The sequence below is a fragment of the Neoarius graeffei genome, chromosome 20 (genome assembly GCF_027579695.1).
Source record: "Neoarius graeffei isolate fNeoGra1 chromosome 20, fNeoGra1.pri, whole genome shotgun sequence".
Lineage (NCBI taxonomy): Eukaryota > Metazoa > Chordata > Actinopteri > Siluriformes > Ariidae > Neoarius > Neoarius graeffei.
The window spans coordinates 8,581,206-8,646,023 of record NC_083588.1 but is presented as its reverse complement, the minus strand read 5'-3'; the positions used below and the strand labels follow the sequence as shown (position 1 = coordinate 8,646,023).

The 64,818-nt window shown below is 40.5% G+C and overlaps 8 gene segments (V, D, J or C); all 8 read left to right on the top strand.

Moving 5' to 3' along the window:
• Positions 1 to 4,196: 4,196 nt before the first annotated feature.
• Positions 4,197 to 4,662, top strand: LOC132869434 (immunoglobulin heavy variable 3-7-like). The segment is given in 2 exon segments: positions 4,197 to 4,248; positions 4,349 to 4,662. Coding segments are annotated over 2 exon segments (366 nt in total).
• Positions 4,663 to 9,427: 4,765 nt separating this feature from the next.
• LOC132869433 (Ig heavy chain V region 914-like) lies at positions 9,428 to 9,921 on the top strand. The segment is given in 2 exon segments: positions 9,428 to 9,512; positions 9,611 to 9,921. Coding segments are annotated over 2 exon segments (354 nt in total).
• A 6,892-nt stretch (positions 9,922 to 16,813) lies between these two features.
• LOC132869432 (immunoglobulin heavy variable 3-30-3-like) lies at positions 16,814 to 17,281 on the top strand. The segment is given in 2 exon segments: positions 16,814 to 16,865; positions 16,968 to 17,281. Coding segments are annotated over 2 exon segments (366 nt in total).
• Positions 17,282 to 20,295: 3,014 nt separating this feature from the next.
• Positions 20,296 to 20,756, top strand: LOC132869431 (immunoglobulin heavy variable 3-11-like). The segment is given in 2 exon segments: positions 20,296 to 20,347; positions 20,446 to 20,756. Coding segments are annotated over 2 exon segments (351 nt in total).
• A 3,642-nt stretch (positions 20,757 to 24,398) lies between these two features.
• Positions 24,399 to 29,144, top strand: LOC132869430 (Ig heavy chain V region PJ14-like). The segment is given in 4 exon segments: positions 24,399 to 24,438; positions 24,526 to 24,850; positions 28,785 to 28,882; positions 28,966 to 29,144. Coding segments are annotated over 4 exon segments (642 nt in total).
• Positions 29,145 to 35,152: 6,008 nt separating this feature from the next.
• LOC132869157 (Ig heavy chain V region 914-like) lies at positions 35,153 to 35,604 on the top strand. The segment is given in 2 exon segments: positions 35,153 to 35,198; positions 35,288 to 35,604. Coding segments are annotated over 2 exon segments (363 nt in total).
• Positions 35,605 to 50,702: 15,098 nt separating this feature from the next.
• Positions 50,703 to 57,614, top strand: LOC132869429 (immunoglobulin heavy variable 2-70-like). The segment is given in 3 exon segments: positions 50,703 to 50,745; positions 50,829 to 51,136; positions 57,579 to 57,614. Coding segments are annotated over 3 exon segments (387 nt in total).
• A 3,986-nt stretch (positions 57,615 to 61,600) lies between these two features.
• The window catches only part of LOC132869428 (immunoglobulin heavy variable 3-30-like), a 4,092-nt gene continuing 874 nt past the window's right edge, over positions 61,601 to 64,818 (top strand). The window contains 3 exon segments of the V gene segment in view: positions 61,601 to 61,691; positions 61,791 to 62,086; positions 63,800 to 63,962. Of these exon segments, the coding sequence occupies positions 61,640 to 61,691; positions 61,791 to 62,086; positions 63,800 to 63,962 (511 nt within the window).

The window sequence follows — 64,818 nt, the reverse complement described above, 5'->3', positions numbered from 1 at the left end:
TCATAAATTAATTATTTCCCACATTAAATGGATGTTAAATCGAGACATGTGATTTGACTGTGATGAACATCTGCAGAGCTGCACTCAACACAGCTCCTCTGTCATGTTTATGCAAATCTCCATCTCCTCTTGTAATATTAGCACCGTGCTTATCTCGAGAGGAAGCGGTTCTCATTCGTCCTCCTTCAACACAAATATGTTTGCTTCAGCTCCACTGCTGCTGCTGGCTCTCGCCCCCTGTGAGTGTTTGGATCGAAGCTTTATGAGTTCATCTGATCCTTTCAGTTCAACATGTCAACCTTTTCTTTTTCTCTTTTCACAGATGTGTTCTGTGCTACTGAGCTCATCCAGCCAGACTCAGTAGTGATAAAGCCAGGAGGGACTTTAACCATCACCTGTAGAGTGTCTGGAGCTTCGATCACTGATAGCAGCAGCCACTATGGAACAGCTTGGATTCGACAACCTGCAGGAAAACCTTTGGAATGGATCAACGCCATTTATTATGATGGGGATATTGAAAAGAAAGATTCACTGAAAGACAAGTTTGTTGTTTCTCGAGACACTTCCAGTAACACTGTGACCTTACGGGGACAGAACATGCAGAGTGAAGACACAGCTGTGTATTACTGCGCTCGACGACCACAGTGAGACAAATCAACAACATCCCTGTACAAAAACACCTCATACAGTGTACAGTATAACAGAATGACCACAAGATACAAAACTTATCCATCCACATCGAACTAAAAAATAAATAATCCCACAAATTTCACCAGGGTTTCATGTTAATTTTTTTTATTCGTTTGTGGTGTAGATTTGAAACCACAGTGCTACATCTCTAACACTGCTACACATTAATACACACTATTATAATCACATCACTGACAAAAACGTGATCTACTGTTATATCATTAAATAACAATAATCACCTCAACAAATCAGAGTTTGTGTATCATGTGCGAGAAAGTGTGAGAGCATTTTGTCATGACTTTGAAGAAAAGTAGAATTTTTCCATGATCATGATCCCAATGTCCTCAAGCATTGAGAATAATTATCATTCTTACATTCAGTTTTTCATTAAAACAAACCAAATTCAGCACCAAAGAACATTTTTCATTCTGATGATTAAAACCTGTCGAGGACAGAAACCAGCAGGCTGTTTTGAATGGAAGAGCATCATAATATGCAAATGTTTCTGCCAAATTCCCCCCCTTCCAACTACAGACAGAGAAATATCAGCCTCGGTCACTGTGGGCTCTGGAGAATTTTGCACTGCTTTTAGTTCAACGATGTTCCTTCCATTTTTGTTGCTGCTGTCAGCTTCATCCTGTGAGTTTCACTTCAATCATGAACTCAGTGCTTATAGCTCTGTAAACCATCTGTAACACTTTTTTTGGGGGTGGTGAAACACTGAAGCAGTGGGACAGGCGGATTCACTGCAGGGCAATTTTTATTTCAGCTTTTTTGCTGATTTCACATCCAAACACAGCACACAGGGAGGCGCTTTCTCCCTCCACATCAGCCCTCAGCTGGCACTGAAAGACAAAGACACACACATACGGACCAGTAATTTGACACAGGTGTGATCATTTTGCCACTGACCTTCCCCGGCCTCGCCCTCCAGTCACAAACTGGGGCTCGACCACGCCCCCACTGCCACGCCCTCTCAGTCATAATTTTCTTTCCATTGCAAGAAAGTTTGAATAGTTTGTGCTATTTTTAGATCCATGGCATCATCTGAATAATGTGGAGTATATTATTACAACAAAACACTAAAAGTGTAGTTTTGTTGTCTGTCCTTTTGTGTAATTTGTATTTGATCAGAAAATGTGTCATTAGTCCACTGACTTTTAGTTTCTCCTCCAAAGGCATTCTGGAGAAAAAGGAAGGTTGAGTAAATCATCCATAAATCTATTCTCTGCCATCAAGAAGCTATTGAACAGGCAGAGGAAAATAATGCAACTGTTTCTCATCAGGAAAAGTGCAAATTATTTTCCTTTTTTGACAAACGGTCAAATTTAGAAAGTTTCCTCCACCTTTGGTCTTGTAGTGTCTCCTGTATATTTATCCTGCAGCCACATGAGAAATGTCTGAATATGATGTTTTTCTTTCAGCTTTAAGGCCTGTGAGGGGCGCTCTTTCTCTATTCACACAACATCTACCCACGATGCTGAGCTTCGAAGGACTGAGAGAGTGGAATAAATATGAGAACATGTTCTCCTGGGATTTACATTAAAGTTATAAACTCTAAATACAACATTGTTATGAAGCTAAGACCTTACAGATCGATTATATCAGTATCTCATGAAACCAGGCTGCAGAATCCACACTGTTTGGTGAATTAGTCAGTAAATAGTCAGGAACTCTTATATTTTGTGAATGTGTACGTGTTTTTCCATTTGCAGGAAATGCCTCATGTCTCTAAGCCTGCTGTGCCTTTATGAAAGCCTCAACACTGTCATGCAAATCAAACCCCCTATAAAATATTTGAGGTGCACTCAAGAGAAGTGAGGTTCCGGGTTCAGGTTCCATGCAAACCATGTTCTCAACATTTGTACTCCTGATGTTAACAGCTGCATCTGGTAAGTATGTGGAGAATTTTGGAGAGAAACAGATAATTGTGGACATATTTCCTTTAGAAAGAAGGCACCTGAATAATTGTTTGTTGTTCACAGGAATTAAATGTATTGAACTGGTTCAGCCTGCAGTCATGGTGATTAAGCCTGGAGAATCATTTTCAGTCCCCTGTAAGATCACTGGATACTCAGCCACGAGTTCCTGTACTAACTGGATACGACAGGCATCAGGACACGCGCTGGAATGGATCGGCTGGTACTGCAGCACCAGTGATACTATCAGCAAAGATTCACTCAAGAGCAAGATCCATTTCAGAGACACGTCCAGCAGCACAGTAACATTAACAGGGCAGAACATGCAGACTGAAGACACAGCTGTGTATTACTGCGCTCGTGATCCACAGTGAGACAAATCAACATCCCTGTACAAAAACACCTCATACAGTGTACAGTATAACAGAATGTCCACAAGATACAAAACTTATCAATCCTGTTTCACTGATACTTTCAAATTTGATTGAAAATTATAGCATTTGATAAAGAGGCTTCTGCTCCATTAAAAGCCACACATTCTCCATCAGATGAATCTCCTCCCCATGTTTTAAATAAATTTCATTGGAATGAAGTTTTAATCAAAGAACTGTATTCAAATTATAAAAGATTCGTCAGATTGAACCTTTCATTCATTTCACAGAATATTTCATGAACAGTGAAAATAAATGTGTAAATGTTTCTGCACCTATAGAGGGCAGTATCTCACTTCTCCTGAGGTTAAACTCATGAAACTTGCTTTTTTTTCTGAAATGAGAAAAGACAAGTATTATCTCTCAGAATTAGGAGCAGAGACATCGTCTCAATAACAACAGTAACACACTCAACATATCAATTCAGACACCTTCAACAATATTATAAACACTGAAATAGACAGTGACTAAAAACATTTCTTCTTTCTATCAAATATGTTCATTCATAATTAACAACCATCTCGAAAATGAAGGAAATTACGAAATTACAAGAACTTTGAAGGTCACTTGGATGTTCACCAATTATTAAAAACAACCACTAAACTGAACTGAAAAACTGTAAAATGTGTCATCGCTCTCATCCTCGGCACATGCAAAATCAGCCCTTGGATCTTCATATTATAGACCTGACAAAGCTTTAACAACAGGCAAGTTGGCATGAGCTCCTGACTGAATGAGTCAGTGATGATTTGTGAACTGAATTATTTCTGGAACTCCATTCAATTTATCTCTGATAATCTGGATGAGAGACACAGCTGAAAAATAAAATCTGTAAAGTTTGTGTTGTTCAGTGATGATCAGAAAACTTCATGTTCTTCTGGGTGTTACAGTGATACACAGTGATGCACTAAAAGGACATGAGATCTAATGAGTAAAGAGCAGTTATGGACTTGACAGCAGGAAACACAGCTGAAGTTTTACTGTCAACTTTTTCTCTTCATGGCTGTTCCTCTGTGAATCTTTTTTACGTCTCTAGTGGGCGTGACATGCAAATGAAATCCTGCGTTTGAATCATTTATGGCGAGACATTCAGCTCAACAACACACCTGCAGTTTGTGTTCATTTACAGCAACATGAATCATTTGAATTCTTTGAGATGGGACGAGGCAGAGTTTTGAGTTACTTTGCTCTCACAATGTTCATTCAATGTTAGTCTTATCGATTTCACAATTAAAATATAACATCTTTTCCCTTCTTTATTTTTTTCGTTTTAACTGTACCACCTGTCTTTGTGTTCTTGTATTTCAGATTCCTGCAGTCAGACACTGATTGAGTCTGATTCAGTGATCATCAAACCTGATCAGTCTCATAAACTGACCTGCACAGCTTCTGGATTTGACTTTGGGAGCTCATGGATGGCTTGGATCAGACAGGCTCCTGGAAAAGGGCTGGAATTTGTTGCAACTATCGAGGATGATAGTGATAGGAAGTTTTTCTCCAGTGCAGTTAATGGCCGCTTCACCATCTCCAGAGACAACAGTAAGAAGCAGGTGTATCTGCACATGAACAGCGTGAGGACAGAAGACACTGCAGTGTATTACTGCGCCCGACACACACAGTGATACTTAGGGTGACCATTCGTCCGGATTTCGTCCGGACAGTCCGGTTTTAGAGCCGTCTGTCTGGACGTCTGTCACGCGTCCTCACTTTTTACATTTTGTCCTCATTTCGGACCCTCAGCCGCCACCGTTGCATCAATCGTCACAAATCCCCGCCCATTATTTACACTTGCTATTCTGCAATGACATACAGGCAAAGATAGCCTACAGGGATTTCTCGTATACAAACATTCGCGCTGCGCACGCAGCTGATGGAGCCTCTGCAGCCTCTGATTGTCAGGAAGCTGCTGTCACTCAAAAGCTGCGCTCACGCGATTGACTGATTTTTGCTCCTCCGAGCTGCGCGCACAGTGCGAATGTTTGTACGGAAAAACCTATGAATGTTGGCACGCATGCTGTTGAACAATACTCATGCCGAAACGAAAGACATCCTTTAAAAATGCTTGGTGCTTAGAGCATCGTTTTGTCGGCAAGAGCCAAAAAGGAGAACACTTCGCCTTCTGCAAGCTCTGTCGCATTGACATTGATGTGGGGAGCAGAGGTAAATGTGCGATAGCCAGACACGCGGACACAGACCGCCACAGAGAGAATGCCAGCAGTGCTGGACAGCAGTGGCGGCTGGTAGTCTTTCAAAAAGGGGAGGCTGGTCGGTTACGATATTTCCAGATTTTAAAAGAAAAAAACATCAATTTTGCCCATACTCTTGCCTCTGATCTGCCTGATTGTTGGCAGCGTCACAAACTGTGAAATAACAGGTTCTTTTGGCCCATTATAGCCTACTGTCCAATATACATGATGGTGGTGTTGGGGGGAGGGGTATATTTTAACATTTTATATTTTAAAATTGTGGCATGTTGTTTAAAAATTGATCATTATTGAAAGCAGCTCTTTGTCAGGAACCTCAGCAGTAGAGCTGGGTGCCACACATTTCATTCAATGACACTTTCCCTATATTTTACTTATTTTGACTGAGAAATGTTTTATTGACAATTTTGATAACCCTTCACTTTTAATCCAGGTCTGTAGTGTGAAATGTTCTCGGCTGTGTTTTTGTTTAAAAATGTTTTTCAAATTGTAGCTGTGTTTAATTCATATCCAGAAAAATATATATTCCAATATAATATACTCAGCATAAACATTTTAAATAGATTCTATATTTTTGGTCCATCCATGACATATTACTAAAGTAGCCTATTTACTGTTGTTGATGTGGGTCACTTGCTGTTAGCCAATTCACTTTCTCGTACCAGGAGAGCTGAAAGGAACGAGTATTATTCCCTACCTTTTTCACCAAGTCAGTTTGAGGCGTTGGTCTCGCCTACTCTTTAATTTTAATTTTTTCCTCGAAAGGAAGACTGGCAAATGGCTTCGCCAAAATTAAATCAGCAATGCTTGGCATCCGTGCGCAGCTTTCTTGCTAGCTGACTAGCCCCCTCAAGTTCAGTCACTCAAATAAACGAAATTTCTGGAACTAAGATAGCAAACTTGACAACACTATATTTACACTTTATTTACAATGAAAATATATACAAACTAAAAAAGCTGGTAGAAACCGTATGTAATGAATGAAATCGAAATGTAAGCTGATCTCTTACAATACACCACAGCACTTGCAAATCCGCATGGGACTGAACTGATGTTGCCAGATACTGCTGACGTTATCCAGCCCAAAATATGTTCAAAACCCGCCAATATGCACTTAAAACCGCTCAATTGAGCGGGACCCCCCCCCCAATCTGGCAACACTGTACCGCTGCCTGTCTATAGTTGAAACGAGCTGTCAATCAAAGAAAATATCCGGCCGCTTTCACCAATCACCAGTCTCCTCGCGGAAACTGCCATGTCCCTCCCATGTGAGGCTCGGAGTCCGGGGGCGGGCGTTTTCGCAGTATTTGTCCAATAATCGTCTTGCATTTTGAGATTGAAAAGCGCAGAGCTCCCAAATGCCATTGAAGCCCACTGAGGCTGCGCTGCATCGCGCTGTCACGAGGGGGAGAAACTCACGCACACATTAAAGTTATAAGGGCATTTTTAGAGGAGGCTGAGCCTCCCTCGTTGTCTTAGAGCAATCGCCCGTGCTGGACAGTCATCTTTAGCATCGTTTTTTGCCCCAGTCAACCAACCCCAATCGATGACAAAACCACTGCTGCTGAGCTGACTAAATTGTTCCACACCATTAAACACCATCACTCGTACAGGAGTTTAGACTGCTCTGCAAAAGTTGACAGGCAGGTATATAGTGATTCAGCAGTGGCCAAAGGATTGACATTGGGCAGAACGAAAGCACAAGCGCTGTGCTCGAATGTGTTAGCCCCATATTCCGCACGCACCCACATCGACTACATAAAAGAAAATGATCTGCATTTTTCTCTCGCCTCAGATGCCTCGAACAAGGGCGCAATCAAGTGTTTCCCTATAGTTCTCAGATATTTCCACTTCGAACTGGGAGTCCAACACTTCCTGATGGATTTTTATAATGACAGTGACGAGACATCTGCAGCTATAGCCAACCAAACAATGAGCAAGCTGGAATCCGCTGGTCTGGATTTGAACAAAGTGTCGGCCTACACAGCAGATAATGCCAGCGTTAATTACGGGAAGCATAACAGTGTGTTTCAGAAACTAAATGACGCAAATGAAGGCATTCGTTCTGCCAAGTGCCTCGCACATCTGTTGCACAATACCAGTAAATTCACAACAGCAAAAATGAGTGTGGACGTGGAAAATGTTGTCCTCAAAATCTACAGCCATTTCAGCACCTCTGCCACAAGGACAGCGCACCTTCAGGAATTTTGCGAGTTCCTCGAAATGGATCGATGCAACATTGTGCGACATGTGATGACACGGTGGCTATCTCTACTGCCAGCTGTGGACAAGATTGTGAAGTACTGGGGACCACTCTCAAGCTACTTCAGGAGCCTGGGAGAGGATGCATGTTCAAAAGTCCTGTGGGAGTGCTTCGGAGATGAAGAGCAGTCACTGCATGAGCTGTACTTTTTTTTTTCCCTCAGCCATGTATTGGTGCTATTCAGTGAGTGCATTCAGGCACTTGAAGGGAAATCCTTCTGCATCACCTCCATCTACCACCTGATGACCAATTTACAGAACCAGCTGGAGAGGAGACAACGAGACAGCTACTTCAGATTCACTGTGAACAATAAGCTGAAAGAGCTCACTCCACATCTGAGCAAGAGATGCAAGGCTGAGTTTGTTGTGGTCTACGAAAGGGCACTCAAATATCTCCAAGACAGATATGACTTCTCTGAACAGAGCTTCCACAGCCAGGTGAGCAAGTTAAGTCTGAAACATGCAGTCCCCTTTGATCAGTTCTGTGAAGCAGTGAAGGCGTGCAGAGGATGTGGAAATGGATGACCTCTATGAAGAGTATTCCTTTGTGGAGAAATTTGTCAGCAGCTCTGTGGAGGTGGAGAACTGGAGCACTGAGGAGAGATATTTGAAACTCTTCACCCAGACAGATGTATCTTTGAACAGCTTGAAGATCATCAGTGCCTACCTATTTTCCATTCCCTGCAGCAATGCTCATACTGAAAGAGTGTTTTCCATAATGACCACTGCATGGCATAATGAAAGGAATCATCTCGAGGTAGACTCAGTGAAGGCAGAGCTCCAGGTCTGCATCAACCTTACAGAGGATTGCACAGAGATGTACGAGAAGTTCCTGGCCAATAAGGCACTTTTGGAGGCAGCCAGGAAAAGGCTGAAATATAAGAAGTAGGCCTAGCCTAAAACATCTCTGGTGAGTGGTTACCCATGGCATTAGCCTTTATATAAAAAGTTATAGGCTTATTACAACAAAATCATTTAATTTAAATTAAAATGTGATTCAGTATTTCAAATAAATTAATACTGTGGGCTTTCTCCTAGGTGAATTGGCAGAGCAGTCAGAGCAGAGCAGAGCAAAAAGACCAGAATGGAGGAAGAGCCTAAATGATGCCTGGATGAGCAAATGAACATTCTAGACTAATGTTTTTGTTGTTCAGTAATGTTTAATGATGTTTTATCCAAATTCCTGTGGATAAGGTTATAGGCCAAATGTAAATGACATGGTTGACTGTCATTTTTCATGTTTTTCTTTTTGATATTTTTTTTGGATAAGCATAACCTTTTTCTTTAAAATCTCTCCTTCCAGTTCTGGATATTTTGAAAATAGGACTTTTGTGCCTCTAGAGGGCAGTCTGTACAAACTCAGCCATCTCAACTTGTTGCTCTCTGCACATTCAGGCCATTTTTCTTCTCACATCCTGCTGTGAATCATGACCCTCAGATTAAACAGACTTACATCCAGCGTTCAGCGACCTGTGCTGTGTTGATCAGTAGATAAGGCTCTTTGTTCTGGAGAACCTGTTTTCATGGTAAATTCATAAGGACTGAAATGAGGAAGTTGATCAATAGTCTAATTTTATACAAATAAACCCGTTTAAACATTTCCTATGAAATGTGAATCTGTATGATGTTACACTGTATAAAATCATATCCTTTTTTCCATTCAGAGACATTCAAATGGTTTAAAGGTTCTGTGGATGATTAAGGGTTCTCAGCTTCTAAAAATGGTTTTACTCTCAACTCTTTCGTTGTCGGGTTCCACATAGAACCTTCTAATCATCCACTCATCTCTACACTGAGCAGCCTGTGGTTGTGGGTTTAATCCATCCAAAGTGCTCATGGACACTCCCTATTCAAATAGAGTCGGGTATAAACAGCATGTTCTTGGCTCTTCTAGTTTCCAGTGAGCTGTGTGATAGATAACACTCCCATAAACTTTCAATCTGGCTGAAGCAGAACTCAGAGAATGATGATTTTAGGACAGTGTATTTTATTTGGACTCATTTCATGTAAGTTTCAGATTTTTCATGAGATTATTGGGAGGAAAAAGAGCCATTCAGTCCTGATAAACATGATAACATTACCAAGTTATACTCTTCTCTTCCAGATTCTTATGGACAGTCCCTGACCTCCTCTGCTTCTGTGGTGAAGAGACCTGGAGAGTCAGTCACTCTGTCCTGTACTGTCTCCGGATTCTCAATGGGCAGCTACTACATGAGCTGGATCCGTCAGAAACCAGGAAAAGGACTGGAGTGGATCGGCTACATTGACGGTGGCACTAGCACGGCATTTGCTCAGTCTCTGCAGGGCCAGTTCTCCATCACTAAAGACACCAATAAAAACATGCTGTACCTTGAAGTGAAGAGTCTGAAAGCTGAAGACACGGCTGTTTATTACTGTGCACGAGGCTCACACTGATACAACAGACTCCAGAGCTGTACAAAAACTTAAACAAGCACATCCTCATGAGCTGTAAATATTCCCTCAGCAGGAAACTGAACCCCAGAGTCATTTATCATGAACATCTTCATGAATATTCTGCTTTTCATTTTGCTTCAAGTCCTCTGAGTGGTGCTCTTTCTCTACTTTGACAACATCTGCCCCACATGTTGAGGTTAAAATGACTGAGAGAAGACTGATGTCCAACAATGTGTCTGGAAATGTTTCATTTAAAAAGAAAGAATTGTCAGAAAAGTCTCAACTTGAGGTGTGCATCAGGAGGGGAATCAGCTCTAATAAAGTCTCAGGAGCATGTGGTCAGATATGAAGCTTGTGGGAGCCACAAAAGACCAGAAAAATGAACATGGCAGTGTATTGGGAGCTCATGTGATGCTGCTTGACACGTTTCTGCTTCATCCTTGTTCACGTCACTGTGGTTTCAAGGCATAATGTGTTTATATTGTGGGAAAAAGAACTGAGTTTGTGAGAAAATATTATAAAATAAAAATAAATGCAGACATGGGCAGGAGGGGAATTTATGTCCTCAAGCACAGATAATAATTATCACCCTAAATATAGTATCTAATCCTTGTTGCAAGGTTCTCTGTATGTATAATTCCCTCTATTATTGATCTGGTATTGAAGTTGGTAAAGAACTTTCTGTTATGGAAAAGATTTGTTCCATTAAAAAGCCACACATTCTCCATTCGATGAATCTCCTCCTCATGATTTAATTACATTTTAAATCTGTTCTCCTCCCATCATCAGCAGAAAAGCAAATACAAATGCCAAGGCTGGATATCGCTCTATTTATGTGGTCTGATGGTCTCTGTTAAACTTTGGAGAACAGAGAAGAACCCAGTACAAACAACACACACCTTGTTCTCTCCATCTCGACTGCTCCTGCTGGCAGCTGCTTCCTGTGAGTGCTTTATCAAATTCATTCATTTACTACAATGACAATAAATGTGTAGCATATATTGCGTGCACTGTAAAAAAAAAAAGTGACCATCCCAACTTAAATTTTCTAGGCAACATGATGCAAGAGAATTTTGTGTTGAGATGGTCAACAACAAAAGGTAAGTTGGTTGAACTCAAATTAAACAAGAAAATGCTCCTTAAGTCAACAAAGATCCTTGTTAAGTCAACAAGGATTTCTGAGTTTAAATTTGAGTTCAGCCAACGTACTACTTGTTGTTGACCATCTCAATTCAAAATTCTCTTGCATCATGTTGCCTAGAAAATTTGAGTTTACATTTGATTTCAACCAACGTATTTTTGCTGTTACCCAAATTAGGTTACTCTTCTTATAATAACAAATAAATGTTTGCTATAATAACATGTATTTCTACATTTCATATGATGTTTTTTTTCAAGTTACCTGTACCTTAAAACATACAATAAATCACTGGCGCAAAAAAGACACTTACAAATAATTGTCAAAGGAAAACACTTTTATTTGTAAGACTGTGTCTCTTGCAAATGAAAAATAATTCTGCAATGTGCAGGAAAAAAGTGATCCACTTCCAGACAGATTGCTACATGTCAATCTCACATTTCAATTTTAGAATGAAGAACTAAAGACCTTTGTTGAAATTTACCTGAACATTAAAGTCAAGTTGGATTACAGACTGTAATTTGAAATTTTGAACACATTTGTTGAATGAGTCTTTCACAAGTGTTCTGGAGTAAACTGACATTTATACCACAATAAAAAAGGGGCTCAGGCTGCATCATAAACAAGTGCTCAGGCTCCATCAGCTACTTGCACTTGACAAAATAAACTAACTGTGACTGCTGTGTCAATTTCAAAATTCAATTTTACGACAAAAAAACTAAAAAAAAAAACTTAAACCTTTACCTGAGTATTCAAATCAAGTTAACCTTCACAGCTGAGTGTCAGTGTTAATATATGGACTACACACTATGATTTGAAATTTTGCAAACATTTGTTGAATGATTAAGGCCTTTAAAAGTATAAAGTGTTTTGGAATAAACTGAAATTCTACATCACAATAAAAAAGTGCTCAGGCTGCATCACAGAAACAAGTGCTCAGGCTGCATCAGCTACTTGCACTTGACAAAATAAACCAACTGTGACAGCTATGTGTCAATCTCACATTTCAATTTTACGACAAAGAACTAAAAACCTTTGTTAACCTTTACCTGAGCTTTAAATCAAGTTAACCTTTACACCTGAGTGTCGGTGTTAATACCTGGATTACAGACACTATACTTTAAAAAGCCTTAATCATTCAAGAAATGCGTGCAAAATTTGTAATAATAGTGTTCAATCCCCAAAAAAGTGAACTAAGTAAAAATCTTAGAGCCACCATCTGAAGCCCGACAGGTCATTACTAATTTTACCACAATGAACAGAACTGCTCAAATATATACACATCTTTTGAACACATTTGTTGAATGAGTCTTTCACAAGTATAAAGTGTTCTGGAGTAAACTGACATATCACAATAAAAAAGGGCTCAGGCTGCATCACAAAGAAGTGCTCAGGCTGCATCAGCTACTTGCACTTGATAAAATAAACCAACTGTGATTGCTGTGTGTCAATCTCAAAATTCAATTTTACAACACAAAACTAAAAAAAAAAAACTTACTTTATCCTTTACCTGAGTATTCAAATCAAGTTAACGTTCACAGCTGAGTGTCAGTGTTAATATATGGACTACACACTATGATTTGAAATTTTGCAAAAATTTGTTGAATGATTAAGGCCTTTAAAAGTATAAAATGTTCTGGAATAAACTGAAATTCTACATCACAATAAAAAAGTGCTCAGGCTGCATCACAGAAACAAGTGCTCAGGCTGCATCAGCTACTTGCACTTGACAAAATAAACCAACTGTGACAGCTATGTGTCAATCTCACATTTCAATTTTACGACAAAGAACTAAAAACCTTTGTTAACCTTTACCTGAGCTTTAAATCAAGTTAACCTTTACACCTGAGTGTCAGTGTTAATACCTGGATTACAGACACTATACTTTTAAAAGCCTTAAATCATTCAAGAAATGCGTGCAAAATTTGTAATAAAGTGTTCCATCCAAAAAAAAGTAAACTAAATAAAAATCTTAGAGCCACCATCTGAAGCCCGACAGGTCATTACTAACTTTACCACAATGAACAGAACTGCTCAAATATATGAACATCTTTTGAACCAAACCGACATGACCAAAGACCAAAGAACACGTCTAGAAATGTCCAAAAAAGTCTAGTGCAAGACTAGAAACGTACACAAGTTTAGTGCACAAGCTTTGCTTTCAGCGACTTGATGCGCTGTGAGTATCCAGACCCAAGCTCAAAGAATATGGACTGAATAGCTTCAAAAGTGTACCTCACTGACTTTGGGTAGTCGATGTTCATTGCATAGAGCAGTCCAAAAAGGTATGCAAACGCAGTGGGGAGATCTGGGATTTCATGCAGCACAATGGCCCCTTCCAAGGCCAGAGCAAAATCTTGGACAGTTGTTGGTGTGGTGACACCACCATCTTCGTAGACTGTTAAGATCCCCACAGATACTCCTCAGACCACATCATCCTCAGGATCAGTCTCCTAAGGAAATCAGAGAGACATTATTAAATACACAGGAAAGTAATTACACTGATATTCTACCTGTATTGGCCATTTTCCACCAAACATTTCCATGGCCACACGAGGCAGAGTGTGGGATTTTTCAGACGTGCATTCCAAAGTAAGCACGCACGGAGAGTGAAATAAAGTTAAATGTTCTTACTATTCATTTTCCACAGTCCGGTTGACTTTCAATGACTGCAACAAATAAAGTAACAAAAAGGTACAAACTAAGAAAAAACGCTATGTGGTCGAAAACTGTGTCCTACTCACACTCTGTCTGCCAGGCACCTGTGAGTGTACTAATTCAATCTGTGATTCGTGCCACCAGTGTGCGTCGGAGGGAAGGGTTTCACAGTACCACTCACATCACAGGTGCATTGGCAAGGCAGAGGGTGTTTAGGTCCAGGTAAGTATATAAACATAAGAGGTATGTAGAAAACCATAACAGGTATCCCCAACACACAGACACACACACACACACACACACACACACACACACACACACACTGATGTGCAGTACAGGCGGACAGCACCAAGTTTACCGTACAATTATACTTAAATCTTCATTTGATGGTAGAGTCTGAACACTGCACAAAGCTTTATCCAGAACATCCCGAAGATTCTCAATGAGGTTGAGGTCTGGACTCTGTGGTGGCCAATTCATGTGTAAAAATGATGTCTTATTCTCCCTGAACCATTTTTTCAAAACTTGAGCCCGATGAATCCTGGCAGTGACATCTGCCTCAGTCATAATTTTCTTTCCATTGCAAGAAAGTAAGTTTGAATAGTTTGTGCTATTTTTAGATCCATTGCATCATCCAAATAATGTGGAGTAAATTATTACAACAAAACACTAAAAGTGCAGTTTTGTTGTCTGTCCGTTTGTGTAATTTGTATTTGATCAGAAAATGTGTCATTAGTCCACTGACTTTTAGTTTCTCCTCCAAAGGCATTCTGGAGAAAAAGGAAGGTTGAGTAAATCATCCATAAATATATTCTCTGCCATCAAGAAGCTATTGAACAGCCAGAGAAAAATAATGCAACTGATTCTCATCAGGAAAAGTGCAAATTATTTTCCTTTTTTGACAAACAGTCAAATTTAGAAAGTTTCCTCCACCTTTGGTCTTGTAGTGTCTCCTGTATATTTATCCTGCAGCCACATTAGAAATGTCTGAACATGATGTTTTTCTTTCAGCTTTAAGGCCTGTGAGGGGCGCTCTTTCTCTATTCACACAACATCTACCCAACATGCTGAGCTTCGAAGGACTGAGAGAGTGGAATAAATATGAGAACACGTTCTCCTGGGATTTACATTAAAGTCATAAACTCTAAACACGACATTGTTATGAAGCTAAGACCTTACAGATCGATTATATCATTGTCTCATTGAACCAGGCTGCAGAATCCACACTGTTTGGTGAATTAGTCAGTAAATAGTCAGGAACTCTTATATTTTGTGAATGTGTACGTGTTTTTCCATTTGCAGGAAATGCCTCATGTCTCTAAGCCTGCTGTGCCTTTATGAAAGCCTCAACACTGTCATGCAAATCAAACCCCCTATAAAATATTTGAGGTGCACTCAAGAGAAGTGAGGTTCCAGGTTCAGGTTCCACTCACACCATGTTCTCAACATTTGTACTCCTGCTGTTAACAACTGCATCTGGTAAGTATGTGTAGAATTTTGGAGAGAAACAGATAATTGTGGACATATTTCCTTTAGAAAGAAGGCACCTGAATAATTGTTTGTTGTTCACAGGAATTAAATGTATTGAACTGGTTCTGCCTGCAGTCATGGTGGTTAAGCCTGGAGAATCATTTTCAGTCCCCTGTAAGATCACTGGATACTCAGCCACGAGTTCCTGTACTAACTGGATATGACAGGCATCAGGACACACGCTGGAATGGATCGGCTGGTACTGCAGCTCCAGTGATACCGGCAGCAAAGATTCACTCAAGAGCAAGATCCATTTCAGAGACACGTCCAGCAGCACAGTAACATTAACAGGGCAGAACATGCAGACTGAAGACACAGCTGTGTATTACTGCGGTCGTGATCCACAGTGAGACAAATCAACATCCCTGTACAAAAACACCTCATACAGTGTACAGTATAACAGAATGTTCACAAGATACAAAACTTATCAATCCTGTTTCACTGATATTTTCAAATTTGATTGAAAATTATAGCATTTGATAAAGAGGCTTCTATTCCATTAAAAGCCACACATTCTCCATCAGATGAATCTCCTCCCCATGTTTTAAATAAATTTCATTGGAATGAAGTTTTAATCAAAGAACTGTATTCAAATTATAAAAGAATCGTCAGATTGAAACTTTCATTCATTTCACAGAATATTTCATGAAGAGTGAAAATAAATGTGTAAATGTTTCTGCACCTATAGAGGGCAGTATCTCACTTCTCCTGAGGTTAAACTCATGAAACTTGCTTTTTTTCTGAAATGAGAAAAGACAAGTCTTATCTCTCAGGATTAGGAGCAGAGACATCGTCTCAATAACAACAGTAACACACTCAACATATCAATTCAGACACCTTCAACAATATTATAAACACTGAAATAGACAGTGACTAAAAACATTTCTTCATTCTATCAAATATGTTCATTAATAATTAACAACCATCTCGAAAATGAAGGAAATCACGAAATTACAAGAACTTTGAAGGTCACTTGCATGTTCACCAATTATTAAAAACAACCACTAAACTGAACTGACAAACTGTAAAATGTGTCATCGCTCTCATCCTCGGCACATGCAAAATCAGCCCGTGGAACTTCATATTATAGACCTGGCAATGCTTTAACAATAGACAAGTTGGCATGAGCTCCTGACTGAATGAGTCAGTGATGATTTGTGAACTGAATTTTTTCTGGAACTCCATTCAGTTTCTCTCGGATAATCTGGATGAGAGACACAGCTGAAAAATGAAATCTGTAAAGTTTGTGTTGTTCAGTGATGATCAGTGATCAGAAAACTTCATGTTCTTCTGGGTGTTACAGTGATACACAGTGATGCACGAAAAGGACATGAGATCTAATGAGTAAAGAACAGTTATGGACTTGACAGCAGGAAACAGCTGGAGTTTTACTGTCAATTTTTTATCTTCATGGCTGTTCCTCTGTGAATCTTTTTACGTCTCCAGTGGGTGTGACATGCAAATGAAATCCTGCGTTTGAACCATTTATGCCGAGACATTCAGCTCAACAACACACCAGCAGTTTATGTTCATTTACAGCAACAGGAATCATTTGAATTCTTTGAGATGGGACGAGGCAGAGTTTTGAGTTACTTTGCTCTCGCAATGTTCATTCAATGTTATTCTTCTCAATTTCACAATTAAAATATAACATCTTTTCCCTTCTTTATTTCTTTCATTTTAACTGTAAAACCTGTCTTTGTGTGTCCTTGTATTTCAGATTCCTGCAGTCAGACACTGATTGAGTCTGATTCAGTGATCATCAAACCTGATCAGTCTCATAAACTGACCTGCACAACTTCTGGATTTAACTTTGGGAGCTCCTGGATGGCTTGGATCAGACAGGCTCCTGAAAAAGGGCTGGGATTTGTTGCAACTATAGAGTATGATAGTGATAGGAAGTTTTTCTCCAGTGCAGTTAATGGCCGCTTCACCATCTCCAGAGACAACAGTAAGAAGCAGGTGTATCTGCACATGAACAGCATGAGGACAGAAGACACTGTAGAGTATTACTGCGCTCGACACACACAGTGATACTTCTCCTGAGACATCAGTAAAAAAAAAACATTTTTGCTGTAGTCACATAACAATCTTGCACTTTCATCAGCAGCGTATTCATGGAGGTCAAAGAACCAAAACTTTTAGATTGTCTCTTGTATGACTGACATGTTATTACTGAGTGAGTTTTACTGCATGTTGTGTGTGTGTGTCTGTGTGTGTTTATTGACTTTAAAAATCCCATTTATTTGGGAGTGAACATAAGAATGTGTGTAGTGGCCTGTGATAGAATGATGTCTCATCCCGTACACATCCCCTCACCACACCCAGTATTACCTGGAATAGTCTCCAGATCCACTGCAACCCTGACCAGGATAAAGTGTTTACTGTAAATGAATGAAGGAGTTTTTCATTCTAATGTGATGTGCCTCCCAAAACATTGCTGTTGTCTTTTAGTGAGAAATGATTGACATTGATGGACATTTCTGCTCAGATCAGCAAATTTATTCAAGATTTTAACAAAATAATGTCCCATGAGACAAGTGTGTGATGATCTGGACTTCCAGTTTCCATGAGTAAGGAGATTTAAAATCATTTACAGGACTAAATTTTACTTCCATATTCAGTCTTTAATACAAACAAACCAAATTCAGCACCAAAGAACATTGTTTTATCATTCTGATGATTAAAACCTGTCGAAGACAGAAACCAGCAGGCTGTTTTGAATGGAAGAGCATAACAATATGCAAATGTTGATGCAAAATTTCCCCCCTTCCAACTACATATGGAAAAATATCAGCCTCGGTCACTGTGGGCTCTGGAGAATTTAGCACTGCTTTTAGTTCAACTATGTTCCTTCCATTTTTGCTGCTGCTGGCAGCTTTATCCTGTGAGTTTCACTTCAATCATGTACTCAGAGCTCAGAGCAAATTATTGCAGTTATAACATACTGTACAGACATTTCTGACTGAAATTGTGATGTCTCTTATTTTTTTCAGATATGGACTGTGCAGTAGAACTCACTCAGGTCACCTCAGTGATGTTAAAGCCAGGAGATTCTTTAACCCTCAGCTGTAAAGTATCCGGCTACTTTGTTACTGACAACAGCTACGCCACGGCTTGGATCTGACAACCTGCAGGAAAAACTCTGGAATGGATAAACGACATCTGGGGTGGTGGAGCAATTGGTTCTAAAGATTCTCTAAAAAACAAGTTCAGTATTTCTAAAGACGGCTCCAGCAGCACGGTAACTCTGAGAGGACAGAATCTGCAGACTGAAGACACAGCTGTGTATTACTGCGCTCGCAACACACACTGATGCTTCTGTTGAGGTGTCAATACAAAAACACACGCATGCTGTTGTCAAAAGTTTATCTCACATTTTCATCATCAGTGTTGAAGAACAAAGGAAACATTGAGACAAAAACTGAACTGTATGACTTTCCTCAATGCTGAGAAGAACATCTGGAAAAAGGAACATTACATGAAATCTCACTATTTTCTTTCTTATTTTTGAAATCTGTGTGAAACATCCACCATCCAAATCATGTGTCAGTTGTTCCTATGGAATGATAAACGATTACAATTTATAATTAATATTAACCTGTGTGTTGCCTTTCTATAGTAAACAGACCTGCAGTTTAATTAATTATTTGATTAATTAATCAACGCCTTAATCAGATTCAAGAATTCAACATAACTGTGGTATCAGTGCATTTCATTCATCTTTCAGGATGTTTCTTTATTTTGCTCTTTAAATGACATCAGAGAAGCTTCATCACAGAGAGTGAAGAGCAAACTCCATCATAAAGACAGGGTGATAAATGACTTAATTTCCCACTGATACTGTATCTGACTGCTTTCGCTCTTTTAAACCATGCCAATACAAATGCTCCAGTCTGGAATTCAGACTTCCTTCATTTGTATCGCCTCCCCATGGGAGGCCTTTTTACTGACAGCAAGAACATTTGAACCTTTTTCTTTAAAATTTCTCCTTCCAGTTCTGGATATGGGCGGCACGGTGGTGTAGTGGTTAGCACTGTCGCCTCACAGCAAGAAGGTCCGGGTTCGAGCCCTGTGGCCGGCGAGGGCCTTTCTGTGCGGAGTTTGCATGTTCTCCCCGTGTCCGCGTGGGTTTCCTCCGGGTGCTCCGGTTTCCCCCACAGTCCAAAGACATGCAGGTTAGGTTAACTGGTGACTCTAAATTGACCGTAGGTGTGAATGTGAGTGTGAATGGTTGTCTGTGTCTATGTGTCAGCCCTGTGATGACCTGGTGACTTATCCAGGGTGTACCCCGCCTTTCGCCCGTAGTCAGCTGGGATAGGCTCCAGCTTGCCTGTGACCCTGTCGAACAGGATAAAGCGGCTACAGATAATGAGATGAGATGAGAGATAATGAGATAAGATGAGACTTTTGTGTCTCTAGAGGGCAGTCTGTGCAAACTCAACCATCTCATCCTGTTGCTCTCTGCACATTCAGGCCATTTTTCTTCTCACATCCTGCTGTGAATCATGACCCTCAGATTAAACAGACTTACATCCAGCATATCAGCGACCTGTGCTGTGTTGATAAGGCTCTTTGTCCTGGAGAACCTGTTTTCATGGTAAATTCATAAGGATTGAAATGAGGAAGTTGATCAATAGTCTAATTTTATACAAATAAACCCCTGTTTAAACTTTTCCTATGAAATGTGAATCTGTATGATGTTGCAATGTATAAAATCATATCCTTTTTTTCCATTCAGAGACATTCAAATGGTTTAAAGGTTCTGTGGATGATTAAGGGTTCTCAGCTTCTAAAAATGGTTTTACTCTCAACTCTTTCGAACCGTGAAACATTCTGTTGTGGGGTTCCACATAGAACCTTCTAATCATCCACTCATCTCTACACTGAGCAGCCTGTGGTTGTGGGTTTAATCCATCCATAGTGCTCATGGACACTCCCTATTCAAATAGAGTCGGGTATAAACAGCATGTTCTTGGCTCTTCTAGTTTCCAGTGAGCTGTGTGATAGATAACATTCCCACACACTTTCAATCTGACTGAAGCAGAATTCAGAGAAGGATGATTTTAGGACAGTGTATTTTATTTGGACTCATTTCATGTAAGTTTCAGATTTTTCATGAGATTATTGGAAGGAAAAAGAGCCATTCTGTCTTGATAAACATTATAACATGACCGAGTTATACTCTTCTGTTCCAGATTCTTATGGACAGTCCCTGACTTCCTCTGCTTCTGTGGTGAAGAGACCTGGAGAGTCAGTCACTCTGTCCTGTACTGTCTCCGGATTCTCAATGGGCAGCTACTACATGAGCTGGATCCGTCAGAAACCAGGACAAGGACTGGAGTGGATCGGCTACATTGATACTGGCACTGGCACTGGATTCGCTCAGTCTCTGCAGGGCCAGTTCTCTATCACTAAAGACACCAATAAAAACATGCTGTACCTCGAAGTGAAGAGTCTGAAAGCTGAAGACACGGCTGTTTATTACTGTGCACGAGACTCACACTGACACAACAGACTCCAGAGCTGTACAAAAACTGACACAAGCACATCCTCATGAGCTGTAAATATTCCCTCAGCAGGAAACTGAACCCCAGAGTCATTTATCATGAACGTCTTCATGAATATTCTGCTTTTCATTTTGCTTCAAGTCCTCTGAGTGGCGCTCTTTCTCTACTTTGACAACATCTGCCCCACATGTTGAGGTTAAAATGACTGAGAGAAGACTGATGTCCAACAATGTGTCTGGAAATATGTTTCATTTAAAAAAAAAAGAAAGAAAGAATTGTCAGAAAAGTCCAATCATGAGGTGTGCATCAGGAGGGGAATCAGCTCTAATAAAGTCTCAGGAGCATGTGGTCAGATATGAAGCTTGTGGGAGCCACAATAGACTAGAAACATGAACGTGGCAGGGTATTGGGAGCTCAGGTGATGCTGCTTGACACGTTTTCTGCTTCATCCTTGTTCACATCACTGTGGTTTCAAGGACTAATGTGTTTATATTGTGGGAAAAAGAACGAACAGAATTTGTGAGCAAATATTATAAAATAAAAATTAATGCAGACATGGGCAGGAGGGGAATTTATGTCCTCAAGCACAGATAATAATTATCACCCTAAATATAGTATCTAATCCTTGCAAGTTTCTCTGTATGTACAATTCCCTCTATTATTGATCTGGTACTGAAGTTGGTAAAGAACTTTCTGTTATGGAAAAGATTTGTTCCATTAAAAAGCCACACATTCTCCATTCGATGTATCTCGTCCTCATGATTTAAGTAACTTTTAAATCCGTTGTCCTCCCATCATCAGCAGAAAAGCTAATATAAATGTGAGGGCTGGATATCGCTCTATTTATGTGGTCTGATGGTCTCTGTTAAACTTTGGAGAACAGAGAAGACCCCAGTACAAACAACACACACCATGTTCTCTCCATCTCTACTGCTCCTGCTAGCAGCTGCTTCCTGTGAGTGTTTTATCAAATTCATTCATTTACTACAATGACAATAAATGTGTAGCATATATTGCATGAGATATCACCATGTGTTTTCCTCCACAGATGTGCATGGTGAGGAACTGACTCAACCTGCTTCCATGACAGTCCAGCCAGGCCAGAGTCTCTCCATCCACTGCAAGGTTTCATAGTCAGTCACGAGCGAAGGTACATCATGGATGCGACAACCTGCAGGAAAAACTCTGGAGTGGAGTGGACACATCTATAGTGGTGGGAGTCTATATTCCAATGAGAAACTAAAAACTACGTTCAGCACCTCCAGAGACACTGCTACTAACACAATAACAATTCGAGGACAGAATCTGCAGACTGAAGACACAGCTGTGTATTATTGTGCTCGCTCTCCACAGTGAGACAAATAAACAACATCCCTGTACAAAAACACCTCATGCAGTGTCCATTGTAACAGAATGTCTTCATGGGGTGGCCTTGGGCTGAATTCCCCTTGAGCAAGGTACCGTACCTAACCCCTAACTGCTCCCCGCGCATTGTAGTATGGCTGCCCACTGCTGTGTGTGTGTGTGTGTGTGTGTGTGTGTGTGTGTGTGTGTGTGTGTGTTCACAGCTTCAGATGGGTTAAATGCAGAGGATGAATTTCACTGTGCTTGAGTGTGCATGTGACAAATAAAGGCTTATTCTTCTTCTTCTTCTGTTGAAAATGTGTTATAGATCCAAGTCAAACTAAAAAATAAATTATCCCACAAATTACAACAAAGTTCCATGTTAATTATTTTTTCAGTAGTTTGGAGCATAGATTGTAAACCCCTGTGTGACATCTTCATTATTGCTTCACATTCTGCACACTATTATAATCACATCACTAACAAGAACTTGTTGTACTATAGTATCATTCAGCAGCAATAATCACCTCAACCAATTACAGTTTGTGTATCATGTGTGAAAAAGTGTGAGAGCATTTTGTCATGACTTTGAAGAGAAGTAGAATTTTTCCACGATCATGATCCCAATATCCTCAAGCATTGATAATAAGTATCATTCTAAATTCAGTATTTAATCCTTATTGCCTATATCACTGATCCTTGAATATTTGATTGAAATTATAGGATATGATAAAGAGGCTTCTGCTCCATGAAAAGCCACACATTCTCCATCAGATGAATCTCCTCCCCATGTTTTAAATAAATTTATGTGGAGCATCCATGATATAAGTGTCTGTGTAAATTATTTCGAAATGAAAACATATTCGACCAAGCATTGTTCTGTCAACCTTGTAGCCGAAATTACTGTCAGAGCCGCTGTTCTAAAAATGTGAGAGTCTGCAACATTGTGCCCACCATACAGATCAGGAAGCTCCCCAACCAAAAGCCTTGGATAAACAGTCAGGCATGACGCATGCTGCATGCTCACTCTCTTGCATTTAGATCAGGCAATGAAATGGAGTACAAAGCGGCAAAGTATGGACTGAGGAAAGCCATTACAGCGGCCAAGAGGCAGTACAGAGAGAAGCTGGACAGCTTCTATTCTACTGCTGACCCCGGGCGGATGTGGCATGGCCTGCAGCACTTCACAGGCTTCAGGACCACCACCAGCACCATCAGCTCCACAGACAGCCTGCCGGATGAACTCAACACTTTCTACACCTGCTTTAAGACCTCCAGCTACAGCACAGAGAGGAGGCACACACACCTGCACCAACCAACCCCCCCAACCCCACCCAACCACCACCACCATCAATAGTCTCATCAGGCCAGGTACACAAAGCTCTGGGGAAGATCAACCCCAGGAAGGCAGCAGGACCAGACAACATCCCTGGGCGGTCCCTCAAAGTATGTGCCAATGAGCTGGCTGATGTTTTCACCGCTATCTTCAACCTTTCCCTCAGCCAGAGCACCGTTCCCTCCTGCTTCAAGACCACAACCATCGTCGCTCTTCCCAAGAAGAGCCCACGCACCTGCCTGAATGATTACAGGCCGAAAGCACTCACTCCAATCATCTCAAAATTATTTGATTGAGTGGTACTGGCCCACATTCAAAGCAGTATACCGGACCCCCTGCAGTATGCCTACAGGCCCAACAGGTCCACCTCAGACGCCATTGCTGCTGCCCTCCGTTATACCCTCTCCCACCTGGAAAACAAAGACTCCTACATCAGAAGACTCTTTGTTGACTACAGCTCTGCCTTCAACAGGGTCATCCCCCACAAACTCACCCATAAACTGTCCACACTTGGTTTGCACCCCACCCTCAGTGACTGGCTCTGAGGTAAATAAGGAAAAAAAAAAGGTAAATTCATTACCTTTACTTTGTAATATACCTTTTTTTTTTCTTTTTATTTTGCACTATATTGGCTTGACTTTGTAAAATTTCTTCCACCTATTTATTGTTCTAATTTGGCACTCATGGTGGACGGCAAACTAAGAATTTCATTGTGCAAGAGGACATGTTCCTTACTGTGCATATGACAATAAACACTTTGAAACACTTTGAAACTTGAATCAGTTGGTCACAGAGATACGCAAGTGTTTAGTTTTAAAACCCAAGTCTTCGAGGTCATGTGATGCATTTGATGCAAATCCTTCACTGATGTCTCTTATATGAGGTTGGTGAGTGTGAGTGTGTTTGTGAGGAGGAGAGCAGCTGAAGAGTTTAATTCACTTCAGTTTTATCCCAAACAACGATGCTCTCATCAGTGCTGCTGCTGCTCACAGCTGCATTCTGTAAGTCTCCATGTTGGCTGAATGAGTTTAGATTTCATACCTGGTTGGGCAAATGATTTGATTATGTTTTATTGTTGTTATTCTCAGGTGGTGTTGGTGCTGTGGAGCTCAGTCAGTCAGCCTCTGTGCTCGTGAAACCTGGAGAGTCGTTCTCCATCTCTTGTAAGACCTCAGATTCGAGCTATTGTATTACCTGGATACGACAACCTGCTGGGAAAGCTCTTGAATGGCTGGGATATCTGTGTAGTGGTGGTAGCACGAATCTCAAAGATACAGTGAAGAGCAAGATCAGTTTCAGCCAGGACACATCCAGCAGAACAGTTTATTTAAGAGGACAAAACTCTCAGACCGAGGACACGGCTGTGTATTACTGTGCCAGAGACACACAGCACTACAGACTCCCTGCAGCCCTGTACAAAAACATGCCTGTTCATGTTCATCTCCCTGCAGTCCACTTGTCCCCAGGGACGCCTGGTATAAATGAGCTCGCAGGGCTCAGACCCCTCTGTATTTCAAAGACAAAGGGAAATCAACATCATATTTCATCTTTGGCCTCAACATGAAATAATTTCTTGTCCTGAGCTGGATATGCAGTTAATCCATCATGAATAATCTGTCAATCCATTCCATTCCAATCCATAGTTAATGAAGGTAAAGTGTGACTGCAGCATTCAGACTCTCCAAAGGCCAGGTGATATGAATATCACAGTTTATGATTTGAACATAATGTCTGTCTTTGGACATTGAAAGTTTGGCTTTAACAGCTTTAATGATGATCATATTCCAGTTCTTTAAACTGCTCTGATCAGTTGGAGGTAAATCTCCTCGTCTACAGATGTGATGGAGTTCAGAATTTGTGCCTCTTGTTGCTTGGAAAGTACAGTTAAGTCCATATATATTTGGACACTGACACAAATTTTGTTTTTTTACTTGTTTACTGAAACATATTCAAGTTATATAATGGACATGGACATAAAGTCCAGACTTTCAGCTTTCATTTGAGGGTATCCACATTTAAACTGGATGAAGGGTTTAGGAGTTTCAGCTCCTTAAAGTGCCATTCCACCATTGGATGTATTCTTTGGCATAAAATACAATATATTTTGACAACATATATAAATGGTATCACTAGATAGAGAAATCTTTTAGCTTCAAAATGATATATCAAACATAATTTTTTGACAACGACAAGTATATTAATTTTGCGACCAAAGTCACCTACCCTTTTTATTTCCGCGCATGATGTCATCAGCAGGTTCCCCTTCTTGTGTACCACGTGACGTGTAACGTGGCACATATTATCAGCAATGGCGGATAGAACGCGATAAAAATAATACCAATAAATCTAGCTAATACCAATAAATCTAGCTAACTGAAAGATTAACTCAAAATTTTTCGCAATTTTTTTGGCCCCCATATACGAGGAGAAATGACTCTCTCACTTTGGGGGTTTCCTGGTCTAAAAATAGACCAACACGTGGTACACAAGAAGGGGAACCTGCCGATGACATCACATTTCACTACCACGCGGAAATTAAAAGGGTAGGTGACTTTGGTCGCAAAATTAATATACTTGTCGTTGTCAAAAAATTATGTTTGATATATCATTTTGAAGGCGGCACGGTGGTGTAGTGGTTAGCGCTGTCGCCTCACAGCAAGAAGGTCCTGGGTTCGAGCCCCGGGGCTGGCGAGGGCCTTTCTGTGTGGAGTTTGCATGTTCTCCCCGTGTCCACGTGGGTTTCCTCCGGGTGCTCCGGTTTCCCCCACAGTCCAAAGACATGCAGGTTAGGTTAACTGGTGACTCTAAATTGACCGTAGGTGTGAGTGTGAATGGTTGTCTGTGTCTATGTGTCAGCCCTGTGATGACCTGGCGACTTGTCCAGGGTGTACCCCACTTTTCGCCCGTAGTCAGCTGGGATAGGCTCCAGCTTGCCTGCTACCCTGTAGAAGGATAAAGCGGCTAGAGATAATGAGATGAGATATCATTTTGAAGCTAAAAGATTTCTCTGTCTAGTCATGTTTTCATAAAATATATTGTATTTTATGCCAAAGAATACATCCAGTGGTGGAATGGCACTTTAACATGTGCCACCTCATTTTTAAAGGGACCAAAAGTAATTGGACAATTGATTCAAAGGCTATTTCATGGGCAGGTGTGGGCAATTCCTTTGTTATGTCATTCTCAATTAAGCAGATAAAAGGCCTGGAATTGATTTGAGGTGTGGTGCTTGCATTTGGAAGATTTGAGGGCCATATGTATATTATCATGTGATATTTTATGCCACCCTCGAAAAATAAAGTTTTAACTAACTAACTAACTAACTAACTAACTAACTAACTAACTAACTAACTAACTAACTAACTAACTAATTTTGCTGTGAAGAAAACATACGGTCAAAGGAGCTCTCCATGCATGTGAAACAAGTCATCCTTAAGCTGCGAAAACAGAAAACAAACATCCGAGAAATTGCTACAATATTAGAAGTGGCAAAATCTACAGTTTGGTACATCCTGAGAAAGAAAGAAAGAAAGAAAGAAAGAAAGAAAGAAAGAAAGAAAGAAAGAAAGCACTGGTGAACTCATCAATGCAAAAAGACCTGGACGCCCACAGAAGACAACAGTGGTGGATGATTGCAGAATAATTTCCATGGTGAAGAGAAACCCCTTCACAACAGTCAACCAAGTGAACAACACTCACCAGGAGGTCGGCGTATCAATATCCAAATCTACCATAAAGAGAAGACTGCATGAAAGTAAATATAGAGGGTTCACTGCACAGTGCAAGCCACTCATAAGCCTCAAGAATAAAAAGGCTAGATTGGACTTTGCTAAAAAACATCTAAAAAATCCAGCACAGTTCTGGAAGAACATTCTTTGGACAGATGAAAGCAAGATCAACCTTTACCAGAATGATGGCAAGAAAAAAGTATGGTGAAGGCGTGGTACAGCTCATGATCCAAAGCATACCACATCATCTGTTAAACACGGCGGAGGCAGTGTGATGGCTTGGGCATGCATGGCTGCCAGTGGCACTGGGTCACTAGTGTTTATTGATGATGTGACACAGGACAGAAGCAGCCGGATGAATTCTGAGGTATTCAGAGACATACTGCGTGCTCAAATCCAGCCAAATGCAGCCAAACTGATTGGTCGGCATTTCATAATACAGATGGACAATGACCCAAAACATAAAGCCAAAGCAACCCAGGAGTTTATTAAAGCAAAGAAGTGGAATATTCTTGAATGGCCAAGTCAGTCACTGATCTCAACCCAATTGAGCATGCATTTCACTTGTTAAAGACTAAACTTCAGACAGAAAGGCCCACAAACAAACAACAACTGAAAACCGCTGCAGTAAAGGCCTGGCAGAGCACTAAAAAGGAGGAAACACAGCGTCTGGTGATGTCTATGAGTTCAAGACTTCAGGCAGTCATTGCCAACAAAGGGTTTTCAACCAAGTATTAGAAATGAACATTTTATTTGCAATTATTTAATTTGTCCAATTACTTTTGAGCCCCTGAAATGAAGGGATTGTGTTTAAAAAATGCTTTAGTTCCTCACATTTTTATGCAATCATTTTGTTCAACCCACTGAATTAAAGCTGAAAGTCTGAACTTCAACTGCATCTGAATTGTTTTGTTCAAAATACATTGTGGTAATGTACAGAACCAAAATTAGAAAAATGTTGTCTCTGTCCAAATATTTATAGACCTAACTGTATGTTCACTTCACTCAGTGCACAATGACAAAATAATTTCACAAATTTAGCTGTTTAAATTCATGCTCTGAGCAACACCAGAATGATTTGTGTTCAGGAGTCCACAAGACAACAAATAACGTTACTCATTAGTTGAGAACCAGCACCATTAGAATGAGGGGTTCAGTGATGTACTGCTCTTCTGGATCAATAAATGAAACTTCAAGATTTGACATTGCCATCATAAACATTAAAAAACAGAAACTAGGATCTTCATACACATGAGACTGATCTCTGTCTTCGTGCTGTTTTCAAGAGTGCATTCTGACCAGGGCTGATAATGATATAAAAGCTTGTTTTTCTCATTATTATTATTATTATTATTATTTTGATGTATTATGGCAAAAATTCAGTTTAATTTTCACGACAACCAATATAAGAAGGGACAATTGCATTATTTATTTATTTATGAACCATTATTTTCAACAAAAAATCTTACTAGTAATAATCATAAATTAATTATTTCCCACATTAAATTAATGTTAAATCAAGACATGTGATGTGACTGTGATGAACATCTGCAGAGCTGCACTCAACACAGCTCCTCTGTCATGTTTATGCAAATCTCCATCTCCTCTTGTAATATTAGCACCGTGCTTATCTCGAGAGGAAGCGGTTCTCATTCGTCCTCCTTCAACACGAACATGTTTGCTTCAGCTCCACTGCTGCTGCTGGCTCTCGCCCCCTGTGAGTGTTTGGATCGAAGCTTTATGAGTTCATCTGATCCTTTCAGTTCAACATGTCAACCTTTTCTTTTTCTCTTTTCACAGATGTGTTCTGTGCTACTGAGCTCATCCAGCCAGACTCAGTGGTGATAAAGCCAGGAGAGACTTTAACCCTCACCTGTAGAGTGTCTGGAGCTTCGATCACTGATAGCAGCAGCCACTTTGGAACAGCTTGGATTCGACACCCTGCAGGAAAACCTTTGGAATGGATCAATATTATTTAATATAATGGGGATATTTACAAGAAAGATTCACTGAAAGACAAATTTGTCATCTCTCACGACACTCCCAGTAACACTGTGACCTTACAGGGACAGAACATGCAGAGTGAAGACACAGCTGTGTATTACTGCGCTCGTTATCCACACAGTGAGACAAATCAACAACATCCCTGTACAAAAACACCTCAGACAGTGTACAGTATAACAGAATGACCACAAGATACAAAACTTGTCCATCCATAGCAAACTAAAAAATAAATAATCCCACAAATTACAACGGAGTTTCATGTTAATTTTTTATTCGTTTGTGGCGTAGATTTGAAACCACAGTGCTACATCTCTCACACTGCTGCACATTTATACACGCTATTATCACATCACTGACAAGAACTTGTTCTACTGTTAGATCATTAAATAACAATAATCACCCCAACAAATTCGAGTTTTGCCCTATTTGCATAAGTATTACCTGTGGACCTCTGGTAATTCTCTGGTAATTACAGAGAATGTCTGAGTTCTTAGTCCCGTGCGAATGCGCCATGTCCGTAATTTGCTAAGTAATAATTCCGCCGCGAATTACCTACTGTGTTTCGGCAAAACACAGACGTCCAGTGGTAATACAAGTCCCGTGTGAATGCGCATGTCTGTGTTTGTAATTATTAAACGCATGTCTCTTGTACTTTTCTGGAGTGAATAATGGAGGATACGGGCGAAATTTTGAGAAACAGCATTTCAGGGACAAGTGGTAGTAGGCCTATCCTGTATTTGAACCAGATAAGCAGAAACTCCTGTCTACAAGACGAAACAGGGTGCTGTGAACTTACGACACATCCGGTCACAATGTCTGTAAATTCAGTGAATTACAGACTTTTGCTTATCCCGTCCGAATGCGCCACACAATAACACAGAGGTGCGGGGGTAATTGCGAATTACCAGAGGTCCATAGGTAATACTTATCCCGTGCAAATAGGGCTTTTGTGTATCATGTGTAAGAAAGTGTGAGAGCATTTTGTCATGACTTTGAAGAAAAGTAGAATTTTTACATCTCTCCAATTAACCTGCTGTGGCAGCGGGGGCGTGGCCAAGCATCAGTCTGTGAATGGAGGGCGGAGTCAGGGAAGGTCAGTGGTGGAATCATTACACCTGTTGGGAATTAACCTGTGTTTGTGTGTCTTCCCCAGTGACCGCGCCCTTTAAAAGGAGAGAGAACAGAGAAAAGGTGCTCTCTCCCCAACCAGAACACTTGTGTGTGGCTGGGAGAGTGTAGAAAGCTGAAAAGCTAAAGAATAAGAATTTTTGTGAACTCAGTTCTAGCCTGCCGTGCTTCTGTGCTCCACCCACCTGGTCAGATACAATACCTGCAAATTGTGGAATCTTCCAAAACAGTGGGACTTGAATATTGTATCAACATTTTAGTCTTATTTTGCCTCTGTCCCAACTAGTTTGAGTGTGTTGCAGGCGTCAAATTCTAACTTTGTTCATATTCACAAAATATCATGAAGTTGGTCAGTAAAACTATTGAAAATCTTTTCTTTGTACTTTTGTCAATTAAATAAACACTCACATTCATTAACGAACCACAGATTTTTGTTTTTATTGCATTTTGGAAAATATCCCAAATTTTCCAGAAATGGGGTTCGAGAGATCTGCAGCAACATTAGAAATGCATGAACATTTTGCTTTTCATTTTGCTTCAAGTCCTCTGAGAGGCGCTCTTTCTCTACTTCAACAACATCTGCCCAACATGTTGAGGTTAAAAGGACAGAGATTAAAATGACTGAGAGAGAACTGATGTCCAACAATGTGACTGGAATTAGTTTGATTTTGAAAAAAAAAGTTATCAGAAAAGTACAATCTTGAGGTGTGCATTAGGATGGGAATCAGCTCTAATAAAGTCACAGGAGCATGTGGTCAGATATGAAGCTTGTGGGAGCCACAAAAGACCAGAAACATGAACATGGCAGTGTATTGGGAGCTCATGTGATGCTGCGTGACATATTTTCTGCTTCATCCTTGTTCTTGTCACTCATCGGCATCGCAGTCTCAGAAGACCATGGATTTCTTGTGCCTGGAGTTAGGTTTTTGTGCAGCATCTGCTTTGGCTGAGAAGACCAATCCGTGAGAGGCAGACTCGGCTGCAGATATCACATGCGTAGATCGGTTCCGTTAATGTTGGTGGTGTGATGGTGTCCTGTTGTTGGTTCCTCCTTGTCCTCTTTGCTTCCTGGTGACAAGCCAGGGTGGTTTCATATTCTAGCAGCCCCCTACGGAGTGCCTGCTGCCACTGAAGGCGGTCCTGAGCTACATTTTCCCAAGTGACAGGGCTGATGTTGAAGCACTTGAGGTCTTGCTTACAGACGTCCTTGTAGCGAATCTGGGGGCGACCAGTTTGTCTCTTGCCAGATGACAGCTCTGCATAGAGGATCTCCTTCGGGATTCATCCATCGTCCATCCGCCGGACATGGCCCAGCCAGCGGAGACGTCGCTGCCTCAGAAGAGAGTACATGCTGGGAAGCTGCGCTCTCTCCAGGACTGCTGTGTTGGTGATCCTATCCCTTCAGGTGATACCCAGTATACGCCTCAGGCAGCGAAGGTGGAAGCTGTTTAGCCACCGCTCTTGGTATGAGTATGGTGTCCAGGTTTCACTACCATACAGGAGTGTGATGATGACACAGGCTCTGTACACCTGCACTTTTGTATGGGCAGTGAGTTTTCCGTTGTCCCATACTCTCTCACTATGGTTAAAAAACTAATGTGTTTATATTGTGGCGAATAGAACCAACAGAGTTTGTGAGAAAATATTACAAAACAAAAATAAATGCAGAAGTGGGCAGGAGGGGAATTTATGTCCTGAAACACAAATAATAATCATCTCCCTAAGTTTAGTATCTAATCCTTGTTGTGAATTTCTCTATATGTATAATTCCCTCTATTACTGATTGGTAAATAATGGAAGTTGGTAAAGAGCTTTCTATCATGGAAAAGATTTGTTCTATTAAAAAGCCACACATTCTCCATAAGATGAATCTCCTCCTCAATTTAAATAAATTTGAAATCCGTTCTCCTCCCATCATCATCAGATAAGCAAATATAAGCGTCAGGGCTGGATATCGCTCTATTTATGTGGTGTGATGGTCTCTGTTAAACTTTGGAGAACAGAGAAGACCCCAGTACAAACAACACACACCATGTTCTCTCCATCTCTACTGCTCCTGCTGGCAGCTGCTTCCTGTGAGTGCTTTATCAAATTAATTTATTGACGACAATAACAATAAATGTGCAGCGTATATTGTGGGAGATGTCACCATGTGTTTTCCTCCACAGATATGCATGGTGAGGAACTGACTCAGCCTCAGGCCCGGTGCCAGGAACAGTTTACTAAGGGGGCAATTAGAAATCGCAAGGGGGCAAATATTTTTTCATATAGTGTGTAGTAGTGATGGCGGTCTGACAACGTGTTTCAAACAATTAACTGCGCCAACCACAAAACCATGGCCCCGAAGGTTGCTTTAGTCCGGGAAAATCATGTGGCATATTACCAGGGCAGTTTTATCAACTCCCGTGCCCACCTGTTAACCCTCCCCTCCAATTTTCTCACAGACACGCGTTACAACCGGAAAGATGCCAAACATAAAACAACACACACAAACCTACAGGCAAGTCCTTTACATTTAAAATACATACAAATAGCTCCGTGGCATGAAAACAAAACGTCAATGCAAGTCTAAGGTACTTGGCTCGGCGGCCAAAATCATAATTTAAAAAAATCAACAGACCCCGCGGCCGCACCAGTAATAGCCTTCCTGACTCGCACCGAGTCAACGCTAACCACTTAATCCGCGATCCCAGTTTAGGCGTGTAGGGGACTAAACACTCTGAAGTGATGAATTTTCACCCCCGCTGCATGGGGGGTGACGTCAACGACACATATTCTTACGCTATTTGCGCACAAAGCGGACCATATATGAACACATACACCAACATAAATGGAGATAAACTTAGCCGACAAAGAAAGAAAATGATTCACAATATTGTGATTGAATTCGTTTAATTCGGAAGGGGAAAGACTACTCCCGTAAACTGACTGCATATTGCAGGATATTGCAGAGACAGTGCACTTGTAAGTGTACATGTAAAACCCCTGCCCGCACGACCCTTTTCCTTATCACAGGTCTGTGTGTGCGCGGCTGTGTCAGCATTTCACACATACACCCACAATAACTAGTCCCCAGTAGTTAGGATTGATACATATGTCTAAAACAGGGTTAGTATTAAATTCAGGCCTTTTGAAATAATCCTACCTTAATAGCGTTGAATTCTACGATTGCAACGTAAGAATCATAACAACCAATCAGATTTGTTCTACCATGCCAGTTTTAGTAGTGATTTATGTGAAATGTATTTTTGTGCAATGCGCAACCACTTAATATTTTGTATTTGAAAATGCAAATTATTAATACGTCTATAATACATTATATTTTCATAAGAAAACAATTAAGTGATCTGAGTCTCCGTTGAGGGGGCGGAGCTGTAGCCACGAGGGGGCGACGCCCCCTTTCGCCCCCCCATGGCGCCGGGCCTGCTCAGCCTGCTTCCATGACAGTCCAGCCAGGCCAGAGTCTCTCCATCCACTACAAGGTTTCATACTCAATTACAAGCTATTATACAGATTGGATCCGACAACCTGCAGGAAAAACTCTAGAGTGGATTGGACACATCAGTGGTGGTGGGAGTCTCTATTACAGTGAGAAACTGAAAACTAAGTTCAGCATCTCCAGAGACACTGCTACTAACACAATAACAATTCGAGGACAGAATCTGCAGACTGAAGACACAGCTGTGTATTACTGCGCTCGTAATGCACACAGTGACACAGAATAGTGGATTCCCCTGACAAAATCTTTGAGACGTGTTGGAGACATCCTCTCAATGCAACTAATAAACCATCTCAGTCACACTTTTACTTTTTATCTTCTTCTGATTCAATTCATTTACCCAAAACATTTCTGACAACAAAAACCTCGTTCATTTCAGCGAAACATTTCCGAGCAGCAATATTTATATTAATTAGTGTTGAAGATTTCTTCATTCTACATCATGAATATCACATGCACGCTTTTCAAGAAGGTTTGAACTTGTTAAAAAAAGTTCAGTTTATTGAACGACATTTAATTATTCGTGTTAACATTAGGTTTGTCCTCCACTCAAACAGAAACAAGGCAACATCTATAAGTCGCTTGACACTGAATATATTAAAGATGAGTATTGAATTATATCACGAGGTCTCACTGATGGCAGAATAAGAATGATGTGTGGAAAACAAATACACACACTTAAAGACAGTTGCAATTATCATTTCTAATTTTCTCAGTGTTTCAAATGTATAATTCTCTATTGGGTTCATGCCATGTTTCCTCCAAATACCAAACATGATAAACAAAGTTTCACAAACAAACACTAAATTTATGGCTCTGATGTTTGTCCTTTTGTGTGATTTGTACTTTGGGAGGACAGTGTGTCAGAATAATTCCTCACATCAAGAAATGAATGAATGCTGAGAGAAAATGGAATGCAGTCATTTGCAAATCTCTAAATAAAGAGTGAATCTTATCATGGATTTCTTTGAGTTTTTTTTTTTTTCAATTTCCCCCATCGTTGATTATTTTTCTAGAACTGCACACTCTATAACTGTTGTGTTTTATTCATTCCCAAATGTGGTGATATTCTTATGTGATTGCTTCATATAAATTCACCTGAAAACAGGTAATAGTCCATAAGCTCACCCCTGAACAACTGTTTTCATTTTTTTAATTGTTCAAATATTTGGTCCAAATTATTATTTTTAAAACTCACAGATTAGAGATGTTTGAGAGATGGGAGATTTTCTCATATCGAAGAAACCATCAAATTTCCCTGAAGATAAGGAATGTCTCCATGCAAATGTCCTTCCCTGTTATATATTTAGGCAGTGAAGACCAAGAGCTTTTACTTCTTCTGCTTCAACACACACCATGATCTCTACATCCCTCCTGCTGCTGCTGCTGGCAGCCGTACACTGTAAGTGTTTTTACATTTGACATTTAATACACTTTTTCTTCCTGAGAGCTTTTTGCTTTTCCAACATTAAAATAACTTTTCTTTCCCAGGTGTTCACTGTGTTGAGCTGATCCAGACCGGATCCACAGTATTAACCCCTGGTCAGTCACTGACTCTGACCTGTAAAGTGTCTGGATATTCAGTAACTGATAGCAGCTACTGTACAGGCTGCATCCGACAACCTGCAGGAAAAACTCTGGAGTGGATCGGATATGTATGTGGTAGTGGTAACACTTACTACAGTGAGAAACTGAAAAGCCGGTTTCAGGTTTCCAGAGACACGTCCAGCAGCACAGTAACATTAACAGGGCAGAACATGCAGACTGAAGACACAGCTGTGTATTACTGCGCTCGAAGACCACAGTGAGACAAAGCAACAACATCCCTGTACAAAAACACCTCATACAGTGTACAGTATAACCGAATGTCCACAAGATACAAAACTTATCCATCCTGTTTCACTGATACTTTAGTATTTGATTGAAAATTATAGTATTTAATAAAGAGGTTTCTGTTTCATTAAAAGCCACACATTCTCCATCAGATGAATCTCCTCCCCATGTTTTCAATAAATTTCACTGGAATGAAGTTTTAATAGTTTGTGTCATTTCAAACACACAAAAAGTAAGTTTGATCAATGAACTGCATAATAATGATATTCTTTCAAGATTAGTCATTTTGAACCTTTTATTATTTCTTCATTTCACAGAATCCTTCATCTCATCTCATTATCTCTAGCCGCTTTATCCTTCTACAGGGTCGCAGGCAAGCTGGAGCCTATCCCAGCTGACTACGGGCGAAAGGCGGGGTACACCCTGGACAAGTCGCCAGGTCATCACAGAGCTGACACATAGACACAGACAACCATTCACACTCACATTCACACCTACGCTCAATTTAGAGTCACCAGTTAACCTAACCTGCATGTCTTTGGACTGTGGGGGAAACCGGAGCACCCGGAGGAAACCCACGCGGACACGGGGAGAACATGCAAACTCCACACAGAAAGGCCCTCGCCGGCCCCGGGGCTCGAACCCAGGACCTTCTTGCTGTGAGGCGACAGCGCTAACCACTACACCACCGTGCCGCCCCGGAGTCCTTCATGAACTGTAAAAATAAATGTGTAAATGTTTTTGCACCTATAGAGGGCAGTATCTCACTTCTCCTGAGGTTAAACTCATGAACCTTTCTTTTTGTTCTGAAATGAGAAAAAAACCCACAATGATTATCTCTCAGAATTAGGGGCAGAGACATCGTCTAAATCAGGGGTTCTCAACCTTTTCTGCTTTGAGGCCCACCTTTTCATACTGGTCACGATTCAGGGCCCATTATAAAAGATCCCCAATTATTTTGGCTCATCTATTCTATTAGAGTCTAATAATCTGTTGGAAAGTTGGAATGGGATGCAACATCACTCCCTGTTACCAATGGGAGCCCAGGAATTAAATAAGGGCAATAAAAACTAATTATTTTGAATTGTAGGTATTGTATTTAAAACTGTATGGATGAGCCACACAAGACCAGAAACATGAACATGGCAGCGTATTGGGAGCTCAGGTGATGCTGTGTGACACGTTTTCTGCTTCATCCTTGTTCACGTCACTGTGGTTTCAAGGATTCAAGTGTTGATATTGTGAGGAAAAGAACCAACAGAGTTTGTGAGAAAATATTGCAAAGAAAAATAAATGCAGAAGTGGGCAGGAGGGGATTTATGTCCTCAAGCACAGATAATAATTATCACCTGAAATTTAGGATCTAATCTTTGTTGTGAGTTTCTCTACATGTATAATTTCCTCTATTATTGATTTATAAATAATGGAAGTTGGTAAAGAACTTTCTGTCATGGAAAATATTTGTTCCATTCAAAAGCCTCACATTCTCCATAAGATGAATCTCCTCCTCATGATTTAAATCAATTTGAAATCCATTCTCCTCCCATCATCAGCAGATAAGCAAATACATGCATCAAGGCTGGATATCGCTCTATTTATGTGGGTGATGGTCTCTGTTAAACTTTGGAGAACAGAGAAGATCCCAGTACAAACAACACACACCATGTTCTCTCCATCTCTACTGCTCCTGCTAGCAGCTGCTTCCTGTGAGTGCTTTATCAAATTCATTCATTTACTACAATGACAATAAATGTGCAGCGTATATTGTGTGAGATACCACCATGTGTTTTCCTCCACAGATGTGCATGGTGAGGAACTGACTCAGCCTGCTTCCATGACAGTCCAGCCAGGCCAGAGTCTCTCCATCAACTGCAAGGTTTCATACTCAGTTATGAGCTATCATACACATTGGATTCGACAACCTGCAGGAAAAACTCTGGAGTGGTTTGGAAAAATGAGCAGTGGTGGGAGTACAGATTACAGTGAGAAACTGAAAAATAAGTTCAGCATTTCCAGAGACACTGCTACTAACACAATAACAATTCGAGGACGGAATCTGCAGACTGAAGACACAGCTGTGTATTACTGCGCTCGTGAACCACACAGTGAGACAAATCAACAACATCCCTGTACAAAAACACCTCATTCAGTGTACAGTATGACAGAATGTCTTGTTGATGCAAGTCAAACTAAAAAATAAATAATCCCACAAATTACAACAGTGTTGCATGTTAATTAGTTTTCAAGTAGTTTGTAGTGTAGATTTGAAACCCAGGATGACATCTCTAACGTTGCTTCACATTATACACACTATTCTAATCACTTCACGAACAAGAACTTGTGATACTGTAGTCTCATTAGGGAACAATAATCACCTCAACAAATCAGAGCTTGTGTGAGAAAGTGTAAGACCATTTTGTCATGATTTTGAAGAGACGTAGATTTTTTTTTCCCTGTTCATGATCCCAATTTACTCAAGTACTGATAATAATAATCAGTGGCGGAACAACTGCACACAAGGCCCCGGGGCAAAACACCAATCAGGCCCCCCCACACACATGGTGAAATTGCAAACAAATTAGAAGGCTTGTGGCATATAGGCCTACTCAGGCTATATCTAACAAAAAGCAGTTTCTGTGCTCACTCTAGGACCCAAATTGTTTTAGCAAAAAGTGCTAAAGACTCAAATTTTTCTTTAGCAATTTGCAATTTCGCTTAGCAATGCTAAAAGAACAATTTTCTTTTTAGCAAAGTAATTTTTTAGCAAGATATGTTATACTTCTAAATGTTTCTTGCACTGACATAATATTGAAAAATGAATTGTTATTGTAGTTTGTTGGTGAATCCTCTTATTTTGATCATTTCATCAACTGTATATATGTAATGAAATTGTGTGTTTAATTTAACCCGCTTAATCTGGTTTACGGAGTCCATATTTTTCATTATAATTATATCTAACATCTGGTGTGATGTGCTTTGCATTCTTTGCTATCTATGCATAGGCCAGTATGCTGACTGGCCTGTGTGTGTGTGTGTGTGTGTGTGTGTGTGTGTGTGTGTGTAATTGGGATCCGTGTGTGTGTGTGTTTAGGGGGAGGGGGGTGTCTTTATGGGTAGGATGAAGGGAGCTCAGGGAGTTAAAATCAATGGTTGTTTCTTATAAATTAATCTCATAACCCAAATATAATGATATTCACCATTCATTTCTCAAATGAAACACTTGCAGTCAAAACTTTGAACCATGTGCGTCAAAATGCTCTGAAAACAAGGTACACTTGGTCGATATATCCTGGTTCATCTGTGAGTTCTTCCAAAGTTCTGTCAGGGTTGATATTATATAGAAAATACATCTTTAGAATGGTTATATCGTGTTTTTATCCCTAACTGAGAAAGCTAACAGAATATTCTAATATGTTCTCACTTTTTAGAAAAGTTTTTGTCATACGTAAAGTCGGATAATTTATTTTAAACAAACCTCGCTATAATCTTGTTCACTAATGAGCGAGAATTGCTGACATTATCAGCGCAACTCGGAAATTGATCATTTTATAAGTAAGGTCCGATGCTATTGGAAGACGTAATTTGTGGTCAACCAATAAGAAGCTTCGAAACTCGGGGGCGTTGGTTATAAATCAAAACATCGAAGATGGACACGAAAGGCAGGGCCTGAATTTCATTTTTCAGAATGGGGGGAAATTCCCCCCTCAGTGACTCAAATGGGGGGGATTTATACAGTTTGTGGGGAACGCTACTTGTGGGCTTAAATAGCTTAGGTCTTACCTTCTGCTACTACTCAGATTGAAGATCTCTACAGTATGTAACCTTTTGTCACCATTTGAGGTATCCTTTTTAGTAGACTTTTCATTTTGATATCTCCAAATTTGGATAGCATTGTCAGACAAAGGCCGGGTGGATAAATGCAAGTATTATTCCCACCAGCCGTCTAAGATATGGACTGTTCAGTTTCGGGTGGAGGGTAGAAAACCACCACAAAATGAAAAAGATCCTTTACAGCATGACATTGCTGACTGACTGTATTATGCCATCAAACACCAATAGCCTTTTTCTAGCAGTGCGAGTAAGGCTCTAGGAAGAGTTTGGAAGGTTGTGTGCCTTTTAGTTAAGCTAATTTTACAACCTCCTTAGTGTTGCTTTACACAGCTGCTTCTTCCTCATCTTCATGCACTATTCTTTAAGTGTCACTGCTTTGTTTAATTATAAAAAAAGAAAAAAATCAGTCTGTTCTTAATAGCACTCAATGAATTTATTGACACAACAAGTCTAACTTAAAATCTAACTTAAACCAGTCTGCTGACTTTTCAGGATTCTCTTAACTATGTTTGTGTTATTTGTCTCTTCTTTTTGTGACCATCTCTTTAATCAGTGACCTTTGCTTTTTCCTATGATAACATTTTTATATCATCTTTTTTATCAGCTTTTATATCATTTTTCTATTCTCATGTTTGATCTGATCATCCCTGTCCTCTGTTTAATGTCTACAATTAAAATAAGAAAACACTATCAAACTGTTCTTAAAGGTCCCATGGCATGAAATTTTCACTTTCTGAGGTTTTTTAACGTTAAAATGAGTTCCTCTGACCTTCTTAAGTCACCCCAGTGGCTAGAAATTTCATAATGTGTAAACCAAACTATGCCCAACATTTGAGAATGGCGCATCAAAACGGCGCGTTGATAAACTCTTCCCTTGCCTACGTCAGCAAGGGAGATGATCCCCATGCCCCCCCCGGATTCCCACCCACTGTATGGATTGCCCGCCCAGCTCAAAAGTTGTTTTAAAATCGGTGCCATGTTAGCCTTGCAATGGCTACATTAGCTGTGCAGCTAACTGCTTCCTGCAGTTAGCCAGGTACTCTGCGCTACAAAACCAAAAAGCATGCAGCATGCTCTGTTAAACTGAGTTTAGTCTGGAAATTGACTGTAACTTATGAGCTTATGTTTTGCCGTGTTTTAAAATCGGTGCCACGTTAGCCTTGCAATGGCTACATTAGCTGTGCAGCTAACCGCTTCCTGCAGTTAGCCAGGTACTCTGCGCTACAAAACCAAAAAAGCATGCAGCATGCTCTGTTATAATAGCCAATCAAAACAGTTTTTACAAAGACACCCACATTCTTTTTTTAAGTCACTCGTTCATTTTATTTGTTTGTTTGTTCAGTAAAAACCCAAACATTTGTTGAATTTATTTTATTTCCTCGCGTCGCACCTTAATGACGTCAGCGGCGGTATTTTTCCCTTCGCGGTTTGTTCCTTCTCTCTCGCCATAGTAAGACACCCACATCCGCTTGTTCTGACCCACTGGAGGTAGCGTCACAGTGCTGTTAGCCAATCAGAGGTAACACGTTTACATGTCATGAATATTAATGATAAGACCCGCCCCCACCCTCTACCCTTCCCCGCCTCCTGCTTCTCATTAGCAAAACGACGCACTGGGAAAAGCGCTGAAATGGGGCTTTCTCCCAGGAGGCTATATCTACGTGCCGAGGGTTCATTTCGAGAAAGGCTGCGGATATAACATCCGGAAACCTCCATGAGCCCGTTTAAAGCATCAACAAACCACCATGCCATGGGACCTTTAACACTAAATGAATTTACAAACTTTGTTTCAGTCCACATATAGAACGTTAACATGACAACAGTCTTTGTTGACTTTTCAGGATTCTCTTATACCATATAGCCCTGTCTCCTGTGTCATATGCCATCTTTAATTAAAAAAAAAATCAAATTGTTCTCAACACTGAACAATTCATCTTTGCTGAGTGCAGGATTCTTGTACATATGTAGTCTTTCCTTCTCTTTCTCCTAGTGGTCATCCCTTTTGTCAGCATCAGTGTCCTTTGCTTTTCCTTGTAAATACTTTTTTCTTATAGCCATGCTCTGATCTAATCCCCTTCGCAACGTCGACGTTAACGTTAGCTGTCTCGTCCTGTGTATTCTCAACGGTATCGTTCACACTGCTATTACCACCATCGGATTCAGGAGTTTTCCTCTTAGCAGGGGAAACTTCTGCCACTGCACTTGTACGTTTTAGCCAGCGGTCCAGGTTTGTTTTACAGCTAAAGTCCGAGAGAGGAAGAGTGCGTGCGCTGTATCTGTGTGTGTGTGTGAACTGTCTGTGTCTGCTGTTTTTTTTTTTTTTCTGAGTAGGCTACGGGGGGAGATAAGAGGGGGGTCAGTCAGTAAAAGGATGGTTCAATTCAAGTAACCTTGAGAACAGAAGGTAGTCGCGCATTCACACTGATCCATTATTAGATTGACGTTGTCAGGCAATGCAGTAATGTGTGCGGGAATCTCTTGCATTGGAATCGTTAAAGGTGTGGGAATTAAAAAATATATATATGCGCGATACCCGCAATCCCACACCCAAATTCAGGCCCTGAAAGGTACTGTTTATCTTGAGAAATCACAATTATTTGATGGATTTTGCTTAAACTTTAAATGACTTTCGCATAAAATGCGAATACAGATGATTTTTTTTCGCAAATTGGAATAAAACTTCGCAATTTGCGGACGTGCGAGCGGCTAGCGTGAGCCCAGAGTTTTTAAGAATGTAGCCTTTGGACCTAGCCATGGCGAAATTTCAAATAAACAGAAGGCCTGCAGCATATAATCAGGCTATATGAGAACAGAACTTGCTCAAAGTTTTTTTTATTATTATTTTCTTTTTTATTTTTATAGGCCTTCATAGCCTGTATTTTCCATTCATTTGTTATTATGTTCCAAATAGACATGAAACAACAACAAAAAAAATCCAGCAATCATGAATGATACACTCTCATTGTGTAAGCACGTCTTCAACTACAAAGCCGACACTGAAACCTGCGTTCGTCATTAAAAAGGCATTCGACGTGCCTAGCGCGCCGCAAAATTGTCGACTATTTGAGGGATGTTAAGCGCTCTTGCTCGCTCATTCTCAATTGATAAAATGGCCAATCCACAGAGTCTCTCTTGACCCATTGTGCTCCTGAGATAATTTTTTATCAATTTTAATTTGGAGAAAGATCACTCTGCTGTCGCAACTGAGATGGGGAGAGTGAGAAAAAACAAGAAGGCCGTGCACACCTCACTAAATGTAGAGGTTACTGCTGGATGATCTACTACCAGCAACCTGGCCAGGCTAAGCACAGATGTGTGTCTCGCTATCTGCTCCTTGAAACAAGCCCTAAATGACACTAGTTGACCAGGAAAGCTGGAGTCAATATCCCGACTATAGAGAGCGTGCACGTGACGTCACGAGGTCACATGATATTTGTTTATCTGCTTTTTTGGACGGCAAGGTCGCGCATAGAACTTAGACGAACCCGTTCTAATTATCAAGTGTGTGGGAGTAGATCTTTCGAGAATGGTTATATCTTGTTCAGCATTTGGTTGTACCAATAGACAGGGCCAAAAGGAGGGCCTGTCATTTTATAGATTCCCCACAGACGAGGAGAGACGCGCAAAATGGGTGTCCACTGTGCGAAGAGAAAACTGGTACCCCAGTTCTACCAGCCGAATTTGTAGTGAACACTTCATATCAGGTAGGTGTAATCTTCTAATTCAATACTCCTAGTACATCTGTTAAGTTGATTTTCGGATTGAATGATAACTGCATACTTAGAAACTAGACAGTCTCTAACGTTTAAAATGGCTATGCCTAGCCCTACTACCCTGGCCTAGTCTATGACAATGTTTTATCTCTTTGGCTCATATATGCCTTTGAAAGGCCAATCCATAGTAGGGATGGCGAAAACTAAAAAAAAAATCTTGACTGACCACCGAGCCTCATTAGCCGGTTAAAGTCGGTTAACCTATGAGTTTAAACAGGGATGCAAACGGCGGATGCGCCTTTTTCACGGCTGAATCGCGCAGATCCGATTTTTTTCTTTGGGGGGGCGTTGGAGTGTCTGAATAATTTCATCAGAGTAAATTCTGTATTAAAATGACTAAATAAGCGATAAAACGTCCTGCATAGTCTCTTTATGATAAATGTCTTAATGCCACTCACCCATGAGGTTATCAAGTAGACTTCCTTCTTCGGAACCTTCCAGAGGTATAGTTGAGATATCCATCCCGCAACAAAATATTTATAAGCTTCCAGGCTCTTGTAAGCTTTGAGGGCTTTGCCAGTGTAACACGATTCACGATTAACGAGAAAATTGTAAATGTCGTGGTAGGCCAGATCGGGCAAATCGCCGGCACCGCAGCTCCGAATTTCCCTGAACAAGGATTGCGGCAAGTTGTACGGATCTGCAATCCCCAACCTGGAACACTTTTCCACGTAACGCTGCCTCACGTCACCTTCAAGATGCTGAACAAACTTAGACAAGTAATTGCGCAATGTAGATGGGGTATTTTCCGAATTTTCTTGGGGATTACTCCCTGGATCCATTACACTCGTGCAAGGTAAACAATCCTGAAGCCGTCCAATATGGCGGAGTAGGCGGAGTAAACACGGACGGGTCACGTGACTGCACATCCTCTATAGTGATCACACAGTCGACGGGCCACTTCGTATAGTTCCTTGTCCTTGGCATGCTGGAGCGTATTTGGATGCAAATGAGCAGTCCGATTTAAACTGACAAACCTTTGTGACAGCTGCTGAATGATTACATCAAGGCGTGCATAGAACACATTCACCCAAAAATAACGTTCTGCATCGGAAAGCCGACTGTCTTTGCTAAGGTGATCAAAGTGGCGCTTCACTTTTTTCAACCTGGTGGCTACAAATTGCGTTTGACTGCCCCATTTCACAGCCAATGCCAGAGTGGAAGCCTTTGCCTCATCAAACTGCTCCCTGTACTCCTGTAGAGTTCGTACAGCATTCTGCAATAATGCAGACACTTTGAGGACATCAGTGGTCTTCTCCTGCAGTAACTTTGAGATGCAGGGCTCGAAATTCACGGTGGTCCAGTCACCCGAGGCGACTTAATTTGTCATTTGGCGGGTAATTCCTGTCACTAGCCAGCCCAGCTGGCTAGTTGAAAATAAAAAATATATATATGAAGCGAAGATTCAGGCACACCGTCAACTAAAGCCGCCACATATTAAGCGTGTGCCGTGTCTGTGTTAATCGATGTGTTTATCGGCAGAACAGAAATTACCAAAGAATTCCGAATCATATCGTGTACGAGTCAGGCTGTTGGTTTTTTCACTACTGCGCATGCATATAACGCATCTCGTTGAATATCGCGGTAATCACGTGTAGTATTGGACCTGGTGGGTGGAGCACAGAAGCACGGCAGGCCAGAACTGAATTCTCAATGAACTGTTTATTGCTAGCTTTTCAGCCTTTTATCACTTCCCAGCCGCGCGCGCGCAAACACACACACGTGTTCTGGTCGGGGAGAGCTCCCTTTCTCTGCTCTCCTCTCCTTTTAAAGGGCGTGGTCACTGGGGAAGACACACAAACACAGGTTAATCCCCATCAGGTGCAATGATTCCACCACTTACCTTCCCTGACTCCGCCCTCCATTCACAGACCAACGCTTGGCCACGCCTCCGCTGCCACATCACGTTATCAAATTCAATAGATGTGGCCACATTATCGCCCATTTAAACACGTGTGTTTTTTTGTTGTTTACATCTACATCTGCCAAAGCTACGTTGCGACGTGGAATTTTCTGAAAGGTGTACAGAAACCGCCAGAGACGGGGACAAAGCGACCTCGGTCTGAAGAGGAGAAAAAGGCCGCCGATAAAGTGTACGAGAAGGAGAAAGGACAAAGGACTTATAAGCAAACGTGGGAGCAGGGTAGGCCTTGGCTGCAATACGATTTTTATGGAATAATTAATTTTTTTCAAGTTGATTCCTAGTCAATATGAAGCTCTTAATGCTTTCTCTCTCATAAATGGTTAAATACAGAAAGCATGTTGGACATATTTTGTGTGCTATAGTCACGATAGTAAGTATATTTGTTTTCAATACTCATACACCAACTTGCCAAGTTTTCCAATATATTATTATTTGTTGATATTATGGTGCTCTGTGTTGTTCTCATTTATGTATTTAACAACAGTATCAAAATACTCGGGTCTTGAAATAAGTGCACATTAGTCATGAACAATGGTAACTACTCTCTTTTGCGTTATTTTTGACAGAAGTAAAATTCATACATGAACAAATTTTGGCTAGTTGATTTTCTGTTTGGCTAGTTACTTTGGAAGGTAACTAGTCCGGCTGGCTGGTGAAAAAATATATGAATTTCTAGGCCTGAGATGGCATTAGTGCACTCCAAAATCTTTGTCTGAAGGCTGATTAAAAATACAAACTGAAATTTAGTAATGGCCTTTGTATTTTTTTAAAATTCTATTTGTAATTCTATTTTAAAATTGCTTTCATCATTTAATTGCTTGCTGAAGCAACTTCACCAGCTAAACTACAAAAATGTGAAAAAAACAATGGTAGGTGTCATGCATTCCTGCGCAAACGAAGCCCGCACCGCGCCCGCTGCAGAATGCCCGCGTAGTTTTTTAAGTCCTACTAGCCTACCACTCGACGTGACGCTTGCCATAGAGCCAATGAGGAGGAATCATAACGATATTAATAATATTGCATTAAACAATAAATAAGCAAGCAGAAACTGTTGTTCGGATTAACTTGCGTTGTTGATGGCTCATGTTCAGTGCTTTACTGCCTTTGTTTTTTTTGGGAAAAAAAATAAAAATATAAATAATTTAAAAAAGGGCAAAAAATATAGGGTGGCTTTGCCATAAGATAGGGTGGCTGGAGCTACCCTAAAATGGGTCTGGCGACGTCTATGGGCTTGACGATTGGCAAAAAGCCAGCAAGGCTCGCAATATGCACAGTCAAGCTTGGGCAAGTAGCATAACCAGCTTCATGGAAGTTTAAAACCAGCTTTAGTGACAGATGTGTAGTAATGGGTTGAAAAACTGCAATTGCCAGTGACAGGAAAGGGACCATTTGGCTTACATGGGCCAGTGTGAAGGATATACCTCTTCACATTAGCATCTGCAATGTTTTCAGGGAAATTACCATGGTCTGTTGGAAAATTAGCTGGGTTTGATGATTCCATGGGAATCATGCTGCTCACTTCAGCTAACTCAGCTAACTCTCCACGTTCCCTACCCTCCTGATTCTGGTTGCTCATCTCAGCTAACCCCTCTCCACATTCCCCACCCTCCTCTATATGACTTTGGCTGGAGTTACTGTTAAACACCACCATGCTACTGCTGCTAGTGCTAACACAGGGCGATGCATGTTCACTACTAGCAAATTCAGGGACAGAAGAAGGCAAAGTAAAAAATGAATCCAACTTTGGAAGTTTAGAGTTTGCCTCCTCTTTATTTTTCTTTTCCTTCCTCTTTTGTGCCCCACTTTTACTTTTAAACATGCTGAATTCATTTTTAGGAGACAACCAACAACCGCAACCAGGCATGCACCTTCCTAGTCTTGTTGTATGTCATCAGACGGATGAGGATGTGAGGCAGCCTTTAGATCCTACCCATCATGCATTGCATTTTTTTTGCAAATTCCTCAAATGAAAAACAATTAAATACAAAGGGAACAGCTTAGTCTAGCTTGAAAACATTACAATTTATTCTATTTTAAGTTTGTTTCGGGATTTCACAGGTTGTTTATTTTATTTTTTTAACCATGATAAGAATGTGGAGCAAAAATGAGAGATATATAGGTCAACTAGTCTGTAATCATGTGAAAACTTGTAGGTTTCAAGGAATTTCCAATGAAATCGCAGAAGGCACATTTATTGGGAGGGCCTGAATGTCAAAGGGTGGGGCCCTGTACGGCTCCGCCCCGATAATAATCATTCTCAATGCAGTATTTAATCCTTGTTGCCTATTTCACTGATCCTAGTGAAAAGCCAAGAGGTTTTAATTAAAAGCCACACATTTTTTTGTCAAAAAATTTTAACAAAACTCTCAGACCGAGGACACAGCTGTGTATTACTGTGCCAGAGACATGGCACTACAGACTCCCTGCAGTCCTGTACAAAAACATCCCTGTTCATGTTCATCTCCCTGCAGTCCACTTGTCCCCAGGGACGCCTGGTATAAATGAGCTCGCAGGGCTCAGACCCCTCTGTATTTCAAAGACAAAGGGAAATCAACATCATGTTTCATCTCTGGCCTCAACATGAAATTATTTCTTGTCCTGAGCTGGATATACAGTTAATCCATCATGAATAATCTGTCAATCCATTCCATTCCAATCCATAGTTAATGTGAATGAGGTGAAAGTTTGACTTTAACAGCTTGAATGATGATCATATTCCAGTCCTCTAAAGTGCTCTGATCAGTTGGAGGTAAATCTCCTCGTCTTCAGATGTGATGGAGCTCAGAAGTTGTGCCTCTTGTTGCCTGGAAAGTATGTTCACTTCACTCAGTGCACAATGACAAAATAATCTCACAAATATAGCTGTTTAAATTCATGCTCCGAGCAACACCAGCATAATTTGTGTTCAGGAGTCCACAAGACAACAAATAACTGTGCTCATGAGTTAATTAGAATTTTCTATATTTCTGCATAAATGTGACCTAAAACATCATCAGATTTTCACACAAGACTAAGACTTATTGTCATTCAACCATGTGACATGATAAGAACGAGGCACAGTTAACTAAGTTAACTCAGAAATAAAATAGTTAAATAACAAATTGAATAGAATAAACTAAGATTGGATTTAAAAATAGAATAAACTAAAATAAAAACTATCTAAGACAACATTAAAATTCAAAGGAAAGTAAAATAAAATAAAATATTGCACAATGTACTGCAGTGGCATGGCTTAAAGATGTTCCGTGCAACAGTGCAAAAGTACAGCAGCAAACGATGAGCAGCAACAGTGCCCAGTATTAAGGCATGTTGGTAAGGTGCATAGTGTTCATGTTTCAAGTCCTAAAAGTAGATAAAGAGAACCCAGTTCAACAAATGAGACAAAAATATTCTACTTGGGCATTTATTTACTGAGGAAAATGATCCAATATTACATACCTGTGAGTGGCAAAAGTATGTGAACCTTTTGCTTTCAGTATCTGGTGTGACCCCCCCCCCCCCCGTGCAGCAATAACTGCAACTAAATGTTTCCAGTAACTGTTGATCAGTCCTGCACACCGGCTTGGAGGAATTTTAGCCCATTCCTCCATACAGAACAGCTTCAACTCTGGGATGTTGGTGGGTTTCCTCACATGAACTGCTCGCTTCAGGTCCTTCCACAACATTTCGATTGGATTAAGGTCAGGACTTTGACTTGGCCATTCCAAAACATTAACTTTATTCTTCTTTAACCATTCTTTGGTAGAATGACTTGTGTGCTTAGGGTCATTGTCTTGCTGCATGACCCACCTTCTTTTGAGATTCAGTTCATGGACAGATGTCCTGACATTTTCCTTTAGAATTCACTGGTATAATTCAGAATTCATTGTTCCAACATAGATGGCAAGCCGTCCTGGCCCAGATGCAGCAAAACAGGCCCAAACCACGATACTACCACCACCATGTTTCACAGATGGGATAAGGTTCTTATGCTGGAATGCAGTGTTTTCCTTTCTCCAAACATAACGCTTCTCATTTAAACCAAAATGTTCTATTTTTGTCTCATCCTTCCACAACATTTTTCCAATAGCCTTCTGGCTTGTCCACGTGATCTTTAGCAAACTGCAGACGAGCAGCAATGTTCTTTTTGGAGAGCAGTGGCTTTCTCTTTGCAACCCTACCATGCACACCATTGTTGTTCAGTGTTCTCCTGATGGTCGACTCAGCCAATGTGAGAGAGGCCTTCAGTTGCTTAGAAGTTACCCTGGGGTCCTTTGTGACCTCGCCGACTATTACACGCCTTGCTCTTGGAGTGATCTTTGTTGGTCGACCACTCCTGGGGAAGGTAACAATGGTCTTGAATTTCCTCCATTTGTACACAATCTGTCTGACTGTAGATTGGTGGAGTCCAAACTCTTTAGAGATGGTTTTGTAACCTTTTCCAGCCTGATGGGCATCAACAATACTTTTTCTGAGGTCCTCAGAAATCTCCTTCGTTTATGCCATAATACCCTTCCACAAACCTGTTGTGATTTTAATAGATCCCTGTTCTTTAAATAAAACAGAGTGCCCACTCACACCTGATTGTCATCCCATTGATTGAAAACACCTGACTCTAATTTCACCTTCAAATTAACTGCTAATCCAAGAGGTTCACATACTTTTGCCACTCACAGATATGTAATCTCATCTCATTATCTCTAGCCTCTTTATCCTGTTCTACAGGGTTGGAAGCAAGCTGGAGCCTATCCCAGCTGACTACGGTTGAAAGGCGGGGTACACCCTGGACAAGTCGCCAGATCATCACAGGGCTGACATATACGGTAGACACAGACAACCATTCACACTCACACCGACGGTCAATTTAGAGTCACCAGTTAACCTAACCTGCATGTCTTTGGACTGTGGGGGAAACCGGAGCACCTGGAGGAAACCCACGCAGACACGGGGAGAACATGTAAACTTCGCACAGAAAGGCCCTCACCAGCCACGGGGCTCGAACCTGGACCTTCTTGCTGTGAGGCGACAGCGCTAACCACTGCACCACCGTGCCGCCCCAGAGATGTAATATTGGATCATTTTCCTCAATAAATAAATGACCAAGTATAATAATATTGTTTCATTTATTTAACTTGGTTCTCTTTCTCTACTTTTAGGAATTGTGTGAAAATCTGATGATGTTTTAGGTCATATTTATGCAGAACTATTGAAAATTCGAAAGGGTTCACAAACTTTCAAGCACTACTGTATTATGGCAAAAAATTCAGTTTATTTTTCATCAACCAGAATAAGAAAACAGAATTACATTATTGATTTACTTATTTATTGATGAACCATTATTTCAACAAAAAAAAATCTTACTCATAAGAATAATAAATAAATTATTTCCCACATTAAACTGATGTTAAATCGAGACATATGATGTGACTGTGATGAACATCTGCAGAGCTGCACTCAACACAGCTCCTCTGTCATGTTTATGCAAATCTCCATCTCCTCTTGTAATATTAGCACCGTGCTTATCTCGAGAGGAAGCGGTTCTCATTAGTCCTCCTTCAACACAAACATGTTTGCTTCAGCTCCACTGCTGCTGCTGGCTCTCGCTCCCTGTGAGTGTTTGGATCGAAGCTTTATGAGTTCATCTGATCCTTTCAGTTCAACATGTCAACCTTTTCTTTTTCTCTTTTCACAGATGTGTTCTGTGCTACTGAGCTCATCCAGCCAGACTCAGTGGTGATAAAGCCAGGAGAGACTTTAACCCTCACCTGTAGAGTGTCTGGAGCTTCGATCACTGATAGTAGCAGCCACTTTGGAACAGCTTGGATTCGACAACCTGCAGGAAAACCTTTGGAATGGATCAACGCCATTGATTATGAGGGGGATATTTATCAGAAAAATTCACTGAAAGACAAGTTTGTCATCTCTCAAGACACTTCCAGTAACACTGTGACCTTACGGGGACAGAACATGCAGACTGAAGACACAGCTGTGTATTACTGCGCTCGTCAACCACAGTGAGACAAATCAACAACATCCCTGTACAAAAACACCTCATACAGTGTACAGTATAACAGAATGTCCACAAGATACAAAACTTATCAGTCCAAGTCTCATGAAAAAAAAAATCCCACAAATTACAGCAGTGGCTCTCAAGAGAAAAATAAATGAACTTCTCCAAACAAAGTGAGCTCATTTGCCCACAAACACACACGGTTCCAATTTAATTTTTATCCAGTAATGTTACTCCAACTCCAAACTGATGATGGTGTCAAGTAAATCAAGTACTATCAAAAATTAATGTGCAAATACCGTAGTTTATTTTGGTAAAATTGTGCAAACCAGCAGAGGAAGGTGTGTCTGTCGTCTTCTCTCCCAGTGCACTTTTAAAGTTACACACATGGGGAACTTTGAAAATTAATGAGCTGAGTTACCTGACTGAAGACAAAAGCTGAAGAAATTGTGGAATCTTTGAAGTAAGCTCTTGCAACAATATTATGCAGTAAAAAGCAAGTGAAAATAGAATCCTTTTGTCAAAAGAAATCTAGCTCAAAACTACTGTGTTGTATTCATCTCATCTCATTATCTCTAGCCGCTTTATCCTTCTACAGGTTCGCAGGCAAGCTGGAGCTTATCCCAGCTGACTACGGGCGAAAGGCGGGGTACACCCTGGACAAGTCGCCAGGTCATCACAGGGCTGACACATAGACACAGACAACCATTCACACTCACATTCACGCCTACGGTCAATTTAGAGTCACCAGTTAACCTAACCTGCATGTCTTTGGACTGTGGGGGAAACCGGAGCACCCGGAGGAAACCCACGCGGACACGGGGAGAACATGCAAACTCCGCACAGAAAGGCCCTCGCCGGCCCCGGGGCTCGAACCCAGGACCTTCTTGCTGTGAGGCGACAGCGCTAACCACTACACCTGTGTTGTATTTGACATGAAAAATATGTTTACTGCATGATTCACCCGCCAAAGAATTCTGACCGTGATGCTTTGCAGATCGACAGCAACATGCTGTATACAGGTTCTACAGTCAGCATTTGTTCATTATAGAATAATGATGCTGTGAGAACGACAAACATTTGGAACAGTGTGGACAGGAGAGGAATAAAAAAACAAACAAAGCTTAAACCTAATTTTGGCATTTATAAAACATGTTTGATGACCCCAACATCCCCAAGAACAGATAATAATTATCGCCGTAAATTTAATTTATAATCCTTGTTGTGAGTTTCTCTAGATGTATAATTCCCTCTGTTATTGATTTATAAATAATGGAAGTTGGTAAAGAGCTTTCTGTCATGGAAAAGATTTGTTCCATTCAAAAGCCACACATTCTCCATTAGATGAATCTCCTCCTCATGATTTAAATAAATTTGAAATCCGTTCTCCTCCCATCATCAGATAAGCAAATACAAGCGTCAGGGCTGGATATCGCTCTATTTATGTGGTGTGATGGTCTCTGTTAAACTTTGGAGAACAGAGAAGACCCCAGTACAAACAACACACACCATGTTCTCTCCATCTCTATTGCTCCTGCTGGCAGCTGCTCCCTGTGAGTGCTTTATCAAATTCATTCATTTACTACAATGACAGTAAATGTGCAGCGTATATTGCGTGAGATATCACCATGTGTTTTCCTCCACAGATGTGCATGGTGAGGAACTGACTCAGCCTGCTTCCATGACAGTCCAGCCAGGCCAGAGTCTCTCCATCCACTGCAAGGTTTCATACTCAGTTACGAGCTATGAGACAGCTTGGATCCGACAACCTGCAGGAAAAAGTTTGGAGTGGATTGGATTAATCTATACTGGTGGGAGTACAGCTTACAGTGAGAAATTGAAAAATAAGTTCAGCATCTCCAGAGACACTGCTACTAACACAATAACAATTCGAGGACAGAATCTGCAGACTGAAGACACAGCTGTGTATTACTGCGCGAGAGTCACACAGTGTCACAGAATAGTGGCTTCCCCTGACAAAAACTTTGAGATGCATTTGAGACAAACGCTCAATGCAATTAATAAACATCTCGGTCACAATTTTATTTCTTCGACTGGAATGAAGTTTTAATAGTTTGTGTTGATTAATAGCCGATTAATATTCGACGGACTCAAATCTTATATCTATCAAATGCTTGCCAGTTAAACTGTTCATGTTGAGTAATGCATTGTATTATGAGATCTCATCCATGGCATCATCAGAATAATGTGGAGTAAATTATTACAACAAAACACTAAAAGTGCAGTTCTGTTGTCTGTCCTTTTGTGTAATTTTTATTTGATCAGAAAATGTGTCATTAGTCCACCAACTTGGTTTCTCCTCCAAAAGCATTCTGGGAAAAAAGGAAGGTCGAGTAAATCTTCCATAAATCTATTCTCGGACATCAGTAAGTTATTGAACAGCCAGAGAAAAATCATGCAGCCATTTCTCACCAAATTATTTTCTGGTTTTTTAAATTAATTAATTATAAAACAAACAGTCAAATTTAGCAAGTTTCCTCCACCTTTGGTCTTGTAGTGTCTCCTGAAAATTTATCCTGCAGCCACATTAGAAATGTCTGAACATGATGTTTTTCTTTCAGCTTTAAGGCCTGTGAGGGGCGCTCTTTCTCTATTCACACAACATCTACCCAACATGCTGAGCTTCAAATGACTGAGAGAGTGGAATAAATATGAGAACATGTTCTCCTGGAATTTACATTAAAGTCATAAACTCTAACTATAACATTGTTCTGAAGCTAAGTGTAGCCCAGGAAAGTCCGCACTATAATGACAGGCGTACTAACACCTTCTGCGCGCTTCGGCAGCGCATTGATATCTGAGCTCCGTATCAATGCGCTGTCGAAGCGCGCAGAAGGTGTTAGTACGCCTATCATTATAGTGCGGACTTTCCATAGCATAGAAAATCACCACGTTTCAATTTGTGTAACTGAACTTGTTTCATATCACTGGTCATATAAACCTATGTAAACAGGAAAAACGCGGAAGAGTTTGGTCGCATCTAACTACAGCCCCCAAAAATACCGTTGGCCATACTGAGCCTAGCTACATTGCTAACAGGAGTGACAGCGCGTCTGACTGCGTCTGACTGACTGGGAGGTCGCGCAAAGCTCGGACAGGTACGGAGCAGCTCGTCTCAATTCAGATAAGAGCATATTTCATTATGGAAGTACGGTGGACTGTTCCTTTAAGGAAAATTCAGTTTTTCTCCAAGTTGAAATCAACCATGCGTTTAGTTTTATCATAGTTTTTGACAACAGTGACATGAAGAATAATGCCACTTAAAGTTTGCCTAAAGTTAATACTTAATTTTTTTTTTAACAAAAACAAACATTGTGCCAAGGGGGCCTTTTACCCCCCCCAGTGGGGTAAAAGGCCCCCTGAGGTGGGGCAATAGGCCGCCTCACTCAAAAAAAGCTGTTTGGATAGCAAAAGTGTTTACTTAAGCCTATAATGTGAAAGAAACAAGAAAATATCCCTGAATTAATGAATAGATGCATTATTTTATTATATTTCGCATTTTAATTTCAATATAATTTTGTGTGGATTGAACATGAATTAACAAAGAACAAGTGCATCAATAAATAATGCTAATATTAATATTTTTTTAATATTAAGTTCAAATTACTTGCTTTACTCAACCAGGTAAGCGAGATGTTATTAAAAACTATGTATCTGCTATTCAGAAATGTATGAAATACAGTAATTATGATAAAAGGAAACAATGCCCCCTGGGGGCCATTTACCCCGCCATTAAGGGGGCGTTTTACCCCACAGACTACACTTTTACAAAAACGGTCTTACTTTCAAAATGTGATTCAACTTTTTATACCTAATGTATTTTTTTAATGTACTGACTTATCTACTCATACCACATACACAGCTGTGATATCTGACGAAATAGCAGCTATCTAAATACAGTTTTACTGATATCTGAAAATTATATCACTTACCATGAAATTTGATTTCTCTCCGCTGCGTTGCTGATATGCGATCCACAGTGGATATTTGTGTATCCCCGTTGTCAAGCCAGTCCATATCAACAATAGAAATGTAACTTTGCGCCATCTGGTGGTTATTTTGGGTAAAACAGGCCGGGGGCGTATTACCCCACGGGGGCTTTTTCCCCCACTCTACTCTATGCACTGATCTGAATAAATACATTGATCTGAATAAATAAATAATTTCATAATTAATTTATTTCTTTAAATAAATAGAACTCATCTTATGTGATCGAATTCGTTTATTAAAAAGTATCTAAGAGTTGTTAACCAGTCAGGGAATTCGTAGGTTATTAGTTGTGACCTACTGCTTCCGGGTTTTTTTCTCTTTCCCTGTCTCTCCTGATGGTGGTTACAGCACATTTCCCACTCTCATACAGAAGTCACAAGGTCTATTGCCATCCGATTGATAAGAGTGTTAAAATATGTTCTAAATTAGCTGGTGAACACTCGGAAATATTACTAAGCAAGTATTCATTGATATTTTGTGACTTATGAGTTATATTAGCCAAGAGAGAGAGACATTGATGAACACCCAGACCAGCGGATGCTAATTGCGGCTAGCGATGCTAGTTCCTAGCCCACTCGATGGTGAGTGATGTCAATGAAGCCAGTCAGGCTTGTCATTATGATCAGCACTCGTGTTTGATGGCACAGATAAGCCGGGAGGGAATGCTGGTATTCTAGAGTTAAAGTGTGATTAGTTGAAGCTTATATTAGTGGCTAGAATGCCAACGTTATGCTAAGCGGGAGCTAGCTGTACGAAAGCTAGCTGTAGCAGGGCTGGCGCGATTTCTGTGAGAATTAACGTCATGTTAGTAGAGTCTAGCTCTTGCATAGCCACTGCTATCTTCTATTTATGTTCTATTTTTATCTTCTATGTCTAGTATTTCATTCACGGTTAGTAATTTAGTAGGTAAACAATGCTGGGCCTATTTGATTTTGTCATTTATGTCCATGGTAATTTTAGAGGTCTAATTTTTAGTGCATTCTCATACTGTTACTAGTGCAGAGAGATAATTAAGCACGTGAAACCTGAATACCTCTGAGTTACTCTGAATACAGTGTTAATTGCATTATGTGCAAATTGTTTGCTATTTACCATTACCAAGTTACTGATGTTGGTTAAAACCACAGTTCTGTATATTTAATTGTGTAAAGAGTTAATTCTTTATTTTTTTGTAATGAGATACCTGATATATTTTGATACTTGAGCTACGTTGTACAACTAAACATGATTAGAACTAATTAATACAGACTGAGGTATTATTCATTAGTGACAATTCATAAGAAACATGATTAGAGATTTGGTTAGATTAATAAATATGGTTTATACAGATGGTGTAAACATGATTTAATTAATAAATAGATAAACATAATTCATGCAGACTGTGTATGAATATAATGAATATTGGGTTTTGTCTGGCCTGTCTACTGTATAGGTCAGGTTTTTTGGTAAGGTTTGAGTTGACTGCAACCATCCAAGAGATCCTCAGAGTTACAAGGTTTCCCAGTTATCAGGCTGGGTGGCGAGCCAGACTTCGGACACTGTTGCACTGCTACGTCCATGAGAAGGTTCCTTCCATCACCGTGGTAGGATAAAAACTCAAACAAACAGTGGGCACAGATACGGGCCCCAACGAACCAGAACAGACTTTGGGATTTAAAGTTTTTTTTTTTTTTTTTATTTGTGCGCACTTTATTATTTTCCATGTATTGATATCATATTTCTCATTGTAGTAATACAACACACTTCATATATATATACGGTACAAATTATTCTCCATCTCTTTATTGATGCTAAATCACTGGCTCTTAACAACCAAGCATCTTCTGGTATTGGTCCTTTATAGTTTTATTAATATTATTGATTATTTAACTGGGGCGGCACGGTGGTGTAGTGGTTAGCACTGTCGCCTCACAGCAAGAAGGTCCGGGTTCAAGCCCCGTGGCCGGCGAGGGCCTTTCTGTGCGGAGTTTGCATGTTCTCCCCGTGTCCGCATGGGTTTCCTCCAGGTGCTCCGGTTTCCCCCACAGTCCAAAGACATGCAGGTTAGGTTAACTGGTGACTCTAAATTGACCGTAGGTGTATGTGAGTGTGAATGGTTGTCTGTGTCTGTGTTGGCCCAGTGATGACCTGGCGACTTGTCCAGGGTGTACCCCGCCTTTCGCCCGTAGTCAGCTGGGATAGGCTCCAGCTTGCCTGCGACCCTGTAGAAGGATAAAGCGGCTAGAGATAATGAGATGAGATGATTATTTAACTGTATCCCATTTCTACGAGTGAGAGGTTGGTTACATAAGACCTTACAGATCGGTGATATCAGTGTCTCATTAAACCAGGCTGCAGAATCCACACTGTTTGGTGAATTAGTCAGTAAATAGTCAGTAACTCTTATATTTTGTGAATGTGTACGTGTTTTTCCATTTGCAGGAAATGCCTCATGTCTTTAAGCCTGCTGTGCCTTGATGAAAGCCTCAACACTGTCATGCAAATCAAACCCCCTATAAAATATTTGAGGTGCACTCAAGAGAAGTGAGGTTCTGGTTCAGGCTCCATTCAAACCATGGTCTCTACATTTCTACTCATTTTGTTTACAGCTGCATGTGGTAAGTATGTGGAGAATTTTGGAGATAAACAGATAATTGTGGACATACATGCAAAAGTTTGGGCACCCTTACTGAAAAATGTCCGTTACTGTGAATAGTTAAAAGTGAGCAGAAGATGAACTGATCACCAAAAGGCATAAAGGTAAAGACGACACATTTCTTTTCAGCATTTTCTGCAAGATTTGTGTATTATTTTTGTTTTGTACAATTGGAAAGTGAAAAAAGAAAAGGAACACCATGCAAAAGTTTGGGCACCCCAATACATTTGAGTTCTCAGGTAACTTTTACCAAGGTTCCAGACCTTAATTAGCTTATTGAGCTGTTGCTTGCTCAAATTCTTCATAAGGAAAGGTCAGATGATGCAGATTTCAAAGCTGTATAAATTCTTTGATTTCTCAAACTTGTCCCTAAAATCAACAGCCATGGGCTCCTCTAAGCAACTCCCTTGCATTCTGAATAATAAAATAATTGATGCTCACAAAGCAGGAGAAGGCTACAAGAACGTAGCAAAGTGTTTTCAGGTAGCCGTTTCCTCAGAATGTAATGTTATTAAAGGGCATATTCTGGACCAGTTTCGTTTTTTTTTTTTTTAAATATGAAAGTATGTCCCTTTACACACTCATCCAGAAGGGTAATTTTGCACAAGGTCATCTGTCTACAGCAGAAAAACATTTAAATAAAAAAATGCGTCTAGAAAAATCCCAAGGGAGTCTGGAGCCAGAATCATGGCGTTACCTGCGGAAGCGCCAGCAGGCTGTGTGAGCTTGCGCAGTTTCAGTGCACAGCCTGTGTAGACCAAGTGCTCCCATTTCTCTCTCATTGTCTGGTCTTTTGGAAAACAATGAGGACTAATCCCATCATGATTGGTGTTGCTACACCCACCTACGATACATCTGTTAACCATTTTAATAATTATGTGATAAAGTTGAAGAAATTTGCAGAAAACCACCAGGTCGTTTTCTCATAAACAAACCAGCGCTGACATAGGATTCAGAGGGAGGCGTCCCGCAGATGATGTCATGAAAATCGATGTTTCCTGGGAAATTCAAATGCCAAGTTTTTTCAGAGGCGGACCAATTCGCCTCAAATGGCTTGATTTCAACTGAATTTTGCTGGTATTGCGCAAGGTAAAAAATTTCAGAGAATGCAGAATGTTACAGATATTTGACCAAAGTTTAATATAAAATAGGAGAATTACATTGATCTTGCTCCTGAATTTACCCGTGATATGCACTTTAAGAAATGGCAGTTAACAGAAAGAGTGGAGATCAAGGTGAGGTCTGGAAGATGAAGAAAACTTTCTGAAAGAACTGCTCGTTGGATTGCTAGAAAGGCAAATAAAAACCCCTATTTGACTGCAAAAGACCTTCAGAAAGATTTAGCAGACCCTGGAGTGGTGGTGCATTGTTCTACTATGCAGCGACACCTGAACAAATATGACCTACATGGAATAGTCATCAGATGAAAACCTTTCCTGCATCCTAGCCACAAAATTCAGCATCTGAAGTTTGCAAATGAACATCTAAATAAGTCTGATGCATTTTGGAAACAAGTCCTGTGGACTGATGAAATCAAAATATAACTTTTTGGCCACAATGTGCAAAGGTATGTTTGGAGAAAAAAGGGTGGCAAATTCCAGGAAAAGAACACCTCTCCAACTCTGAAGCATGGGTGTGGATCGATCATGCTTTGGGGTTGTGTTGCAGCCAGTGGCACAGGGCACATTTCATTGGTCGAGGGAAGCATGGATTTGAATAAATACCAGCAAATTCTGGAAGCGAACATCACACCATCTGTAAAAAAGTTGACGTTAAAAAGAGGATGGGTCCTACAATAAGACGATGATCCAAAACACACCTCAAAATCTACAATGGAATACCTCAAGAGTCACAAGCTGAAGGTTTTGCCATGGCCCTCACAGTTCCCTGAGCTAAACATCATTGAAAATCTGTGGATAGATCTCAAAAGAGCAGTGTATGCAAGACAGCCCAAGAAACTTGTAGAACTGGAAGCCTTTTGCAAGGATGAATGTGTGAAAATCCCCCAGGTAAGAACTGAAAGATTATTAGCTGGCAACAAAAAGTGTTTACAAGCTGCGATACTTGCCAAAGGGGGTGTTACTAGGTACTAACCATGCAGGGTGCCCAAACTTTTGCTTCGGGCCCTTTTCCTTTTTTGTTATTTTGAAAATGGAAAAGATGAAAATAAAAAAAATATTTTTGCTGAAAATATAAAGGGAATGAGACATATTTAACTTTATGCCTTTTGGAGATCATATCATCTTCAACTTGCTTAACTGTTCACAGTAACAGCAATTTTGACCAGGGGTGCCCAAACTTTTGCATACCACTGTATTTCCTTTAGAAAGAATGCACCTGAATAATTGTTTGCTGTTCACAGGAATTAAATGTATTGAACTGGTTCAGCCTGCAGTCATGGTGGTTAAGCTTGGAGAATCATTTTCAATCCCCGGTAAGATCACTGGATACTCAGCCACGAGTTCCTGTACTAACTGGATATGACAGGCATCAGGACACGCGATGGAATGAATCGGCTGGTACTGCGGCTCCAGTAATACCGGCAGCAAAGATTCAGTCAAGAGCAAGATCCATTTCTCAGCCGAGGCCTCCAGCGATTTTACACGGACAAAACTTTCAGACTGAAGACCCAGCCATGTATTACTGCGCTCGTAATCCACAGTGAGACAAATCAACAACATCCCTGTACAGAAACACCTCATACAGTGTACAGTATAACAGAATGTCCACAAGATACAAAACTTATCAACCCTATTTCACTGATACTTTAATATTTGATTGAAAATTATAGTATTTGATAAAGAGGCTTCTGTTCCATTAAAAGCCACACATTCTCCATCAGATGAATCTCCTCCCCATGTTTGAAATAAGTTTCACTGGAATGAAGTTTTAATCAAAGAACTGTATTAAAATTATATTCTTTCAAGATTCATCATATTGAACCTTTCATTCGTTTCACAGAATATTTCATGAACAGTGAAAATAAATGTGTAAATGTTTCTGCACCTATAGAGGGCAGTATCTCACTTCTCCTGAGGGTAAACTCATGAAACTTGCTTTTTTTTCTGAAATGAGAAAAGACACAAGTATTATCTCTCAGAATTAGGAGCAGAGACATCATCTAAATAACAGCAACACTCAACATATTAATTCAGACACCTTCAACATGTATATTATAAACATTGATATAGACAGTGACTAAAATATAGACAGTGACTAAAGTCAAGGAAATTACTGAATTACAAGAACTTTGAAGGTCACTTGCATGTTCACCAATTATTAAAATCAACCACTCAGCTGAACTGACAAACTGTGAAATGTGTCATTGCTCTCATCCTCGGCACATGCAAAATCAGCCCATGGATCTTCGTATTATAGACCAGACAAAGCTTTAACAACAGACAAGGATTGGTGTGAGCTCCTGACTGAATGAGTCAGTGATGATTTGTGAGCTGAATTATTTCTGGAACTCCATTCAATTTCTTTCGGATGATCTGGATGAGAGACACAGCTGAAAAATGAAATCTGTAAAGTTCGTGTTGTTCAGTGATGATCAGTGATCAGAAAACTTCATGTTCTTCTGGGTGTTACAGTGATGCAATAAAAGGACATGAGATCTAATGAGTAAAGAACAGTTATGGACTTGACAGCAGGAAACACAGCTGGAGTTTTACTGTCAACTTTTTATCTTCATGGCTGGTCCTCTGTGAATCTTTTTACGTCTCCAGTGGGCGTGACATGCAAATGAATCCTGCGTTTGAACCATTTATGGCGATACATTCAGCTCAACAACACACCAGCAGTTTGTCTTCATTTACAGCAACAGGAATCATTTGAATTCTTTGAGATGGGACGAGGCAGAGTTTTGAGTTACTTTGCTCTCGCGATGTTCATTCAATGTTAGTCTTATCGATTTCACAATTAAAATATAACATCTTTTCCCTTCATTTCTTTCGTTTTAACTGTAACACCTGTCTTTGTGTGTTCTTGTATTTCAGATTCCTGCAGTCAGACACTGATCGAGTCTGAATCAGTGATCATCAAACCTGATCAGTCTCATAAACTGACCTGCACAGCTTCTGGATTTAACTTTGGGAGCTCCTGGATGGCTTGGATCAGACAGGCTCCTGGAAAAGGGCTGGAATTTGTTGCAACTATAGAGTATGATAGTGATAGGAAGTTTTTCTCCAGTGCAGTTAATGGCCGCTTCACCATCTCCAGAGACAACAGTCAGAAGCAGGTGTATCTGCACATGAACAGCGTGAGGACAGAAGACACAGCTGTGTATTACTGCGCTCGACACACACAGTGAGACAAATCAATGACAGCCCTCTACAAAAACACCTCAGACAGTGTACAGTATAACAGAATGTCCACAAGATACGAAATTTATCTGACAAGTCAACCTAAAAAAAAAATAATAATAATCCTACAAAAAATTAATCAACACATTAATCAGATTCAAGAATTCAGCAGCACTGTGGTATCAGTGCATTTCATCCATTTTATTAATCTTTCAGGAAGTTTCTTTATTTTGCTCTTTAAATTACATAAGAGAAGCTTCATCACAGAGCGTGAAGAACAAACTCCATCATAAAGACACGGTTATAAATGACTTAATTTCCCACTGATACTGTCTCTGAGCACTTTCTCTCTTTTAAACCGTGCTGATACAAATGCTCCAATCTGGAATTCACACTTCCTTCATTTGGATCGCTGCTCCATGGGAGACCTTTTTACTGACAGCGAGAACATTTGAACCTTTTTTTTTATCTCTCCTTCCAGTTCTGGATATTTTGAAAACAGGACTTTTGTGCTGGGCGGCACGGTGGTGTAGTGGTTAGCGCTGTCGCCTCACAGCAAGGAGGTCCGGGTTCGAGCCCCGTGGCCAGCGAGGGCCTTTCTGTGTGGAGTTTGCATGTTCTCCCCGTGTCCGCGTGGGTTTCCTCCGGGTGCTCCGGTTTCCCCCACAGTCCAAAGACATGCAGGTTAGGTTAACTGGTGACTCTAAATTGACTGTAGGCGTGAATGGTTGTCTGTGTCTATGTGTCAGCCCTGTGATGACCTGGCGACTTGTCCAGGGTGTACCCCGCCTTTCGCCCGTAGTCAGCTGGGATAGGCTCCAGCTTGCCTGCGACCCTGTAGAACAGGATAAAGCGGCTAGAGATAATGAGAATGAGATGGGATCCTGCTGTGAATCATGACCCTCAGATTAAACAGAATTACATACAGCATCTCAGCAACCTGTGTTGTGTTGATCAGTAGAGACAGTAGATCAGTAGGCTCTTTTGTTCTGGAGAATCTGATTTCATGGTAAATTCATAAGGATTGAACTAAGGAAGTTGATTGATTGTCTAATTTTATACAAATAAACCCCTGTTTAAACTTTTCATCTGAAATGCGAGTCTGTATGATGTTACACTGTATAAAACCATATCCTTTTTTTTTCATTCAGAGACATTCGAATGGTTTAAAGGTTCTGTGGATGATTAAGGGTTCTCAGCTTCTAAAAATCGTTTTACTCTCAACTCTTTCTAACCATGAAACATTCTGTGATCGGGTTCCACATAGAACCTTCTAATCATCCACTCATCTCTACACTGAACAGCCTGTGGTTGTGGGTTTAATCCATCCATAGTGCTCATGGACACTCCCTATTCAAATAGAGTCGGGTATAAACAGCATGTTCTTGGCTCTTCTAGTTTCCAGTGAGCTGTGTGATAGATAACACTCCCATACACTTTAAATCTGGTTGAAGCGGAACTCAGAGAAGGATGATTTTAGGACATTGTATTTTATTTGGATTCATTTCATGTAAGTTTCATTGTTTTCATGGGAGTTCATGAAAAGAGCCATTCCGTCCTGATAAACATTATGACATTACCGAGTTATACTCTTCTCTTCCAGATTCTTATGGACAGTCCCTGACCTCCTCTGCTTCTGCGGTGAAGAGACCTGGAGAGTCAGTCACTCTGTCCTGTACTGTCTCTGGATTCTCAATGGACAGCTACTACGGTACATGCACTGGATCCGTCAGAAACCAGGACGAGGACTGGAGTGGATCTGGCGCATTGATTATGGCACTGGCACGATATTTCCTCCATCTCTGCAGGGCCAGTTCTCCATCACTAAAGACACCAATAAAAACATGCCTCTCTATCTACTGCAAGGTTTCATATTCAGTTACAAGCGAAGGTACATCTTGGATCTGACCAGTGGCGGCTGCTGGTTTTTAAAACAGGGGAAGCCCATTTTACGCATTCATCGTAAAACCTGTAGGCCGGATATCAAAGCATAGAAAGGTTTGCCCCATTAGCATAGTGAACTAGACAACCCTACCTAGTGGCAGAAAGTATTTTTGCTTGTACATTTCTTGTTATAGTCTGGCTTGCCAGGCTAGTGCCTCATATCCTTAATCAAAAATATCAAATATCCAAAAATTACTGGCTATTCAACGAAGAGCCTTGAACATATGCAACACAGAGTCTTTAACACAACACCCAGCTGTGCAACACATCCTTGAACATCTTCTGCAACACAGTCTGGAAATTCATAACCAGGTAGGCTATGCAACACACAGAACCTTGAATATTATACCCAGGTATAACCTATAACACAGAGCCCACCATTCTCTTAACATTACTGAACAATATACACACTTCACATTCATGAACATTATATGATGCACACTATTTATACACAAATTCTGCCCTCCGCTCCTTTTCCAGAAAATTGTCTGTGACCCTGTCATACTAGCTGGTTGTGCTTTCCAGAGACTTCACCAATTTCTGTTAGCAGCTAGCACTGCACAGATCCCAATAAGGCTCAAGCTAGCCTACAACCAGATTGAACTACAAATGAAATAAACGAGTGAATTCGCGAATGATCAAACTGGTAGAATGGATGAAAGTTAACGGAGCACAACGAGTAATATTTACATTTATTTACAGAGTAATGTACAGAGACATCAATGAGAAGAAACGTTTATATGAAAAGAAAGTCGGACAGCACTTTGGCACACGACTA